Here is a 72,089-nt window from a genome sequence, read left to right on the forward strand (position 1 = left end):
CCGCAAGAGGTGGGAGGACATCCGCCGCGGAACAAGGAAGACCGCAGAAACACTGCTGGGGATGGCCTCCCAACCTAGGAGGGGTGCCAGTCGCACCATGACCCCCCTGATGTCCCGGAACACCCAAGAGCAGCTCATCCAGACACAAGCACCACAGATCCCACAAACACTCACCCAAGCAACACACAGATGCAGACATGCCAACAGCCACTGCCACCCCTGTGTCCCCCTCCTCCTCGTCTCCCTCCTCCCTCCCTGTGACGTCTACACTCACACCTGCATGCACCCCAACATCAGCCAGTGCTTCCATCACCACCTCACCCTCCAGTACAGTCCACACTCGTGCAGTCACCACCCCCACTGCCATTTACACGTCCCCTGTGTCCTCTCCCACTGTGTCTGTCACCCCCTCTTCCAAGACACACAAATGCAGGCAGCCACCCACCCAACAGCCATCCACCTCACGACAGCCTACAGCACCAGCACCTTCACCCAATGACAGCACACCTGACTCTCCTACAACCACCTCCTCTTCCTCCACTTCCATCTCCACTTCTCCTACCCTTTACCTTGGCCCTAAAAAACTTTTCCTGGCTAACCTTGACCTCTTTCCCTCCGATGAGCTCCCCCCTCCATCTTCAAAGAGTCCCAAGAGCACCGCAGCCACCACCAGCCCAGCTTCGGGTGTCACTGTTGTGCATGGGTTCTGGAGCCCACCCTTTGCCAGCAGTGACACATCGATCAGCGGCAAGGGCACGTCCAGCCCCCCCCCCGGCAAGAGGACCCGCAAAAACAAGGGCCGCCGTGCGAGGACCGACAGGGCTGCCCCCAAGGAGCAATGTGCGGCCACTTCACCACCCACACCATCTAGGGGAGGCAAGGGCCCGAGAGCCCCATCAAAGGAGCGGAAGGGCAGCAGGAGCGCGGAGAAGGTGGACCCCACATGTCACATCCCAGCTGGGAAGGAGGACACTAAGGAGGCCAGGAGTCCGTCCCCGAAGGGTCCAGAAACGTCACGGTCCGAGGGCGACTGAGCAGGGAGTCCAGGCCAGGTCTGGCTCCCTTGACCTGCTGGATGAGCACCGCTGAACAGGGCCCGCGGGGCAGAAGAGCACCGCTGAACAGGGCCCGCCGTGGAGAAGAGCACCGCTGAACAGGGCCCGCGGTGCAGAAGAGCACCGCTGAAGAGGGCCCGCCGTGGAGAAGAGCACCGCTGAACAGGGCCCGCAGTGCAGAAGAGCACCGCTGAAGAGGGCCCGCCGTGGAGAAGAGCACCACTGAACAGGGCCCGCGGTGGAGAAGTGCACCGCTGAACAGGGCCCGCGGTGCAGAAGAGCACCGCTGAACAGGGCCCGCCGTGGAGAAGTGCACCGCTGAACAGGGCCCGCGGTGCAGAAGAGCACCGCTTAAGAGGCCCGCCGTGCAGAAGAGCACCGCTGAAGAGGGCCCGCCGTGGAGAAGAGCACCGCTGAACAGGGCCCGCCGTGGAGAAGAGCACCGCTGAACAGGGCCCCGCCGTGCAGAAGAGCACCGCTGAAGAGGGCCCGCCGTGGAGAAGAGCACCGCTGAACAGGGCCCGCCATAGAGAAGAGCACCGCTGAACAGGGCCCGCCGTGGAGAAGTGCACCGCTGAACAGGGCCCGCGGTGCAGAAGAGCACCGCTGAAGAGGGCCCGCCGTGGAGAAGAGCACCGCTGAACAGGGCCCGCCGTGGAGAAGAGCACCTCTGAACAGGGCCCGCCGTGGAGAAGAGCACCGCTGAACAGGGCCCGCGGTGCAGAAGAGCACCGCTGAAGAGGGCCCGCCAAGGAGAAGAGCACCGCTGAACAGGGCCCGCGGTGCAGAAGAGCACCGCTGAAGAGGGCCCGCCGTGGAGAAGAGCACCGCTGAACAGGGCCCGCCGTGGAGAAGATCACCGCTGAACAGGGCCCGCCGTGGAGAAGTGCACCGCTGAACAGGGCCCGCGGTGCAGAAGAGCACCGCTGAAGAGGGCCCCGCCATGAAGATAGGCACCGCTGAAGAGGGCCCCGCCGTCTCAAGCACCGCTCCGCTGGGCCCTTCTTCTCAAGCACCGCTCCGCTGGGCCCTTCTTCTCAAGCACCGCTCCGCTGGGCCCCGCCGTCTCAAGCACCGCTCCGCTGGGCCCTTCATCTCAAGCACCGCTCAGCTGGGCCCTTCATCTCAAGCACCGCTCCGCTGGGCCCTTCTTCTCAAGCACCGCTCCGCTGGGCCCTTCTTCTCAAGCACCGCTCCGCTGGGCCCCGCCGTCTCAAGCACCGCTCAGCTGGGCCCTTCTTCTCAAGCACCGCTCCGCTGGGCCCTTCTTCTCAAGCACCGCTCCGCTGGGCCCCGCCGTCTCAAGCACCGCTCCGCTGGGCCCTTCATCTCAAGCACCGCTCCGCTGGGCCCTTAATCTGAAGCACCGCTCCGCTGGGCCCTTCATCTCAAGCACCACTCCGCTGGGCCCTTCTTCTCAAGCACCGCTCCGCTGGGCCCTTCTTCTCAAGCACCGCTCCGCTGGGCCCTTCTTCTCAAGCACCGCTCCGCTGGGCCCCGCCGTCTCAAGCACCGCTCCGCTGGGCCCTTCTTCTCAAGCACCGCTCCGCTGGGCCCTTCTTCTCAAGCACCGCTCCGCTGGGCCCCGCCGTCTCAAGCACCGCTCCACTGGGCCCTTCTTCTCAAGCACCGCTCCGCTGGGCCCTTCTTCTCAAGCACCGCTCCGCTGGGCCCCGCCGTCTCAAGCACCGCTCCGCTGGGCCCTTCTTCTCAAGCACCGCTCCGCTGGGCCCTTCATCTCAAGCACCGCTCCGCTGGGCCCTTCTTCTCAAGCACCGCTCCGCTGGGCCCCGCCGTCTCAAGCACCGCTCCGCTGGGCCCTTCATCTCAAGCACCGCTCCGCTGGGCCCTTCATCTCAAGCACCGCTCCGCTGGGCCCTTCTTCTCAAGCACCGCTCTGCTGGGCCCTTCTTCTCAAGCACCGCTCCGCTGGGCCCTTCTTCTCAAGCACCGCTCCGCTGGGCCCCGCCGTCTCAAGCACCGCTCCGCTGGGCCCTTCTTCTCAAGCACCGCTCCGCTGGGCCCCGCCGTCTCAAGCACTGCTCCGCTGGGCCCTTCATCTCAAGCACTGCTCCGCTGGGCCCTTCATCTCAAGCACCGCTCCCCTGGGCCCTTCTTCTCAAACACCGCTCCGCTGGGCCCTTCTTCTCAAGCACCGCTCCGCTGGGCCCTTCTTCTCAAGCACCGCTCCGCTGGGCCCTTCTTCTCAAGCACCGCTCCGCTGGGCCCTTCTTCTCAAGCACCGCCCCGCTGGGCACCGCCGTCTCAATCACTGTTTATGGTTCACTTTGCCCACCATGCCTCCTCCTTGACCAGTGGAGACTGTCATCCACCTGATGGACTGTGGATTTGCACTCCCCAGGATGGTACAGTGGGCAGCCCACCCACTGTAGAGACATTGAGAGACTGTGGCTTTGCACTCCCCAGGATGGTACAGTGGGCAGCCCACCCACTGTAGAGACATTGAGAGACTGTGGCTTTGCACTCCCCACGATGGTACAGTGGGCAGCCCACCCACTGTAGAGACATTGAGAGACTGTGGCTTTGCACTCCCCAGGATTGTACAGTGGGCATGGTGGCTCCTCGTGGATCTGGCGTCGTGGACTCATGTGGCTGTGGTGCCCCCCCTTCCCTTCCCCCTGAGGTGCCTGTAGTTTTTACATCTGATGCCCCTGCAGTGTTCTCTCCAAAGGACTCAGGTCTCCTGTGTGGGCTTTGCCCTTGTTTCTCAAAACTTTGGCCCACGGACATGATGAATTCGTAGGATGTGCAGGACTTGTTACTTCAGTTATACACTGATGTGTATGTCATTTGTTTTCTTGTGAATATCTTTCATGGTTGTACGATATTTTTCAGGAGCTTTTTGGTACATAAATATTTATTCCAAATTTGATTATGTCCTAGCATTTTTCAGGGGTGTTTGGGTGGTGTCACTGTGACTTGTTGCTCTGCATTGGTGTGTACATAGTTGGGGGGGGGGTCGCATATGTGTGTGCCCGTAACCTTTCGTCCTCCCCCTCCCGTGTGTCGTAGGTGCAGTACTCACCGTTGTCGTCTGCGCCGGACTTCGTACTCGTGGTAGATGAGAAGGTAGACGAGAGCAGGTAGGATGTTTAATTCGGGTTCCATGCTGTCCTCCTTCCTCCTGGAGTGCGTAGTGGTGAGCGTTTTCCCGTTCGTAGTCTGTTTCCGCCGTGTTTTTATCGGCGGTGCTCCCGCCCCGGAAAAGGTGGCGGATTGGTGAGTTGTGATAGGGTGGGCGGTACATTGTCTGCCGCCTGGCTGTTGGCGGTGACCGCCGCGCTGTTTGTTTGTACCGCCGTGGCGGGCGGAGTGTTAAAGTGGCTGTCTGTGTTGGCGGTTCCCGCCAGGGTCAGAATTCCATATTTTTTACCGCCAGCCTGTTGGCGGGTTGGCCGCCTTTTTAACACCGACCGCCAGGGTTAGAATCACCCCCATAGTAATGTGTTTTATATGTCCTGACAGTGAAATATTCCTAAATTAGTTTTTCACTGTTGTAAGGCCTGTCCCTCTCATAGGTTAACATGGGGGCTACCTTTAAATCTGATTAAAGTGTAGATTCCTTTGGGGAGTGGATGGACATGTGGAGTTCGTAGTTTCTGAGCTCACAATTTAAAAATACATCTTTTAGTAAAGTTGATTTTAAGATTGTGTGTTTGAAAATGCCACTTTTAGAAATTGAGCATTTTCTTGCTTATACCATTCCTGTGACTCTGCCTGTTTGTTGATTCCCTGTGTGGGTCAGTTTGACAGTTGGGCTGGTTGCACCTCACATTAGACAGTGACACAAAGGGAGCTGGGGTGTAGCCTGCATATCCTGATGAGCCATCTGTGCTAGGAGGGAGGGGACCTACACCTGAAAGGCCTGTGCCTGTCCTCACACAATGCAGTCTCCAACTCCCTGGTGTGTGTCTGGGGCCTGGCCTGGGCAAGGCAGGATTTCACATTCAAAAGAGACTTTACTTTGAAGTAGGCCTACTTCAAAGGAGAAATTGGGTATAAGAAGGGCACCCAAAATCACAGACTTTAGAACCCTTCTGGAAAGCAAGAGGAACCTCTGCTGGAGAAGAGATGAAGAGCTGCTGTGCCTGTGACTGTGCTTTGTGGATCTATCCCAAAGTTGCTGCTTCTGCCAGTGTAAGAGGGCAAAGACTGGACTTTGTGTGCCTTTCATATTGTGAAGAAATCTCCAAGGGCTTGATTTAGAGCTTGCCTCCTGTTGTTTGAGGTCTCAGGGACAGCAAAGACTTCTCTCTGCCAGGACCTGGAGTCCCTGAAGAGCCTCCTACTCTGCCCTGGGGTGCCCATCCAGTTCCTGGGACCCTGAAAGGAGAAGCTGTCAGCCTAAGAGGAGGAAACCCACTCACAGGACACCGTGAGGGGAAAAGATCGACGCGACTCCGATCTGCTGCTGAAGAAATGATGTGCTGCTGGCTTCGCGGCTGAAAATCGACGCTCGCTGGAAATGCGACCAAAGAATCGAAGCATGGAGCTTGAGAAAGGACGCGCAGTATTGCTGACGGAGGCTGGGAGATCGCAACCTGCGCTGCATGGTTTTTGGATCATTGTGCGGCTGGATTTACGATGCAAGCACCGCTGGGCATGTAAAAACAACACAAGGCCTGCCTGGACCCGAGAGTGCTGACTGGATTGACACATCGCTATCCTGTTGAGAGAAGAAACTACGCGCCCGACCCGACGAAAGGAGAAACAATGCAAAGTCTTGCTTGTGAGTGAAATTGACGCATCGCAAGCCCTTTTTGATGCACCCTTGACCGTGCAGGTTATTTTTGACGCCCAGAAGGTACGTTTTCACCCTAACAGTGTTAGTGTGTGTTTAAAAATAATTATAGACTTTTTTTGCTTTTTAATTGATAACTTGACTTGTGTATTGTGGATTTTTGTCATTTTGGCCTTGTTCTGTTTAGATAAATATTTCCTATTTTTCTAAACCTGTGCTGTGTCATTTTGTAGTGTTTTTATTAAGTTACTGTGTGTGTTGGTACAAATACTTTACACCTAGCACTCTGAAGTTAAGACTACCGCTCTGCCAAGCTACCAAGGGGGTAAGCAGGGGTTAGCAGAGGGTGATTCTCTTTTACCCTGATTAGACTGAGGGTCCTTGCTTGAACAGGGGGTAAACTGACTGTCAAACAAAGGCCCCATTTCTAACAGCATCTATGTCATCAGTGTCTTTGTTGTTAAATGTTTAATTTAAGCATACAGAACACACATTCTGAATGTTTGGTACACAGACAATGTATTGACCTATAAGTACTATGCATCTTCTCTAAAAATTATTTGGAAATTAAGTGGACTGTTGTAATTGTTCCGTTTTGTCAACTCTCCACTGTTTTGTGATTATTGTTTCCTATGACCTGTTCATGGCTGAGATATGGCATGACAGGTGAAGGCTGAATCAATAGCAATAGATGAAAGAGATGCAGAGTGAGTTATCAGGAACCATGACTCCAATGATGACCCTAATGGTGAGTGCATTACTTCTGCATTAGTCAAATACAAAGGTATGCAAAGCACTATTTGGTGGCAGTGCTGTTACTCAGCATCAGCAAAGCACCATACCAATTGTGAGGTGTAGCAAAGTGCCCTTATCGTCTGATCAAACCCACACCTTTTCCTCTAGGTGCTGTTGGTTATGACTCAATTGCCTTTGCTCACTCCCTAAATCTGATGTATGTGAATTGGTCTCCTAAATTGATAAGGACTTTGACCCCCTTATAAGTCCCTGGTAAATGGTACCTGTAGTACCCCGGGTATGGGATTTAAAGGGGTCATCAGGGCCTGAAGCAGTGATTGTTCCTCCTAAGTGACTCAAGTAAACAGATGACAGCAGACCCGTCATTGCAGACTGCAGGAACAGTGCAAACTGCTCCAACTCAACTTTGCCCTCACCATGTGTGGCAAGGTCGAAGCACTTCTTCTAAAAAGTGCAAGTCACCCCTAAGGTAGATCTCATAAACCTAGGAAGCATGGAGCATTATGTTAAAGGTGTGAACATATAGGTGCAAGCTATATGTCCCTATAGCAGTCTCTCTCCATTAACAACAACTGCAAGTGGTCAGGGGGACATAGGCTAACATGGGCTGGCACGTGGGCATCCTGAGGTCACCAATTCCAGTATGGCCCTGGAGAAATATGTCATGTTTGGTATCAAACAACTTGTCTCATTAAACCTGGCCTTATTCCAAAATAAGATTTATTGTAACATGCACTCAGGTGGCTATCTTAGAGGATGCTTACCCAGTTGCCCGAGCCTTTCTTGTGCCCTGGCTGGCAGCCTGCATCTGATATTGCTAAAACAGGAATCTTACCCCCTTGACAGAAGGTGTGAACACTCTCAGGAGTCAGAACCAAAGGCCTGCCTGGATGGCGTTTGTCACTTCTCTCCCTGACAGGATGGCTTGTGAAGGGGCACATCAAGGCACTGAGCTTCAACGCCCATAAAGCCTCTGAAGTGCAGTCAGGCAGACTCCCAAAGGATGGTAAACCACCCCCATGCCATAGGCACATTTGCATCCAGGCAGGTGGGAAAATTAGATAGTCAGGAGACATACACCCCCAGAAAGCTAGCCATGCCCCTCGGGTTGTCCACCTGGTCTGCACATCCAAGGATGTGTTCTGACATTTTAAAAAGTGGTAAAATAGAGAGTTCTGTGTAGAGAAGGTGATAGTCACCCCTGGATATGGTTACCTCGGGGCAGATTACCTACTGGAGCTAGTAGCCAATTGACTACTTGCACCCACACCCCTAATATCCTTAAATCTGGGATTAAGTTGCACCCCTGGCACTAGAACCTCAGATCTGATTCCACTTGCAACCTAGGACAAAGAAGAGACCCTGCACCTGTGGCAACCATTCTGCAACTGCATGACTGTGACCCGTCCTGGACCAGTAATCAATTCCAAAATTAAGAGGAACTTCTCTGAGCATCAAAGGAAACTCCAGAACTCCCTTGGAGTTGAGGTACTGCAGTCTGAAGGTAAATCACACTCATGGTACCAAGGAATCACTGGCCATTGGCCCACCACATGATCTTCCAAAAGTAAATGGTCTAATGTATTATGGACATCGTAGACCTGACTTCCAGCTAGTTTCAGGTGGCTAATGTTTTCCTCGAGCTCCAGGATGTCGATGTAACCACATGTTGTGTTTGCTGCTGCCAAGGCTTGTTGGTGACCAGCCAAGCTACCAGTACTTTTGTTCGATGATGCCCCTCGAGGGATTTTCACAGCATCTTTACCCACCCACCTCAGTCAGTCCTTTGTCACGTTTTGCATCTGTTTCCTCACCAGCAGTGTCTGAATAATAAAAGCATCACTTTGTGGCTCCCACTTTAGCACCAAGGGTAGCCATGACAACTCTGCATCCACAACGTACGAGCCAGGTAAAATTCAACTGACTGTTGTGGCTTGGCCCCCAGACCTGCATTTCCTCAATCAGCAATCATTTCTACTGAACTAGGACGGCAAATTACCTATTGTCACTAGCTGTTATTTTCATTGACTCAAACATTGCAGTTTGACAATAGTAAACTGCACTGATTAATTTTCCCTTCTAAAATCCATAACTCTGGATGTACTCATCTGGTTGTGTTCATTTTGGTATCTAAATGTATATAAACATCTGCTCTATTTTCATAACTTGATGCCAAATTTCATTAGTCATTTCTTTTCCTTATCATCCATGTTGGTACTCTGACATGCTTAACACATGTTCCTCTAGAAAAGCCTGACTGCTCTGGACCACACAACCAGGACTGAACTATGGATTTACTAGTGGGAATCTAAAGGATCCAGCTTGGGTTATTGTGAGAGTATTACATAGTAACGTCCAACCAGCCTCACTGCATGATACTCCACTTTCCTACATGAGGCAACATATTTTTGTGAGACATGACACCCTGTATTTTTGCCTTTAAAAAGCCAGATTTCACAGTGCGCGTCCAGCAGTATTCCAGTGTTTGTTTTTAAACAATATCTCCCTTACCTGGAAAGTACACTCTGCTACCTTGGAAGTGTGGATTCAGCCTGTCTGTATCCAAGGAGATTCTGAATAGAGCAGCAGCTGCCTCCTCCCTGCCCACAGGGACTGGACTTGCCTGATTGGCTCTCTGAGTCCCTGTTGCACCTGAGCCCTCCCCCCCCATCTGCTCTGGCCCCTTAAGTTTGTGGAGGGAACCCCAAGACAGCCACCTCCATGTTGTGAGCCTCAGCATCTTCCCTGTGTCCTAAAACAGCCCAGTGTTCAAGGATTGCAAAAAGACCTAGGTAAGGAGCCCCAGAATTTTCTGGATAAATAGTATTATTTGTTCAAAAGAGTTTATTTCAGCTACCTCTGTCTGTTTTACTGTGGACTCCCTGTGTTTCAGGCAGCCTGGCCTCTTTTAAAGTGGTGAATTTTTAAAATTCATTTTTGGCGTGACTGTGTGAATTGCCTTACTAGTTTGTGGCACATAAACACCCCACCCCCCATTTTTTCTTTTAAGTAAAAAGGCTACATACATCTTCCAGAGTGGGTTTTTAGGAGACTGTTTTAATCTGTTTCTGTGATTTATATTGTGTTTAGAAACTGTCTGCCCCCCTGTTTTTTGCCTTTAAAAAAGCCAGATTTCAGAGTGTGCGTCCAGCTGTATTCCAGTGTTTGTTTTTAAACAATCTCTCCCTTACCTGGAAAGTAGACTCTGCTAGCTTGGAAGTGTGGATTCAGCCTGTCTGTATCCAAGGGGATTCTGAATAGAGCAGCAGCTGCCTCCTCCCTGCCCACACGGACTGGACTTCAGTTAACTTGCTCATTATATAAGTTCCCATATGTTGTTGTGATAGGTTGTTGGGAGGGCTGGGGTTAAGATTGGTGGATAGGGCTGATAATCTGATTGGCTGTTGGTTGTAGGGCTGAGATTCTGATTGATTGGCTGATGGTTCTAGGGCTGTGATTGGTTGATAGGGCTGAGATTCTGATTGGCTGATGGTTCTAGGGCTGTGATTGGTAGATAGGGCTGAGATTCTGATTGGCTGATGGTTCTAGGGCAGTGATTGGTGGATAGGGCTGAGATTTTGATTGGCTGTTGGTTCTAGGGCTGTGATTGGTGGATAGGGCTGAGCTTCTGATTGGCTGATGGTTCTAGGGCTGTGATTGGTGGATAAGGCTGAGATTCTGATTGGTTGCTGGTTTTAGGGCTGGGGCTGTGATTGGTTGTCAGGAATAGGGCTATGATTGGTGATTAGGGCTGGGTCTCCCATTAGTTGTTTAAGTCAGGGCTAGAAATTGGATTGGCTAGGGTTAGGACCAGCTTCTTATTGGCCAGTAGGGCTATTTAGGCCTAGGACTCAGGGCGTCTCAGCCCGGGCATCAAGGGTAAGGGCGGAGAGGACAAGGGCAGTTGCCTGTTTGGGCCTGTTCGGTACTGGTAGGGAATAGGGACTAGGGCCAGAAATGCTGCAGAATTCTCACTTGACCAGGAATGGTTTCAGCCCCTACACATCCCTCAACATGCTAACACATATTCTGCAAAGACATCCAACTCATGCATCACAAACTGACCACAGACAAATTGCAATGTCCCATCACCCAACACAATACCCTTTATACTACATATATATACATATCCTCCACAACTGCAACAGTCAAACACCTTAATTCTCACAGCAAACACTACTCTGTCCACTCCCACTAACACAACCTGCCATCACCCACACAACACAAAACTACAGTATACATTTCTCTCAGTCTCAGCCTTACAGATACACACTCTCTGCTCATACTAACCAACAACACTATCCGCTGTTTGCTCCACACAGACCACCTGTCATCATAAGAATGCCCAAACCCAGCCTTCAAACACACCATCTACAAACACTCTTCTCCTCTCTTCACCAACTACACACAACCATACAATCCCCACATTTCACTCCACCACACATCTTACCTCTTCCAGTCATCACAACTAACACTACCTCCCCTGACACACATCCATCACCTCTTACACACCTCGTACATTCAACTCCAAAAAACATCAACACCCCATCTAACACTCAAATTCCACTCACCAGCACTAACTCACATTCAAATCCCTCACCAAAAACAACCACACCAATATCCCCTTTCACTATTCCACAAAAACAATACAGACCACACACATCAGCACATCAAATCAACACAAACTGCCATTACTCTTATCATCATACCCACTCTCACCCTCAGGACTACATAAAGAATACAAATTCCATCCTATCTTCACCCCTACTTTTTCACTCTTACCAAACACCTACAAGCATCCCAACCCAGCAACTTTCATTCACTCGCCTTTCCTCCTTTGCACAATTTAGAAGCCTTACATCATGATCCACATGCTCCTCCACCACCACTAACCCATACTCCATCCACACTAAACAAACATAAACAAAATAAAAAACATGCCACTCTTAGCAACCTCACATCCCCTTGTCTATTACATAATAAGACTACCCTACAAAAAACAGGACACTCTTCATGGCTCTCTCAGCCACCAAGTCCACCACCCACACACACAGACCCAACAAAATGCCTCCTTATCCTGCTGGAAGAGGAACACTATATTGAAAAGCAAGACTATTTTGAGCCTCAAACAGTTATCACAACTAGCAACACTCCTGCTTCAAGCTCATATTATACTACTTACCCTTCTCCTAAACAAAACACTACCACTAACACACCTTTTCTAAACTGCCAGCTCATAAATGCTCGATCACTCTCAAAAAACAAGCACCACATTTACGACCAGCTCACAGACACACAACCTGACTTACTATTCTTAACTGAATCCTGGTTGGGAAATGACATGGCCCCAGTGTTGCACGAAGCCGTTCCTCCAGGCTATCAAACCATCACACAAAACCATATAGGCAAGAGAGGAGGTGGACTAGCTATTGTATTCAAACAAGCAATGAACCTCAGTAAAACAGACAACATCGCCATACAAGGTTGTGAAGCCCACCTTACCAGATGCCACCCTACTCCAACTTCCTCCTGTAACTTTCTCCTCCTTTACAGACCTCCACCTAACAATTCCGCATTCCCAGATGCTTTTCTAGACACAGTCTCAAACCTTATTACACTATACTCCAACGTATGCATTCTTGGGGATCTAAACATTTGGTTTGACAAACCCAATATGCCCCATCCAAAAGCTATCATCACTGGCCTAGTCACATTGAACCTACATCAGATTGTACACAATCCCACACACTTCACTGGACACATCCTAGATGTCATTTTTGCTAAGCCTGAACTAGTTACTGTTCATAGCAACACACCAATCACTTGGTCAGACCACCATTTGATAACCTTCTGACATACAACTCAACAAATCAACACACCCCACAACTACTTACATACATGCACCTATCGACCATGGAGCAAACTCAATTTGGATGACTTAGAAACACAACTAACAGCCAACACAGATCTAGATACAATTAATTATGTGCCAAAACTTTATGAGTGGCTACAGGAAGCTTTTGATATCCTAATACCACTCAGAAAAACTAAACACCACAAAAGAAAACCAACACCTTGGAGAAACACAGAACTTAAAAAGATAAAGCAACAAATCAGAAAGTTGCAGCGGACCTGGCTCAAAAGAAACAACAATCAAGACAAACTGCAGCTACACAAACTTAACAGAATATACAAATCATCAATCAAAAAAGCTAAAAAAAAAAAGGTGCTACTCAAACAAAATTCAAAATGCTCAATCTACAACCAAGGAATTTTATAAAATTCTCAATGAATTTCGCAAACCTACATGCATGGAAGGAAGTCATCCCACTACTCAAAATTTCACAAACAAATTGGCAACTCACTACACAACCAAGGCAGACACATTGGACTCCTATTTAAAACAGAAGAAAACCATCAGCACCAACCCCTTTCCTAAAATACCCTCTAAGAATAAACCAACCCAACCTCTACAATCCTTCCAACAAATATCCCAAGGTAAATTTATGGATTTGGTCAAAGCAAGCAGACCTTCCGGTTGCCCTTCTGACCCTTGCCCACCACAAATCTTCAAGAGCATTCTTCTATCTACTTCTGCTGCCACACCTGTAAGAAGAATCTTCAACAACTCCTTAACTACATGAACTTTTCCTGTAGACCTGAAAAAGGCATACATACGACCTTTATTAAAGAAAACAAACCTAGACCCGCAAGACCTCAACAACTACAGACCAATCACAAATGGACCTTTCCTGGGCAAATTGATAGAAAGAGCAGCAGTCGCCCAGATGTCACAATTCATTGAAGACAATTCTATACTTTCAGAATTTCAAACTGGATTCCGCCCAGGAAAAAGCACTGAATCAGCACTCATAGCAATCTGGGATGATCTTAAAAACACAGTCGACCGCAATGGAGTTGCTGCACTACTTCTCTTGGACCTCACGGCTGCCTTTGATATGGTTGACCATGACACCCTAATTCAAAGACTCCACGAAGCCGGTATACAAGGGATTGCTCTCAACTGGATTAGTTCCTATCTTCAAAAAAAGATCTAATATCATCCACTCTCCCCCCCTTCTCAGCCGAACCCTACCTCACAAAAGCATGGGTCCCCCAAGGATCAATCATCTCACCTTTGCTTTTCACCATCTACATGATATCTTTACCAGAACTGATCAATGATTTCCATCTCACATGCTACAACTATGCAGATGACACACAAATCCTACTTAAATTAGATTGCCCCAAAAACATTGAAAACTCACAAATCTTCAGTTGCCTCAGAGCCGTTGATCAGTGGATGACCTGGATCCATCTCAAACTAAATACCTTCAAAACAGAAATACTCATCTGTGGTGACTGGAAAAGTTATGACCCTCAGTGTGTCTGGCCTGACTATCTCGGACCACCTCCTCAATTATCCAAGGAAGTTAAAAACCTTGGAATCACAATGGATTCCAAGTTAACTATGAATGGCCAAGTGGACAAATTAGTACAAACAAGCTTCATCACCTTGAAGACTTTACGACGCATCTTCCCTCACCTCGGATTTCCACACAAGGTGCAAGCTACTATCTCAATTGTACTATCCAAACTGGATTATGCCAATGGCCTCTACCATGGATCATCACTATCTATTATGAAAAAACTACAACGTATCCAGATCTTCGCAGCCAGGCTACTATTACATGTAAAGCCGCAAGCCCACATCTCCCCTGCCTTTAGAGCACTACACTGGTTACCCGTTGCCAGAAGATGCACTTTCAAGCTGCTTTGTATCACCCACAAAGCTATACATGGAACAGGACCGCTTTTTATCAGAAACAATATAAGCAAATCCATCCAACAAAGAAACCTCCGCTCAAGATTGGCACCCGCCTTAAAACACCATCATACAAGAAAAAGACTATAGGTGGTACATCCTTCTCCGTTCAAGCAGCCAAACTATGGAATTCATTACCCCCAACTATAAGAGCCACAGATAACTTTCTTGTCTTCAGAAAACTACTCAAGAGTTGCCTCTTTCCTTCATAACCCCCATATTCAAACAACTATGGACTGCACATGCCTATGTTGATAAATATTTTTTCTGATTATGTGTCTATTTCTAGTAATGTATAGTTTTTTAGAAAATATGTATTGCTACTACGCCATAACAATAAAATACACACACACTCTTTAAACCTGTTTGACTAAGTATATTCATCCATGGTTCTAATTATGTATTGTATGTACATATATTTGTCAATATGTGTGTGTATTCATGTGTGTTTGTATGTGTGTGTGTATGTATATATATATATATATATATATATATGTGTATGTATGTGTATAGGTTGTTTCTGTGCTTGGCATGTTCGTGGGTCATTGCATGGCTCCTGGGTGGGTTGTTATACTAGATATCTATGAATCCCTGCTCTCATCTTATCACACTTATCTACCCATCATCATATGTCATGTCTCTATCAAACTGTCCTCCATTCCCACTCAGACTCATCCCAAATCCTTTCGTCTACTTTCATCTCCTAAATAACTCTGCCTAAGCTCTTCCCTCTGCTTACACATCTAACTCACCAAATCTCACTCTACCACCATGACCCCCCACACAACCCTACTAAATTCTCCCTCATTTATCTCACCCTGCTACTATGATCTCCCTAACCTTTCCACAGACTTTCCCCTCCTCCATCCCCCTTTACCCATCCCAAGCCTTTGGGTTGAGTAAATGAGGGATATACTCCCAATTAACACTTCTGGATCTCTTTCCTCCTCCACCCCTCCATTACTCCAGTCAATCTAACTAACAAACTCTCATATCCGCGGATTAAATTAACTCATATTAATACTAAAACTGTACTCATATTTCCCAATACTAATCCATCACTAATTCTTGTTGGGTTCCAGAGTATCGTGCTACTCGCCGAAAAGCAAGTCGACGCCTCGTCAGGGGTAGTAAGTGCTATATAAATACTATTACAATACAATACAATGATACTATCTTTGGGACACTGTGTTTGTTGATTCTTCAGTTTAAAGACTCAGGGACTTATTTGGAGTTTGCTGGATAGGATACGCTGTCATAAATGTAATAGATGTCTTGTCTGCTGTATGACAAGTGTATTATAGTCAGGATATTTGTGAATTGGTGGAAAGGAAATCTCTCACAGGGTATCCCATCAGCAAACTTCAAATAAATCTCCAGAATAGCTTATATTGTCTTTGGGCATATGTCAGAAATCTGCATGTCATTAATCCAGAGAGGGTCATTAAGGGGCAGGTGTTATGGCAGGGGGTAGCACTGCTGTAGCTTTTTAAAAGACATTACATTTTTTTGTTAGTCATTTGATACATGGTCCTATGACACTTGCACTTAACATGCTCAGCCACTGTTTCATCTTCATGTGACCAAGTGAGATTTGCTCAATCTTCGCAATGTCTGTTAATGCTAATTGCTCCTCTGTCCATCCACTTTCCACAACTTCACCTTCTGATTATGGTTTATTTCTATGTAGTAGGAAAAAGTACTATGTACAACATTTTGATACTCTGTGGCAATCTGTGATACGTAGCAATCAAATGTGGCACACAGTTCCTAAAAAGAGAAAAGAAAAGATGCATGGGCACTTCTAAATTTAGATGCTAGAACCCTCACACATCCGTTGGATGTCATGCTTCATCATTGGGCCTGCTCCTCGTCGGGCCCGCGCTGCAATGCCCGACGGGCCCCTGCAAAGAGGCTCTGTGCCAGAGATCTTTTATAATGGGCGTTCCACAAAAGTAAGCAGGAGAGAAGCCAGACCTACTATGCAGAGCAGAGAGAACAAAAAATAAAATTGACTCGAGAACCACTCAAAGTCAGATTTATTGGGGGTGGTGGTCCTCGGGCAGGATTAAAAACACAGGGAGTAGCAGGAAAATAATGCTCCTAAACTCTGACCATTAATGTATGGGATATAGAGGGCATTGGCTCTCACCCTAACTAAAAGGTCAACATGTTTCACGCCTCAGCTGTCCTCAAGGATCAAATGACGTTTCATCAGGACCACAAAAAAACCTAAGTTCTTCTCCAAAAACAAAACAATTATATAATTTGTGTGTCGCTGCTATCTATTGCCCAGTCAAAAGAAAACCAAAAGGTAGCAGAAAGTTAAAAAACAGAACTATAGGGTGGCATCACTATAAATGAGTGAAGATCACATTGTCGCTATTACGTCAAGGCACCCCTCCGACGAAAACGAACTAAGAAGCGATAGAATAATCTAATTTGTGTTCTTAGAGGTGGCCAATATATACGCAATAAAAAACAACATGAGAATCAAAAAAAGGGGGCATACAGGTGAAGATGGTCACAGCCCCGCATAAACCCATGCCCAACATTGACTCCCTGGAGATGGTAGGGAAAATATATTCAACATGTAGTGATCTGTATTGCACTGCAGTGAGGCGGTGACTGCCTATGTACCCTGAATATTCAAGCTCTAAATCTAGGGCATGGCTGCGTCATAAAAATTAATAATAAAAATAAAATTAAAACAGTATTTACAATAAATGGACAGGTCCTGCGTTGGAGCACATACCAGTGGCCGCACACCCAGAAGTGGAGGAAATCTCCGACTGCCGGGTTAAATATAAGCAAACCCCGCCCACGGCCCAAACGAATGAATCATCAAGTGGTTGTGTTGTGGGGTATAGAAATCGAAAAAGGTCATGTTGACTAAGCAGCATGAAAAGTAAACCAAACAGGGTAAAAAAGGATTTAAAACAGGGGGGAAAAAGAGAGCACATATTGGTGCAATAAGAAACACGCTAATCTTATTAGATCTCCCGGACAAATACTGGTAAATTTTGCATGAAAAAAAGGGGGGGGGAGAATGGCCAGCCATTACTCGTTATGAGGGAGATTCAACCTCAGCGATATGTTAAGGAAGAGGTATGTCCACTACAAAAAAGTCCTAGTGCAGGACAAGGTAGAAAAACAATATCTTAACGGGCCATAAAAAGACATGGACAGTTTGCCACCCGAAAACAGTCTTTTCTGTTTAGGGGCTAAGACTGGTAGTCTTGAAATTGTTCTTTTGCCTCCTAGGGCAACAGTAGGTCCATGGGCCATCATTGTTTCTAGCCCTTAATGCCTGAAAATCCAAAGTAACCATGGGAGCGACATTGTGTACAAAAAAATATAATGTCTCCTTCAGAAACGGCAACTACAAAAATGTTAACATGCGGAAAAAAGTGAAAGACAATATCAACACAGGGTACTAAATATTACTGGTCACCCAACAAAATTTCTTCTTTTTTGGGGGTTACAAATAAGTCGTAACAGGATTATGATTTTACCTCCTAAGGCAACAGTTGATAAATGGAACATCATCATTTAAACCCTTAATATGGGTTTGGAGCTTAAAAAAACAATGTTGTTCCTTTTCTAATAGAATCAGTGGGTTTATCCTATGGCCAACAAATGCCTCAATGACGATCCACCAGAGATCATTGGAAGAATGTTCAATTTTGATGAAATGTATACTTAATTTCGTGGCAGAACGCCCACACCTAATGTTACTGCAATGTTCACTGATGCGAACCTTGACTGGTCTTGTTGTCATACCGATGTAGTGCAGGTCACAAGGGCATAAGATCATGTAAATACAATTTTGAGTGTTGTAATTAGTGTGTTTGGTGAGATGCCACATGCCGATAGGTTCCAAATCCTATGAGTCTACACGTTTAGTCAGTGGACATAATGAGCAGTTGCCACATGGATAGTGACCTTGGACTGGTGGAAGTTGCCACAGGGTCCTATGTCTAGGTTCCAAAATAACTGCCTTAGGCCGAGTATGAACCACAATGTCTTTAATGTTTCTGGTGCATTTGAAGGCAAATAGAGGTTCTGATATCTTGTAGCCCCCAGTTTCCTAAATAGACCACCGTTTATTAATGATTTTCTTAATGGTGTGGGAAAGAGGGGTATAGGTAGATACACAGGTCAATTTGGGGTCCTTAGGTTTGGAGGTCAATAAGGCATCTCTAAGATTGTTGCAAGCCTGTTTGCGGGATGTGTTGATGACTTCACGTGGGTAATGCCTGTATTTTAGTTTCTGAGCCAATTCTTCTGCTTGTCTTTCAAATTTAAACATACTGCTACAATTCCAACGTAGTCGTAACAATTGGCCGAAAGGTAAGTTGTCCCTTAACGATTTAGGGTGGTGACTCTCAAAAAGGAGCAAACTATTACGGTCACTCTTCAAAGAGAAAGTACTGGTCTCCAGTTTACCATGGTTGATGGAGATCTGTAGATCCAAAAAGGAAATCTGAGTGGTGGACATTGTTGCAGAAAATTTCAAAAAGGGGTCAAGACTATTTTTTTATTTTTTTGCTTCTCACTTTGTTTTTTATTACGCATATATCGGCCACCTCTTAGAACACAAATTAGATTGTTCTCTCGCTTCTTATTTTGTTTTTGTCGGACAGGTGCCCTGACGTAATAACGACATTGTGATCTTCACTCATTTATAGTGATGCAGCACTATAGTTCTGGTTTTTAACTTTCTGCTACCTTTCGGTTTTCTTTTGACTGGGCAATAGATAGCAGCGACACACAAAGGATATAATTGCTCTTCAAATGGGATTCTTTCATGTGATAATGAGCATTATTTTCACATTTTTCCCTCAATAATTATTATTTTTACCAAAGGGGTTGGTAGTCCTTTTGCTAGCACTTGATCCATGATGCCCATTCCTTAAATTGAGGAGGGTAAGTACTACATCATACATTTAATAGATGTAGTTGTGTGGGGGGTCACTTTTTCTAGATGGCATAATGAAACAATATTTACTATTCCACCTCCAGCATGATAGCATGATATTCTGCTCACATTGCCTGTTGGTGTCTGTTCCTTGTTACAGGTTTACACCGATTGAGCCTTTCTTGTTCTTGTTTGTGTAGGCGTTCATGTAAGTTTTTTCTTTTTCTTGCTTAATGTGCATTTTTGTTTTGTTTTGGAGAAGAACTTAGGTTTTTTTGTGTTCCTGATGAAACACCATTTGATCCTTTGGGACAGCTGAGGAGTGAAACATGTTGAACTTTTAGTTAGGGTGGGAGCCAATGTCCTCTATATCCCATGCGTGAATGGTCAGAGTTTAGGAACATTATTTTCCTGACACTATCTGTGTTTTTACTCTTTCCCGAGGACCACCCCCCCAATAAATCTGACTTTGGTTGGTTCTCGAGTCAATTTTATTTTTTGTTCACTCTTCTCTACATAGTAGGTCTGACTTCTCTCCTTCTTACTTTTGTGGCATGCTCATAATAAAAGATCTTCGGCACAGAGCCCCTTTGCAGGGGCCCGTTGGGCATTGCAGTGCCGGCCCGACGAGGGGCAGACCCAATGATGAAGCATGACATCCAACAGATGTGTGAGGGTTCTAGCTTCTAAATTTAGAAGTGCCCATGCGTCTTTTCTTTTCTCTTTTTAGGAACTGTGTGTCCCATTTGATTGCTACTTATTGTCTAGGGAGACTGCACACTGGACCTGTTCTAAATTCTCGCGGTCCATCCTTTTTTGATAGGCAATCTGTGATACAACATTTGAGTAAAAAGAACTGTCCTTCAAAGTGAGTGAAATAAGCAGCTCTTCTATTGAACCCATTTTTATTAACTCCTCATGACACACCATTCTTTTACCTCTCCTTGGCATATGCTGACTGACAAATATCTTGTTAAGGGACCTTTGCACCTGATCCATTTTTAAAATGTTATGCAAAATACACCGCAGGTTTAGGCGCGGGCAAAATTTAAATTATGCCATCTTAATTCACATAAACTCAGGAATTCCAAAAATTGTAGTATTATGCCTCTTCAAGTAATTATGTGCCTTTGCAATACATTTACCACAGATGTGCTATTTGTGTTCAAGTTTACAGTGAATGCACAGGAGCAACATAACCTGAGCTTCTGTTGTCCATAGTGCGTTTTCTTTCAGAACTATTTGATATGCACGAAAAGCACCCTCACTTCATGGTGCAAGGATGCCTTTCACATTAAATTATACCCCAAAATAGTATATTTGCTTTTGATGTCATTGTGCATAATGTCACGTATTTTGTCAAAAATTCAAGAAATTACACAAAAGCAAATTACACAAATTTCACACACCCCTAGCTAGGTTTTAAGGTTTTGTAGATCCTCTGGAAAAGTGCAGGCGCAATGCCAACGTACCAACTTGAGAAAGGAAACATAGTGGATAGTAACCCATTAACAACTGCACATTGTATGTAGATAGTGCATTCTGGGATCAAGCAGTACTCTAAAATGTAAATTATTATTTCTTGTTGGTGAACTCTTCAACTTCCTAGGAATGAAGAGAAACAAGTTTCCACATTATGTATATATCTCAAGGCTTTATTAAATCATCATCCTAACCTACTGCAGATAATATGCATTGGGATAACTATGAAAATGAGCATTATAGACACACTGAAAACCTTTCATAGGCCAACAATTAAAAGGAGCTGCATCATTATTTCAATGTTTAGGTAGCTCACTGCTATGAAGGATGGATCCTGTCTTTGTTAGCCAACCTCTCCCTTCTAGTGCTAGCTAAGATGTTTTAGCATCAAAAGTGGTTGCCTGAGTTTTTTTTAGGAAGAATTTAACCCCGATACCTTAGATTAACAGAAGGATTGTTTTCATTACTTTAAGATAATCACTCTCTGTTTCTGTGTTTCAGTTGTGGCTTTCCCAGCAAGCTGATAAGGCCAAGCTGGCTCCAAGAAGCCTACCTGTGGCATTTAAAAGAATGTTTGCCCAGTCTTCCAGGAAGTAGAAGGTTTCTCTCTGTCTAACATCTATGTGCCAAGCTTAAATACATTTTTCTAATTATATTGTGAAGGTCAAGACTTACAATGAGCGATGTCAAACACAATAATTAATATACTGTTTTTTGCAACTTTACTTAATCCTACAACGTAGTATAAATCATATGAATAAACATATATAAATAATAGATGCATTATCAAACTATTATAAAGCACGTTATATGGCATACATGTGCAAATTATTTCAAAAGTGGCATGAGTTTATATATGAAAAATGTGCTCTCAAAAAATGTATGTAGGACATGCAATTAGGGTACATAAGCAGAAAATGAAAAGAGTACATCACATCAATGTTTTGTAACTTTTTTATGTTTTTGAATAAAGATTCTTTTTGAAAAATGTATGGTACTGTTAAAAAGGTTGTCATAAAAAATGTCACTGTGAAAAAGATTAGTTTCCAATATGTTTTGCTTGCATTCAACTTTTCTTTCATGTCATTATGCAAAACATACATTTAGCAAACACAAAATTATTTTTCACATAAAAACAGCAACCAATCAATACATTTTTGTAACCCATGATGGTCTCAAGGTGCTGTGGAAGGATCTGGGCCTCATCTGAAGAACCAAGTCTTGAGGTTCTTCCTGAAGATAGTAAATGATTGGATTTGTCTGAGGTTCATAGGCAGGTTGTTCCAGTTATTAGCTGCGAGGTAAGTGAAAGATCTTCCTCCGGCGGTGGTTTTCCGTAGTCGTGAGATGGTGGCTAGTGTCTGCTGGGCTGAGCAGAGGGGTCTGGAGGGATTATGGAAGGAGATACAATGGTTCAGGTAGGCTGGTACGATGTTATGAATGGCCTAGTAGGCGTGGGTGAGTAGTTTGAAGATGATTTGCTTCTCCACTGGAAGCCTATGGAGGGTCCTCAGGTGTTGGGAGATGTATTTCTCGTGGGGGAAGTTCAGGACAAGTCTGGCAGAGACATTTTAGATGAGTTGCAGTTTTCTGATGTTTTTTGTCGTAGTGCCGGCATAGAGTGCGTTGCTGTAGTCAAGCTTGCTTGTGACTAAGGCATGGGTGACTGTCTTGCAGAAGTCGACCAGGATACATTTCAAGATTTTGCGGAGAACCAGCAGGAAGAGGTGACTGTGTTTACCTGTTGGGTCATTGATAAAGAAGAGTCGAGGATGATTCCTAGGTTGTGGGTGTGGTCAGTTGGAGCAGGCGGGAGGCTGAGAGATGTGGGCCACCAGGAGTCATCACAGGCTGAAGTGGACTTTCCGAAGATGATGAGCTTGGTCTTGTCTGAGTTAATCTTGATGCAGCTCTCTCTTATACTGGTGGTGATGGTTTCATTTCCTGTGTGGAAGTTCCTCTTAGCTTTGGCCGCATCTTCAGTGAGGCGGGAGTGAATCCATGGCAAGGATCACTGTGTCTATAAGGTGGTAGTTCAATTTACCTAGGTAGAGTCTAATTAAGGGCATACTTAAGAGCCTCTAGCTCCACCAGATCGTCACTTTTCATGACGCTCCGATGGGGCAATGCCCTGTGCTGTATTTACAAAGTGGCGTTAAGCCTCTTTTCATAGGCTAAAGCCTCCTTGTGAATATGGCTCCTTCACTCGCAGCCCTTTGCGTGGAAGAGACATGCAATGCGTGTTCCTGTTAGCATGGCACAGCAACACCCATTGCATTTTGACACTGCCTCAGATTTATGAGTTTTCGCAAACCTGAGGCAGCGCCAAAATCTAACGTCACTCCAGGGGTGGCAATAACAAGGTGCAATAAGGAGGAATACTTTTATTCCTTCTTGTTTTTTGCATTTGCTATGTCTGCTGCATTCTGCAGCAAGCATAGAAAGAGCAAAATGCCAGACATGATTGTTTATATGGCGGAAGGTGTCCCTTACTGCACATAAACAATCATTTCAAAATAACGCTTTGGTACTTCTGCGTGTGCTGCATTCTGCAGCACACACAGCAGTGCCAAATCACCATTAGTGAATTTTTATGAGCAGGAAGGGACACCTTTGCACACATCAACAAGCCCCTCTATGCAGACATCCTTGCACGATGGTTCAAGGATGCCTGTGTTGGCGCTAGGCAGCTCAATTTAGCGCCAGTGCAGGTGACAACACAGGGGTGCACTGTATTCAATGAAATATGGTGAATCCCTGCATTGTGAAAAGAGTGGCACTGCCAATTTTGGCACAGCATCACGCTCGTCATTTTCAGTTAAATATGAGCCTACATTTTCTATCCTTAATACAATGGGAGAATGTGACAAATCAGAAGTTGTTACACTTCCAGCAGTCCAGCAACTGTTTCCTCCTCTGTGGAAATGTGAGGGTCAGATTAGTTTAGCCAGCTTACTAAATGTATATCAACTGTTAACCGCAGGTAATGAAAGCATAAATATTGTTGTGGTGTCTCTAGGTCCCTAAACACTAAGCAAGTTTCACTTGAGGAAAGAAAGATGAATCTCTTTATTAAATTGAGCATACTTGTTGTTAACCTGACCCGTCAGGAGACTTTTCATCGGGCCAGTGTGGCTTGGGTGGGGCTCCAACCCTCAGCCTCCTCAGCACCCGGACATGTCCAGATATACTTCTTAGGCGCAGTCATGCTCTTGCAGTGTGGGAAACTTGTTGTTAACCTGACCCGGCAGGAGACTTTGCATCGGGCCAGTGCAGCTGGTGTGAGACTTCATTCCCCAGCCTCCTCAGCACCAGGGCGGGCCCATATGTGCTTCTTAGGTGTAATCGCACTCCTACAGCATGGGGCGCACACAGAACCCACCCAGGCTTTCACCCAGGCAAAGTCTGGACCTGTCTTAGCCCTTCATAACCTGGAAGACAATGGGCCCGACCTCTCCTAAATTATTTTTGGTTTCATTCTTGAATTGCTGAGCGCCCCATACAAGGATCATGTTAAAAGGAAGACCCTGTCGGGAGGAGGAACAGTTTTGCAGCGTAAGCACTCAGGACAGCAATTTATATTTTTTTAGTGAGTGCCGTTAACCTCGTAGCAAATTAAATTAAACTGGGGGAGAGGCGACTCTCTCTAAATGTGGAAAACCTTTTGGCCCTGCCTCCATTACCCCTTACACCAGTTACAATGGCTATCTTGGGGTCAAACAAACCCCTACCAAATGCATCATTTACGGTTATTATTCCAGTCCTGGATTTGTCAAGCGGAAGCCAAAGTTTAGAACGGCCTAACAGTAGAGGGCTGGGGGCAGCTAAAAATATTCAGATGGAGTGTGTGACATCTAACAATACCCCTCCACTGCTGCTCCCACAAGCCTCTATTATGTCTGAACAAGAGTGAGCAGAGGTCAGACCAGCTAAGATGCAAAAAAGAGCATCTAAGCATGAGCCTAGTTAAGGAAATATAGGCATGTAGGAGCATGAATTGAGCCCTGTGCCAGTTATAGCTCATCTGCCAGTTTTTTATATGCAGAATGATACATTGGACCTTTGTGTGGAAGACTGTCATGTATTGAAGCAATTCTGGGAAAATTGGGCAAACTCATAAAATCATATGTTAATACATCAACCTAAAAGGAGGGGGCCCTCACAGCACACCTTGCTCCCCTATCCTTAGTAGCAGGAATTTTACAATCTTCTGGAACAGAAATTATTCAACAACAAGCTGAACAGAATAGGAGCTTACTCGAAACAAGCAACAGGGGCTCCAGGGAGGGAGTTGGAAATTCAGCACAATGTATGAAGCTATTAAACAATACTCACCCTCTTCGGTATTCATTGCACAGGTTGAGTCATGTAGCTCAAAGGAGTCCCAGACCACCCTGGAGAGGTAACATCTTGACTGAAATTATTGATTTGCTTGTGATAAATCTCCTCTCTGTATCATGTCCCTATGTGATTATCCTGCCAAATGTTTCCATCCTGCCGCCAGGAACCCAGGAACCAGCAGAATCTCTCAAGAATACAGTATTGTTTTGGCTGAAGCATATGGTGAGTGTTGGAAAATGGGTTATTAATAAGGGCAGGTAGGTACCTACACCTAGCAACAAGCCACTAACCTCCACCTAGGTACAGTTAGGTCTCAGTAAATTAATCCCAGCTCAACCCTTGGTAGCTTGGCAACGAGCGTCAAGGCTTAACTTAGGAGACAGTGTGTAAAGCATTCAAATATCACAAAACAGTAATTAAATAAAACACAGGAAACAGTTTAAAAATCCAAAACCAATTAATAAAAATAGTTTATATTTTTATCTTTAAAATGACACAAAAACGATTAAAATCGGTTCAGGGGAACCGGAGATATGAATTTTTAAGGTATTATTATTTTTCTAGCGCTTAGAAACAAAAAGCGCCAATCGGGTCATCTGGTTGCACCAGGACCGGGACAAAGTCAAAGTTTCAGGCCGACCACGATGGAGCCCTGCTCGGCTACAAGTCGCGGGAGGCCTCGGTTGAAAAGTTACCTTCTGACTTAGTCTTTATTTTGAAGTTTTTTCTTCACCGGGACGAACCTGCCAGTTGAATCCGACCTCCTGGAGCCCTTGTCCGGATACGCAATGTGGGTTTCCTCGGTGGTGATTTCTACCTTCGGACTTAGTCGTTTTTTCGAGATGAAAATCCTTCGACCGGGGTAAACCTGGATCTTGATCCGACGTCCGTGGAGCCCTTCTCGGATACGATGGCTGGGAGGTCCCGGTCAACTTTTTACGTTCAGACTTAGGGTCTGATTCTAACTTTGGAGGACGGTTTTAAACCGTCCCAAATGTGGCGGATATACCACCTACCGTATTACGAGTCCATTATATCCTATGGAACTCGTAATACGGTAGGTGGTATATCCGCCACTTTTGGGACGGTTTAACACCGTCCTCCAAAGTTAGAATCAGGCCCTTAGTCTCTTTTTCGGATGTTTTTCTTTACCGGGACGAACCACGAAGTCAGGCCGGGTCGCGGTTGAGGCAAGCCGGCTAGAATTTCCACGGCGGGTCGGTCCCTCTCTGGAGCTTTTTTACAAAATTTGTCAAATCTTCTCCAAACTTCTGGGGCTTCACCCAGATGTTCTTTTAAGGTTCTTTTGGGGTCCACAGCTCACCCCAAGGGTCCAGAAGTTCTGTGATGGTCCTTGGGGGGTGCGGACTTCAACTCCCAGAATGCACCTGGCGCAAACTCCTTTTGGGCCACTGGGCAGTGGTCAACTGGTCTCTTTTTTTAGGGGTTGGTGCAGGGGACTCTGGATAGCAATTTTTCACCTGTAGCAAACAGGGAGTCCCTCCTTGAACCAGTTGAAGCCAGGCAAAGTCCTTCTTGTGGTGAAGCCCAAGTGTGCAGCTGGTGCAGTCCTTCTGAGTGCAGGGTCCAGGTGCAGGCCAGGGGTCCAGCAGGGCAGTCCTTCTTCTCCTTAAGTTCCTTCTTCTTGAAAGTTGGCGGGGATCTGAGGTGTGGGGGCAGGTCTGCCAGTTTTATTCTTGCTCCTGGGTGAAAAGCAGGGGGGCCGTGGTTCTCCAATCAGGTACAGGGTCGTCCCCCTGTGATGACCACTTCCTGGGAAGTGTGGCAAAAATCCATCCCAAAAGGCAACAGTCTCTAAAAATCCAACATGGCTGAATCTGATTTTTGGAGGTTACATCTGAGCCCACCCACTGGTGTGGCTAAAAATCATAAACACACCCCTCTCCTGCCCTCTCCTAATCTAATCAAGGGGGCACCTAGCTGTCTGGGGTTGCAGGATGTGGGAGTGTTGCTGGGTGCTCCAGATGTCCTTCTCTGCCTTTGAAGACCAGTTTGGCAGCCCTCCCCCTTCCTGCCTCACCATCTGCTGAGGGGAGATTCTCTGCCCCAAGCACATTCCTTTGTGTGAAGCCAGGCCACTTCACACCTCATCAAAGTAGCCTGGCAGAAGCTGCTGCAGGCTGGCCAATCAGAGCACAGCAGCAAAAACAATGCAGAGCTGAAATTGGCAACTTTTTAGGTAAAGTCTAAACTTTTTACCTGAACAAGTTATATTAAATCCAACAACTGGAAGTTGTGGGATTTATTACAACAATTAATTTGATACCAAATTCTTGGTATGTAACATTTAAGGAGACTTTAAAATTTAAAATAAAGTCTGCCCATTCTAGCCTATGAAGGCCATTTACTTCAATGAGGGAAAAACAAATTTGGCTGTTTTTACCTCACCAGGGCTTATAAATCTATTTTTATAAAGCCCCTGCTTATAGTTACATGGCACCCAGCCCTAGGGGCACATAGGGCACACCTTAGGGGTGACTTATATGTAAAAATAAGGTAGTTTAAGACTTTGGAAGTACCTTTAATTCCAAAGTCGAATTTGCATATAACTTTAATTTAAAAGCAGCCAGCAAGGCAGGCTTGCTTTTAAAATGACACTGGGCACCTCAGCAGTGCACCTAGGTGTGGTCCCTAAACCTACATGCCCTACCATATACTAGGGACTTATAGGTAGGTTAACTTAGCCAATTATAATTAGCCTAATTTGCATATCCATTTTACACAGAGCACAGGCCCTGGGACTGGTTAGCAGTACCCAGGGCACAGCCAAGAGTCAGTAACCACCAGTACCTATCCAAAAAGGGTGGGGGTGATCAGGCAAAAAAAGGAGGACTTTCCTACACTGCCCCCCCAGATGAAAGGTGATGGGTACTAACCTACACCCTGGTAGTCCTCATCAGCTAAGTGGAAAAACCTGGAAAGGCCATCTGCATTGGCATGGGCAGTCCCAGGTCTGTGCTCCACTGTGAAGTCCATCCCCTGTAGGGAAATGGACCACCTTAACAGTTTGGGGTTTTCCCCCCTCATCTGCATCAACCATCTGAGAGGTCTGTGGTCAGTTTGTACACGGAAGTGAGTGCCAAACAAGTAAGGCCTCAACTTCTTCAGGGACCAGACCACAGCAAAGGCCTCCCTCTCAATGGCACTCCATTTTTTCTCTCTGGGGAGTAGTCGCCTGCTGATGAAGGCAACTGGGTGATCATGGCCCTCTTCATTAACTTGTGCTAACACTGCCCCAATCCCTTCCTCTGAAGCATCTGTTTGTACTACAAACTGCTTGCTATAGTCAGGGGCCAGTAACACTGGTGCTGAACACATAGCCTGCTTTAGGGTGTCAAAAGCTTTCTGACACTCTGGGGTCCAAATGACCTTCTTGGGCTGTTTCTTGGAGGTAAGCTCAGTCAGAGGGGCCACTATGGTCCCAAAATTCTGAACAAACCTCCTGTAGTACCCAGTCAGGCCAAGAAAGGCCCTGACCTGAGTCTGGGTTTTTGGAGCCTCCCAATCCAGGATAGTCTGGATTTTGGGCTGGAGAGGTTGTACATGGCCTCCACCAACAAGGTGGCCCAGGTACACAACAGAGCTTTGCCCTATCTGGCACTTGCTTGCCTTGATAGTCAGGCCTGCTTGAAGCAGGGCCTGAAGCACTTCCTTCAGGTGGACCAGGTGGTCCTTCCAGGTGGAACTAAATACAGCTATATCATCCAGATAAGCTGCACTGAAAGATTCCAACCCAGATAGGACTCTGTTCACCAACCGTTGGAAGGTGGCAGGAGCATTTTTCATGCCAAAGGGCATCACCTTGAACTGAAAGTGGCCCTCTGGTGTGGAAAATGCTGACCTCTCCTTAGCTCTTGGACTTAAGGCAATCTGCCAATATCCTGAGGTCAGATCAAATGCGCTCAGGAATTTGGCAGCCCCCAGCCTGTCAATGAGCTCATCAGCTCTAGGTATGGGGTGAGCATCAGTCCTAGTGACTGCGTGTAGTCCACACAGAATCTCAATTCTTTCTTCCCACCTTGGGGATTAGCTTTGGGCACCAGTACCACTGGACTGGACCAAGGACTATCAGAGGGCTCAATTACCTTGAGGTCCAACATCTTAGCCACTTCAGCTTTGATGTTGGCCTTGACCTGGTCAGACAGCCTGTACAGCTTGTTCTTGACAGGCAAGCTGTCACCAGTGTCAACATCATGGACACACCAATTGGTGAGTCCTGGGGTCAGGGAGAACAGACTAGCAAACTGTCCCAAAACTTGCTTACAGTCTTTTTGTTGCTGGTCTGTCAATTTGGGAGAGAGTACCACTCCCTCCACTGACCCATCTTTTGCCTTTGAGGACAGGAGGTCTGGAAGAGGTTCACCCTCCTCCTCCTTCCCTTCATCAGTGACCATTAGCATGGTCATGTCTGCCCTGTCCTGGTGGGGTTTCATCCTGTTAACATGCAGGATCCTGTGAGGATTCCTGGGGGTGCCAAGGTCCACCAAGTATGTGACCTCACTTTTTTTCTCCAGAATTGGATAGGGCCCAGTCCACTTGGCCTGTAGTGCCCTAGGAGCCATGGGCTCCAAAACCCACACCAGCTGTCCTGGGTGATACTCAGGCAGGGTAGCCTTTTGATCATGCCAGAGCTTCATGAGCTCCTGGCTGGCCTCCAGGTTTCTGCTTGCCTTCTTCATATACTCAGCCATGCGTGACCGCAGGCCCAGTACATAATCTAGCACATTCTCCTTGGATTCTTTGAGAGGCTTTTCCCAAGAGTCTCTCACCAAGCACAATGGGCCTCTTACAGGGTGCCCAAACAGTAACTCAAAGGGGCTGAATCCAACCCCCTTCTGTGGCACCTCTCTGTAGGCAAACAGCAGGCATGGGAGGAGGACATCCCATCTCCTCCTGAGTTTGTCTGACAAACCCATGATCATGCCCTTCAGGGTCTTGTTAAATCTTTCCACGAGACCATTGGTCTGTGGGTGGTAGGGGGTAGTGAACTTATAAGTAACACCACACTCATCCCACATGGCTTTCAGATAGGCTGACATAAAGTTTGTGCCCCTATCTGAGACCACCTCCTTTGGGAATCCCACTCTGGTGAACACACCAAGTAGGGCCCTAGCCACTGTGGGAGCAGTGACTGTCCGGAGGGGTATTGCCTCAGGGTACCTGGTGGCATGGTCCACTACCACCACAATGTACCTGTTACCTGAAGCAGTTGGTGGGTCTAGGGGACCAACAATGTTAATCCCCACCCGCTCAAAGGGAGTCCCAACCACTGGCAGTGGTATCAGGGGAGCCTTTGGTTTGCCTCCTGTCTTGCCACTGGCTTGACAGGTGACACAGGAGCTGCAAAACTCCCTGACTTTTTCTGACATTTGGGGCCAATAAAATGGTTGACCAGCCTGTTCCAGGTCTTGGTCTGTCCCAAATGACCAGCTAAGGGGATATCATGGCTTAAGGTAAGGAGGAATTCTCTATACTTCTGGGGGACCACTACTCTCCTAGTAGCCCCTGGTTTGAGGGCCCTTGCCTCAGTGTAGAGAACTCCATCCTCCCAGTAAACCTTGTGGGACCCACTGGTATCCCCTTGTTCTTGCCTGGCAGCAGTCTGCCTCAGGCCCTCAAGAGTGGGACACTCTCTTTGTCCCTGGCACAAATCTTCTCTGGTGGGCCCACCTGCCCCTTGCAGTTCTGCCAAGTCAGGCATAGTTTGCAGGGAAAGTGTCCCTCCCTCAGAGTTCAGATCCTCCCCCTCAGGGTTAGATTCTTCCTGACCCTCTGTACTTGTTGGGGCTGGCAATCCAGACCCAGTGCCCTTTCTCTTTTTCTTGGAGGCTTGGCCCATTGTTCCAGGGTCCAAGTGTCCAGCATTTCCCTGTTGTGCTGCCTGTGACCTGGTCACAGCACACACCCATTCAGGGAGGTCCAGCATCTGTGCATGGACCCTTCTCTCCACTTCTGACCATTCAGATGCTTCAAGATCATTTCCCAGCAGACACTCTACTGGGAGGGCAGGAGCTACAGCTACCTTTTTAGGGCCAGTCACACCTCCCCATTCCAGACTCACCATAGCCATGGGATGGAGTTTGGTTCTGGTATCTGCATAAGTCACCTGGTGGAAGACACCAGGTAAGACCTGCTCTGGAGAAACCAGCTTTTCTGTGACCATTGTCACACTGGCTCCTGTATCTCTCAGAGCTTCCACTTCAGTCCCATTGACTTTAGGCCCCTGCCTATACCTCTCCATGATGGGAGGTAAGGTGGCCATAGTTGCAATGTCCACCCCACCCACGGATACTAAGATGACTTCAGTGTACCCTGATTCTACCCCTGGGCCAACTTCCACCCCCAACCCTACACTAGAAATCCCCTGGGATTGCCCACCAGTGGGGGGCTTCTTGGAGCAGATAGCATCTCCTCTTTTATGTCCAGGTTGATGACAATCAAAACACTTGCCGGCCTTAGCAAGCTCCTGAAACCTTCCTGCTTTAGCAGGATCAAAATTCTTTCCCTGATACCCTTTCCCTTTAAAAGTGAATTGGCTCGGGGCTCCCCCTCCCTGAGAAGTTTTTGGGGACTCTTGTGAGGACTCTTTGGGCTTTTTATCATCTTTCCCCTGGTTCTTCCCCTCAGAAGAACCATGTCCTCCCTTTTTCTGATCACCCCCTGGGGGTTTCTGGTTAACCTTAGTTCTTAACCAGTCATCTGCTGCCTCCCCCAGCTCTCTGGGGTTGGTCAACCTAGAGTCTACTAGATACTGGCGGAGCCTCTCTTGGACACAATTAGTTAGAAGGTGCTCCCTCATAATCAAATTGTACAGCCCCTCAAAGGTACTTACCCTGTTGCCCTGTATCCAGCCCTCCAGTGCCTTTACTGAAATGTCCACAAAGTCCACCCAGGACTGGGTGCTTGTCTTTTGGGTGTCCCTAAACTTGAGCCTATACTGCTCTGGGGTCAGACCAAACTTTTTAGTCAAGCAACTCTTCATACTGGGGTATGAGTCTGCATCCTCCCCACTCATGGTTAGGAGCCTATCCCTCCCAGAGTTGGGAACTAACTCCCAAAGAAGTGAACCCCAGTACTGAGGCTTGACTTTCCTCATCTGGAGGGCCCTCTCAAAGGCCCCCAGCCACTTATCTATGTCATCCCCCTCTACATAGGCAGGAACCACCCCTTTGGGTAATCTGGGGGCAAAACCCCCACCCAGGGACACCTCAGCCTCTTTATCGCTGCCACCATCTCTTTTCTCTTTGCTTGCCCACTTTTTCTTTTCTAGGGTCAGCTTCTCTGCTTCCAAAGCTATGTATGCTAGCTGGGCCTCCAGCTCTCTTTCTCTGATGGATGGGTTCTCTCCTCCTGAAGGGACCCCCTTCCTACCACTAGCTTTGGGTCTGCCCCTAGTGACTGTATCTACTGAGGACCGTTCTTCCTCTTCCTCACTTAGGCTCGGATGCCTTCCCTCCCCTGAGTGGTTAGAGTTAGCATCTTCCCCTTTTTCTTCCTCCTCTGGAGCTTCCTCTGTCTCTACCTCTTGGGCCTCAGCCCATGCTGTCAGGGATTTAATCAGGATTTGCTTCCTGAGATCAGTGGTTGCAGGCAACCCTCTCTCAATACACAACCCCCTAAGCTGGACTACTGTCAGTGTGGGTAGGCTAGCCAGATCAAGCTCCATGGTTCCCTAGTTTTGTGTCAAAAAAAACTTTTTGCAAAAATTGGAAACAAGAATTTAGAAAAATTACAAAAATTCAATAATTGAAATTAATCCAAATTAATAATTAATAATAAAAAAATAATAAAAAAAACAATTAAAAATTAAAAAATAATAATTTTTGCACTAAGACAATTTAAAGGATTTTTAATTTGTTTTACTTAAACTGTAACGTGATACTGAACACAAGTACAGGATCCCACCGCTGCCACCAAAAATGTTGGAAAATGGGTTATTAATAAGGGCAGGTAGGTACCTACACCTAGCAACAAGCCACTAACCTCCACCTAGGTACAGTTAGGTCTCAGTAAATTAATCCCAGCTCAACCCTTGGTAGCTTGGCAACGAGCGTCAAGGCTTAATTTAGGAGACAGTGTGTAAAGCATTCAAATATCACAAAACAGTAATTAAATAAAACACAGGAAACAGTTTAAAAATCCAAAACCAATTTATAAAAATAGTTTATATTTTTATCTTTAAAATGACACAAAAACGATTAAAATCGGTTCAGGGGAACCGTAGATATGAATTTTTAAGGTATTATTATTTTTCTAGCGCTTAGAAACAAAAAGCGCCAATCGGGTCATCTGGTTGCATCAGGACCGGGACAAAGTCAAAGTTTCAGGCCGACCGCGATGGAGCCCTGCTCGGCTACAAGTCGCGGGAGGCCTCGGTTGAAAAGTTACCTTCTGACTTAGTCTTTATTTTGAAGTTTTTTCTTCACCGGGACGAACCTGCCAGTTGAATCCGACCTCCTGGAGCCCTTGTCCGGATACGCGATGTGGGTTTCCTCTGTGATGATTTCTACCTTCGGACTTAGTCATTTTTTCGAGATGAAAATCCTTCAACCGGGGTAAACCTGGATCTTGATCCGACGTCCGTGGAGCCCTTCTCGGATACGATGGCTGGGAGGTCCCGGTCAACTTTTTACGTTCGGACTTAGTCTCTTTTTCGGATGTTTTTCTTTACCGGGACGAACCACGAAGTCAGGCCGGGTCGCGGTTGAGGCAAGCCGGCTAGAATTTCCGCGGCGGGTCGGTCCCTCTCTGGAGCTTTTTTCCAAAATTTCTCCAATCTTCTCCAAACTTCTGGGGCTTCACCCAGATGTTCTTTTAAGGTTCTTTTGGGGTCCACAGCTCACCCCAAGGGTCCAGAAGTTCTGTGATGGTCCTTGGGGGGTGCGGACTTCAACTCCCAGAATGCACCTGGCGCAAACTCCTTTTGGGCCACTGGGCAGTGGTCAACTGGTCTCTTTTTTTAGGGGTTGGTGCAGGGGACTCTGGATAGCAATTTTTCACCTGTAGCAAACAGGGAGTCCCTCCTTGAACCAGTTGAAGCCAGGCAAAGTCCTTCTTGTGGTGAAGCCCAAGTGTGCAGCTGGTGCAGTCCTTCTGAGTGCAGGGTCCAGGTGCAGGCCAGGGGTCCAGCAGGGCAGTCCTTCTTCTCCTTAAGTTCCTTCTTCTTGAAAGTTGGCGGGGATCTGAGGTGTGGGGGCAGGTCTGCCAGTTTTATTCTTGCTCCTGGGTGAAAAACAGGGGGGCCCTGGTTCTCCAATCAGGTACAGGGTCGTCCCCCTGTGATGACCACTTCCTGGGAAGTGTGGCACAAATCCATCCCAAAAGGCAACAGTCTCTAAAAATCCAAAATGGATGAATCTGATTTTTGGAGGTTACATCTGGCTGAGCCCACCCACTGGTGTGGCTAAAAATCATAAACACACCCCTCTCCTGCCCTCTCCTAATCTAATCAAGGGGGCACCTAGCTGTCTGGGGTTGCAGGATGTGGGGGTGTTGTTGGGTGCTCCAGATGTCCTTCTCTGCCTTTGAAGACCAGTTTGGCAGCCCTCCCCCTTCCTGCCTCACCATCTGCTGAGGGGAGATTCTCTCCCCCAAGCACATTCCTTTGTGTGAAGTCAGGCCACTTCACACCTCATTAAAGTAGCCTGGCAGAAGCTGCTGCAGGCTGGCCAATCAGAGCACAGCAGCAAAAACAATGCAGAGCTGAAATTGGCAACTTTTTAGGTAAAGTCTAAACTTTTTACCTGGACTAGTTATATTAAATCCAACAACTGGAAGTTGTGGGATTTATTATAACAATCAATTTGATACCAAATTCTTGGTATGTAACATTTAAGGAGACTTTAAAATTTAAAATAAAGTCTGCCCATTCTAGCCTATGAAGGCCATTTACTTCAATGAGGGAAAAACGAATTTGGCTGTTTTTACCTCACCAGGGCTTATAAATCTATTTTTATAAAGTCCCTGCTTATAGTTACATGGCACCCAGCCCTAAGGGCACATAGGGCACACCTTAGGGGTGACTTATATGTAAAAATAAGGTAGTTTAAGACTTTCGAAGTACCTTTAATTCCAAAGTCGAATTTGCATATAACTTTAATTTAAAAGCAGCCAGCAAGGCAGGCTTGCTTTTAAAATGACACTGGGCACCTCAGCAATGCACCTAGGTGTGCACCACCTATGCTGTGGTCCCTAAACCTACATGCCCTACCATATACTAGGGACTTATAGGTAGGTTAACTTAGCCAATTATAATTAGCCTAATTTGCATATCCATTTTACACAGAGCACAGGCCCTGGGACTGGTTAGCAGTACCCAGGGCACCATCAGAGTCAGGAAAACACCAGAATAAAGTGGAAAATGGGAGCAAAAAGTTAGGGGGCCTCTGCAATCAGCCCCAGTTTCTCACACTGGTGGAGAAGATAGGGCGAGTGTATGTCCTGCAGAGTGGGTGGGGTTGGTGACCAGCTGTTTGAGCCCAAGTTTGGCCATACTTTATAGGAGGTTGGCAGTGTTGGTATCTTCAGTGCTCTCCAGGTGAAAGTAGAGGTCTCCTAGGAAGATGTAAAGATTTGAGTCAATGTCGAGGGGTGGCAATGAGGTCGGGGATGGCATTGCAGAATGTGAGAAGGGGTCCTGGGCTCAGTAGGCGAGGGTGCCTTTGATGGTAGTTTTGCTGTTGGTTCGGAGTTAGAATTTGAGGTGTTCCATGTAGGGGCTGGAGTTGTCAGTGGTGGTGGAGAATTTGAGGTTCTCCTTGTAGATCAGGGCGATAACACAGCTGTGTCTGTTGGATCAGTCCCAGTGTACGATCTTGTATCAGTCATGGGTGGCTGTGGTGATATCAGGAGTGGATACGGGTTCAGCCAGGTCTCAGTGATGATGATGGCATCCAGGACATGGGTTATGATAGTGTCTCATATTTCTGTTGTGTGTTTTCTGAGTGAGCATGTTGATCTATAGGCAGTGGATCATTCCGGATGTGATGGCAAGAGCCTTATTGGTGGTTGTGTGTGACGCGGACTGGCAGGTGTGCATGGCGTGGGTGGTTTGCTCAGTGATGCAGGTGAAGCCCCATTTTCAACAGAAAAAAGGGACTTCAAAGGTCCTCGGGGAGACATAGGTGCAGTTGTCCTGGAGTCTGGGATTCAGGGCCTTAAGTTTCATCCGAAATGTAGCAGTACATGGGGGTAGGGTTTCTGGTGCTGGACGTGGTGTGCCGTGCCCTTTGCATGCATCCACCATGTGGTTGTACAGTGATTCCGATGGCGGAGGGGAGGCAGGCGTGGCGGTAAAGATGGTGGACCCCTGTTGGGGGAGGGACCTTGCACGGCAGAGAGGAGCAGGAGGATGTAGAGCAGTATCTACTGGCTGGGCAGTGGCAGCAGGCGGACTGGCCCGGGAGTAGGACAGGCAGCCTGAGGGGGCAGAGTGTGGGTTAGGAAAGGCTGGGGAGCACTGTGGGCGGCAGGCCACAGGGAAGAAGCTCAGCCGGAGAGGCGGAGGGGAAAAAACTGATTTTCCTACATATTTTTAATGTAGATTACTCTCTGCTTTCCACATACCTCAATGAGAAATGAATAATGCATTTTAACCCCTTCCAGTTAGCCAATTCAAAAGCACTTGATGGGCCTTCTTATGAACATGCATATCTATATGCTCCTTCAGTTTAAAGGGTTCATCCGGTGAAAAGTAAAAAAGCAGCACTCTTTACTCAATACTGCATCACTAATATAAGGCATTCCAGAATGTTGCTTTGATTGCTCCTGTCTGCCTGTGTTTTAATATATTGCGACATCATTCACGGAATGGGACTTTTAATTAAGATACATTGCGTATAATGGTTACAAAAAGCTCTCATTGTCATAGCCGGTCTTCCACTGCTGCGATTCCTTGGAGAAAAGACAAGCTTTTCACAATCCATTACCTTCATATCTACAATACAGAACACAGCCATTACACAACCTCATTACGTTGCTGTCACTTTGATGTTCCTTACAGCATTTTCTCTCTCCTTTCCGCTCAATGTCATACATTGCCGTACGGACTGTGACAATCTGCTCATCTCAGTACTTAGCATCAATGCTCTCTCACGCTGCACTCTTTCAGCTGTTAACCTGAAATAACCTGCCCTCAGGGAAAGTTAGTCCCATCTACCACCACTCTGGCAACTATCTAATCGACATCCTCTTTGTATCTGTTGGGGAGAAAATCTGAGCAATCAACATTCCAGAGTCTGTAATTCTTGTCCACCGGAGAGGGCGAAACTGACTTCAATGGCTGCGTCATAACCTATGCGGGCCTGTGCAAAAATTGATTTACATTCTTCCATTTGCACAAGTGGAGCTGCGTTTCTTTTTTTGTTTTGTTTTGGTTTGATGACAAGCCTTCTTACGTGTTTGGAACAGATAACATTTTTGATCAGTGCACATTTTATGAACTGATTTCTAACAGAGAATATGTCAAAAAAGTCATCAACAGATGAAAAGTGGAAAACGAGCATGTGCACTAATCACAATAGAGGGCATGGGCACAAATGTACAATTAGGCATATAAACCAGAGAAACACGGCTACAATTGAGCAATTGAAAAGGTGCACAACAAGGACCTGATTTATGAAAAGTTAGCGCCGCCTTTACGTAATTTTTTTACGCAAAAGCGGTGCAAACCTTCAAAACACATTGGCCCATGTTTATACTTTATTTTGTGCCGCCTTTGCGTCAAAAAATCACATAAAGGCAGCGCTTACTTTTCATAAATCAGGGACTACGTTTTGCAACATGTACATATTGCTCATGATTGTAAGTCAGGACTCCATTGCAAGTTTATTGACAGTTGCTACTTCAGAAAAGCTGGTTACAGAAAGTATTAATTTCATAATCCTTTAATAACAGAGAATTCTTGCACACAGTATGCTGTCTCCTTTCGCCCCATCTTTTCAGTTTTTATATGACAAATAATATATTGTTAACTTGATTTGTGACTGCATATTGTTTTCCGGAATAAATCCCCCTGGGTCACTATTTCAAATCGATAACTAGGCGACAAGAATCACTAAAAACATGTTAGCACTCTCTCTTTGTCTATATTTTCTTTATCCTCTGACTTATATTCACCTCCATTTTAATCTTGCTTAACCGTCCCATACACAGGATATGAGGCAGGCAATAGGAGGCCATGTTTCTTTTCTATTTTCTTTTCATTTATAACCAGGAGAAAAGGTCAAGTTATTTATTGCTCCTTAATTAATACGTTTCCCCTGCATAGCAGTTGAACACAGGTGCAACCACTTCCCCTGCAAATTCCCGAGGGCACTAGCATTTTCTTGAGTTTATATTTTTATTGAAAAATAGCAATGGTGAATAATGATTTTAATGTGAGATCCAATGCGCAAACGCTGAATTCATATGATTGCACTTGAAACAACTATAATGCAACATATAGGACTGTGTATATTAATATGGTTTAGCTGTGCCACATTTTTACATGAAACTCCATCTTGTATAACATGGATGCTGTTCTGAAGCTGTTTTTCACTCTTGTATTCACCGACTCCCTTCTGAACATCTTCTCTCCCCACAGTTCAATAAAACAAAGACTAGTTGATGTAATTTTTCTGTTGTGCTCTGAAAGAACTTTCTAGTGTTCCTAATTGTAACTTTTCCTATGGTCCTTCAGCTAAAGTGCCTTGCTGAACCTAGTCTTTGTATCAGTGTAAAGGTTAATTGTATGAATGTTTCACATTAGTTTGAATATCTCTGGTTAGCGATAACATGGAGAATCCTGGAAGATTCCTTAAAATTCGTTTAGTGCTTATGAACTTAGATAGTGATGTAGGCTATTTATATTTGCCGAGAGAGATGTTTTCATCATCATTTTACTTTATTTCGGTAAGAGAAACATACCATAAAAGTGCAATACATAACAATGTATAAAGAAAAATTATAAAAAAAATGCACAATAAAAATGGATAAATGATTCTTAAGAAACAAGTTAAAACCATAAAAGATGGACAGAAGAAATTCATTACACCAGCAACACCTCTGAGCCCAATAAATATCAGCTAATATCATGCACTAAAATAAATGTGCATAAAAAAAATCTGAAACTAAGAAACAGCCACCTGAACCTATTCTTTAATATGCTAATCTAAAACACCACAGATGGTTCCTGATATCTTTTCCATAAGCAAATAAATCCAGTTTAGGGAATTCTCTCAGCAGATGAGCAACTCTCCAAGAACATTTGTATCCAATATTATAAAAGCTGCACCTCAGGTTACGTAAGATACCAATTGATGTCATACACCAGGAAACAATAATTATGCATGGAGAGATCTAAATCTAAAAGACAGCTACCTGGTCATGTTCATTAAAGTCGCTAATCTAAAATGCCAAATTGATTCCAAGAATTTTGCCACCGGATAAACGATATGAGCCGATGGATCAGATTTAAAAATTCTCTCTGCGTGTAAACAGCTCCTAAGGCCCAGTTGTATGCATAGAGGATTAATCCAAAAGGCCCTCTGTTTGTCATATGCATGGCATTGAAAAAGGACATGTAGGGCAGACTCTTCGTTTTTACATCCCATCGGGCATGACTTAGACTTGTTAATAGAATTAGGCCATTTGTAGGTTAGAGAACACAGGGGGAGAGACCCTATTCTGAATCTGATAAAAAGAGCATGCGCGGATGGGGAAAGTGCTGCATCTATGAAGGGCTCAAACTCATAGTGGCATTTGGACTGCAAATAGTTATCAGTCATAGACAATGGCGCAACCTCAGCCAGTTGAGCAGTTTGGACTGTAAGCCAAAAAGCATCCTTGAATGACTGCACAGCATTTTTAGGGATGGAAACAGGATCCTTCCAATAGGACCCCAAACCAAGGAGCATTAGAGACCATTCAACATACACACACCAATTGATTTTAATCTTGGAGTTGTGGCCCACCAGATTGAGGAGCCCATATCTAAATGGAATGAGGGCATCTGAAGACCATAGCCGAATCCAAAACAGGAGAGGCCTTAAGGCAGAAATGTGATTAATTGGAAAAATATTTAAATCCATTTGTATGGGCAAGGATGGAGTGCTAGAAGGAACTTTTAGCACCATCTTCAAAAAAAGGTTTTCCACCCTAGCCAGATTCACCAAATTGCAATGGCTCCAAAGCTCCGCACCATACAAAGCCCCCCCCTGGCTTGAGATTTATATATTTTGAGAGCAGGAGTCATGGCGAAACTAGGGGATCTGGTTGCAAATCGCACAGTACCACCCGCCCTTTGTTTCAGGCACATTAATGACTTCTGGCGGTGGGCATGCCAGAATTGAGAGTCTTCTAATTTTATGCCTAGGTAATCGAAAGTGCCTACTCTTTCCAGGGAAACGCCTTCTAGATAAACGGGTCTCTTCATTTTCTGCTTTTTGTCCCCAAACACCATGTATTTTGTTTTGGCTGAGTTGATTTCCAAGCCATGGTCTTTGCAAAACTCCAGGAACCTTGCGAGCAGACATGAGAGACCCATAGCTGTTCGAGAGAGTAGCAAGGTGTCATCAGCAAATAGGAGGCATGGGAACTTCTGCCCACCCATACTGGGGGCATCACCAGAGCAATCTAAGAGGTACGGAATGCAGGCGTTGATAAACAGGAGGAACAGGGTAGGCGCAAGAACACAACCCTGCCTTACATCACGAGCAGTGGGAAACGCTGGAGTTAGGTCACCAGCCGGGCCCCATCGTACTTTGGCACAATTGCCAGAGTATAGATCTATAATTATATTAATCATGCAGCCTGGGACTCCAGCAGTTCTCATAACCTCCCACAGCTTGGGGCGTGGGACAAGGTCAAAAGCGGATTTGAGATCAACAAAGGCCACAAATAAGTGGCCTTGGGCCACGTCTACGATCTTCCACTTTATGGTGGTAAAGCGGAAGACCTGGTCGATGGTACTGACCTTGTCCCTAAATCCTGCCTGCAGGTGGCTTAGTACCTGATTTTTCACTAACCAGTGTTTCAGTCTGCTTAACAGCTGGGCGCAGAATATTTTTTGCAAATTATCTAAAAGACTAATAGGTCTGTAATTTCCTGGAAGGCTTTTCTCTCCTTTCTTATAAATAGGAACAATTATTGCCACCTTCCAGGAACCCGGGTAAGACCTAGTAGCCAAGGCATTATTTGATATCCTATTAATATACCAGGTCCATTTGGGCAAGTCTGATTTGTACAAGTCCGAGGGGACGCCGCCTGGTCCCGGGGCCTTCCCTGATTTTTAGGCACTAATTGCCAGCTCTGTTACTTTTAAAGTAAAAGGAGGCACCACAGAGCAATGCGTTGGGGATTATGCAGGACTGATGGCAACAATTTCCGGCAAGGAGCCATACAGTTCCCTAAAATGAGTAAGCCAAGTATCAGAAGTAATATGACATTCTGGAGTGAGTGGCAAATCTGTATCTCTGCGTGAAACCAGGAGCCAAAAGAGTTTAACATCACGGGTCCTAGCTGCCTCAGCCAAGTCTCCCCATAGACTTTCCTCATACTTGAGTTTGCATAGTTTGCAAGTGGCAACATAAGTCTTCCTCGTATTTACAATGGCTTCCCGATTCTTTGACTTTAACGCTTTGGTCAAAAGATACTTGGCCTCACGACACCTCTTATCAAACCATTTACCGTTAGATGGGAGAAAATAATTCCTTCGTTCCGAAGCAGAAAAGAGCTTCTTGAAAGCCATAAAAAAATGCCCCATGGGAACACATGACTTCCAGTGGGGATAACAAAATATTGTCATCAAAGAGCTGGTGTCTAGGAAACTAAGGCGCGCAGTTTGTCATTTAACAAGTTGGACTTCTGGAACAAAGCCCATCTCACAGTGCGCCTGTTGCTAGACGACTTCAAACGATCATGAACATTAGGAGCAGAAGACAACGGAAGTCCTGCAAAAAAAGTTCCATAGAATACAATTTGTAAAGGAGCATGATCACTGGTAAACCGTGGCCCCACTTCCACATTAATTATGGAATGCCAAACCCGTAGGTCGAAAATGACATAATCCAAAATACTACTATAGAAACCCCTAGAAAAGGTTGGTCTAGCAGGATTGTCAACAGGGAATTGGCCATTTCCGAAGCGAAGGCCGTGAATTACTGTAAGATCTATTATTTGCGTCGCCCTGCAAGAAGCAGTAGACGAAGCTGGTTGTCTTGAAAAAAGGGGAATATTCCACACTTCGACTTCAGCCTGTATTGTCTCAGCATAGGCAGAGTCAAGTTCGATTTGCACATTAAGACCACCTGCAATGATAATACGATACTTGGAGCGAAAGTAAGATATGAGATTATGCAGGCAATCTATAGTGGCAGACGGGTGGTTAGAGGGGCCTGGTCTTTTGTAGATATTAATACATAACACAGGAGTACCCAAATCTGGCAGTATTGCTATTGCCGAAATGTCACAAGAATCAACAGCAATCTCCTTAACTTTGCCCACCTCTGTCATCTTTACCCAGATGCATAGACCCCCTATTGCCCTGCCCATAGAAGACTGAATTGCATTTTTAGTAAAGGAACAAAAACCTTGCCTATACACGCATTCCGTGGCCCATGTTTCCTGAAACATACAAATGTGAAAAGGTCTGATGTAAGCCCCCAACTCGGGATCAACTAATTTACTTTTGATACCTGCCACATTCCAAGACAGAGAAATGTCCCTGTGGCCTGCGAAGAACTGCAGGTGGCTTCACAAAGATCAACATCCAATGCTGGATTAGAATTCACAGTGACGGTGCTGGATCGATCCCATGAAATGATGGCACCAGAACTTGGCAAAAGAGTTTGAGGAGGCAAGGTCTGTGAATCATAACCTGCACTGGAGTCACAAAAACTAAGGTGACATAGTCAATCCACATCAGAAGTGCCCCGTTGAGGCGCAGAAGCGCATGCACTAACACATTTAAAAACAGGGGCCGTATCAGACTCAGCATCAGGAACGGATGGCAGACCAAAAGAGGGAGCAGGGTCGGTTGCAATAGATGGGATCAGCTTGTCCATACTTAAGCGGGAGGGCAAGCTCTTAGGTCCCAACACAGGCAAGCTGTCACTAAAAAATATGTCAAAGTCCTTCCTTGTCAAATTGTGTGCTTCCATCTGGAGGAGGCCCATGACTAAAGAAGGGCTTGCAAGATTGAGTATAATAGTGTCCCGCCCGCCAATGCGACCACGCACCTGAGTGGCCTATACAGTGTCTGAGTGGATGATTGAGCCACAGCCTCTAACATGGCAAATCCAATGCGAAGCCTTGTTAATATAAGAGGGTATGTCTTCCCTCAATTGAGCTGTGAGGGGGGGAACATTACGCATATAAATACAATTTCAATTCAACATGAGGGTTGGGTGGCCAGAGACTGGTCTAGGGTCCACACTCCGGTCGGTAGTACAGGGAGAGGGTGTGGATTTTGCCAAAGGAGGAGCAGGGTATTTGCGATGATGCAACCTATAACTAAAAGACTGGGCAACCTCAGAACTCATTGGAAGATCTGCTGGCAAAGGAGCAGGGACCATCGGATGGCTACATTGCAGTGGCGCTGAGTTTGGAACACACTGGGGAGTAAGTTCAGATTTCTTAAGAAGCTTGAGGACTTCGAGCAACCGGCACTTCAACTCCCCTACTTCATGCTTTAAACTGAAGACTAAAGCTGGAATGTCTTCTTCAAGAGAATCGCGGTTAGGAGGCGCAGGGGTCAAAGGAATCTGATTGTCGCTGGCCAAATCTAAATGATCCAAAACAGAAAAGCGATTTGAACAGGGAATCCCATGGAGAATAGGGTCTGTGGCTATAGCTTCCAAGTTAAACACAGAGTCCAGCACAGTTGAAGGGTCAGCCCTACAAAGCGGGCTTGAGGGAGCAAGGACTTGAGCAAGGACTTGGACTGCAATATAAAAGGGTATGGCCCAGCTCAGTCTCTTCCGGGCACTGACGGGTGCAGGACAGGCCTGCCTTTGGCCCGGGCTTCGCCTGGGCACGTCCCGCGCACGTCCCATGAAGCGGGTGCGCAATGCAAGTTTAAAGGGGCCTGGTCCCCGCCCCTCTCCGTCAGCTGATCTCTCCCGGTCTCTCCTGGCGCTCCAATGCACATCCCCACTTTCATTTACCTTCTTCTTTTATCTTTCTTTCCTTTTCCGGTCGACCTGACGTCACTACCACCGGGAGAATAATCACCAACCTCCGGGAGCCGTGATCAAGACTCCTTGGGGAGTTGAAACGCATTGGTGGTTATTACTTTAACTGGCCATGGCACTCCGAGACGACTGGTGACGCTCTCTTAATATACGGCAGAGGGTATTTTATTCCTTATAATAGATGGTCACACCTCAACTTCTCCACAAGCCACTTAAATCCATGTTATCAGATTCTTTCATTTGTATGGCTTTTGGAAGTCTTCTCTGAAAACTGGTGCAGTAAAGTTGAGACTTTTGGGCATTGGCAAAGGAATGCCTTCCGTTGCAAAACATCCGATCTTCTTTAACCAATCCGGCATCACCTATCAATCACAATATTGATTCTAAAGGGTCCTCTGGGTTGATGGTCTCTGGTAGCATGTTGAGGTCTACGAAAGAATTGCTAGATTATCCCTGGTTAAAATATTCGACAGAGCAACCACTAAGTTACTCACTGATGAACAGAGCTTTCTGTAATTGCGATGTTACATTCAATCATGCCACAATTAGTTTTGTGTTTCACTAATTTGTTATGCAAGAAATGTGTATAGAACCCCTGGACTTGGGTGTGAGCTAGAGACTTTTTATTTTCTTTTGAAAGATGCTGTTCCTTTCAGTTCTGATTTCTGATGCTCAATTGGGCCTGAAAATTATTTCTGCTTTTGACTACTCTGTATAACCCTTCATTTGAGCATTCATGGCATTTATTCTGCACCACTTGGTTTTGAGAATTTTGCTATAAAACCTTTAACTTTCCCTGATGTAGGACTCAGTTATTGAGTGGTTTCAATTATTTATTTTGCTACTCTGCTGAATACATTTTGTGGAGGGTGCCTTTTTGCACAAAATCAACCTGCAGCAGAACTGTCTGAGTTGAATTTTGGGGTGATCTGAGTTTTGGGGTGCCCTAACTATTGGGACATGGGTTTCTGGTACCACACCGGCAATACAGAACCTATATTATAGAAAGGTAAAAAGTGAAAAATTGGAAGTCACGCATGACATCATAGAAAACATGTCCTACCTTCTCTATTTTATGTCACTCAGAAACCCTCTATAATTCTACCTGTCCTCTACAAGAGTGCATCAAGGAGTCACAAGACCACACTGATCAAGTTCCACAAAGTTTTTTGCCTCTGGTTGGTTTTACAACCAGCTTATTGTACTAGAAACAGAAAGGTGTGAGAATGTCACATGCCTCTAAGAGAGATATTATGACAGTAGGGTGCCATCTACTTTAAAGAAGAAGAGGGAGCAAAAAAATGCTTTAGGGTGTTCTGGGTGAAGGTTTTCTGGAGCTACTTTTGTTTCTTTTGTCCCCATTCCCTATATATACCTAGTCTTTGCATTGAGCTCTATTTTAAATGATGTCATACAAAATGTGAGACATTAACAACACAAAAGAATGATGGACGGAGTGCTGACAATGCAAACACTCACCCCCAGTCACAGATGCCCATGCCATTCCAGTTTGGACCCAGCCATATGCAAATCAGTCTTGACCCTGTTCCCCATGGGAACAGTGCAGCCCGAACTGCCAGGCCAAGTCTTCCCTGGACTGGAAACAAGCATCCTGGGACCGGTTTCGGGGTTTCACCCCTCATCATCCAGGCTAGCTTTAATCCAGTGGCATGGGAAGCACGGGACCCACATCTGGGCATACTCTTCCCACTTAGGGCGACATTAACAACACAAAAGAATGATGGACGGAGTGCTGACAATGCAAACCCTGACCCCCAGTCACAGATATGGGTTTAATCCATCGTTTTTTTGCTGCCCATGCCATTCCAGTTTGGATCCAGCCATATGCAAATCAGTCTTGACCCTGTTCCCCATGGGAACAGTCCAGCCCGAACTGCCAGGCCAGGTCTATACAAAATGTGAGTACATGGTAGAAAACTAAATTATACAGGAAACAGTCACATTAGACATTTCCATTCATATATAACACACCTTTTTCATTTTGCATCCATTTTTCATGTAATTGGAATAATTCTGGACCTTAATGTAGCTTTCCACACTTTGCAACCATAATTTCACCAAGTGTTAAATAACTTTTGAGTTCAAATCACAAAGTCAGGATTCAAACGTGTGTCCACATGTCAGATATTCTGACACACAAAAGCCCTGGAAAAAGAATATATGCATGAGTATAAACAACATGTCTTATTCTGAGTGAAGGGAGCATAAGAGAAATACTTATTTTATAGAAGTTCTAGACACAAAACATAGAACATCCATAGTCAATGTGGTATTAGGGCCAGCCTATCAGTGAGAGTGTGGTCTGATAACCAGGGCTATGAACTTTAAGATGGGGCATAGAGTTCCATTTGTGTGCAGGACAGATCATTATCCCTATAGACAACCATGCATGTCAAGTATCTCAACACTCTTATAATCCTCATAAATAAAATATGTGTATATGAGAGTAGCAGACCTTACACTGTGCAAACGAATTCAAAGATAAACACTCTATTTATGGACATTTCAGGAAAAAAACCTGACCTTGCTTATTCATCTTGGTGTTGTTGGAGCAGATATGCTAATATGAGAAATGTCTAATGATTTGCATATGAATACTAATAAGAAATATTGATAAAAGAAACTAATATTTGAAAATAACATGTATGAGTGAAATGGGGAGGGGTCACCATGTGTATTAACAAAATGCTAAATAATGAAAATATATATGAAAATGTGTACTAATATGTCATATTTGAATGTATAACCTATGTTTTATGATAATTTGTGTTCTTAATTTAGACGAACTGGAGGCCTGGTCATCGCTGGGCCTTGCTTGCTTAACGTGGAGACGTGATGAGCTGCTGAGGACTGGAACTGGAGAAAAAGCCCTTGAACTGTACAGAGTTCAGATGGAGCTCTGCTAGAAAATTCTGCAAATGTACCAGTGGACAGGAGATGATGAGGACAAATTGATACAATTATGTGTAGTGTAGGCTAAACATACTTTCCCAAGACTTGAACAATGGAAGCACTGACTGAAAGACTGTGAGCAGCAGTTTTGTTATCTGAAGAGCTGGAAGATGTTCTCATCGACAGAAGGACCAATCAAACTAATGGAACTTGAAGCTTGAACCGACGCAAATCTGTGGTAAACAAAAACTATAGGTTAGAGTCATAACTTCTGATAAGGTTGACCAATTAGCAATTAGTGGGACGGACTGAGAGGCCCTATTAAAAAGTCATGACAATGGAAGGAAATTTAGAGCGGAGAGGCGAAAGTTGATGACGTCAGGAGACGCTGTCCGAAGTGCTGATATTTGGGCTTGCTTTCTGTGAGCCTGATACTTGCTGATGACTGATGACCTGGAGACGAAGACTGACTCGTTGCTGATCTATCTTGGATAGGTAGCTATAACAATGTGACTGGCTAACATGTGCTTTTTCTTCTAGGTACCAACTGCGCTGTTTAAAATTGTTTTACTCTCTTTAGATAGAATTTTCCAAATGAATGATTTTTGGAAAATTGCTTTCGCATGAAGACCCACATGCTGATGCAAATTTGAGTTAGATAGGCTGATAAGGGTGACTTAACAGTAACATCTGACTGACTGACTTGCATTGCTGAATTATTCATAATGTTAAAGAAATAGCTGACTTATGTTGATGCTCGTTTATGCTCGAAATGTCTTGGTGAATAACTTGTTTTGTGATGATTAATAAAGCTTGCTTAACAATAAAGTCGAATGAAGGTTTTGATTAGAATGGTAACTAATAGGGAATAAAAACGATTAACCTTTTTGAGAGTGATGGTATTTTCTTATTAGATAGGGGTTTTTCTGATGGTTATTATTGATTGTAGTGCTTATTGATGGTCCATTGGTTTACCACTTAACTAGCATACTCCATGCGATCCAAAAGGTTCATCGACCTATACGCGTCCCCTTGTAAGTTTACTTACTAAGGATCAGACGCGGTAGCAGTTTTTGGTAGCAGAGGATGGTTAGTTTCCTTGGGGAACTAGTTAAGTGGTGACTAGTGGTTATGGTATTAGTTTAAGTTAGGTACAGCTGTTTGTATTTTATGAGGTTTGAATTTTGTTTTTCTGAAATGGCAATAGTAGCAAAGATGATGTTCCCTTAAACCCAGAAATGACTTTCCCAGATCCGGGACCCTGTTGGTAAGATTGAGTATGTTCTTGTGTATTTTGAGATAGTCTGAGAGTAGTAGGTTGTGCTTGCACAGGCTTAAGCAAATTGCAGGGGAATTGTAATGTATGTGAGGTAAAAGTAGGGAGTCTGCGTACTCCAGTTAAGGGTTAGTAGGAGTGTGCGTACTCCAAAGTGTGAGTGTACGGAAGTCATCGAATTTCATATGTCTGTGGTGCTTTGTGCTCAGAAATTATCAACGTGGTTGTTGGGGATGTACGGACCCTGCATGGTCTAAGGCTCCGGAGTATATTGACAAGTGTAGGAGACACTTGGTTATATGTTGTAACCTGTCGTGTTTAGTAGATTGATCTGGCATGGTCAACAAGTCAGAGTGCATGTTAGTTGAGTAAGAGAAGCTTCGACTGAGATTTGGCGAGTCCTATGTGCACCAGGACATACCCATTGATTAGTTGAGAGTGGAATTCGCGAGTCGAATTTTGCTTGCGAATGTGGGGGACTGAGAAAGAGGAATAGCTAAAGAACCAGAAAGAGCCATTAGTGAAAATCCGTAAGGTCCCTGAAGCAATTGTGTCCCTTCCTGTAGCAAACCAGGGGGTTTGTTTTAGTTAATATTTTGGTAAAGGTGCTCGCAATAAAGTTGCTTTAGTTGAGTGAAATCGAGTTAAGGAACACAACCCGCAAGACTTTGTCAGCCGCGGTGTGTCAGTGTGACGTCACTGTGTGCTGCTCTGGGATAGGTAAGTTAGTGAGAAGAGCCGCGACCAGATTGTCAGCCATCTGTAAGAGGCAATTGGTCAAGTAAACGGGTGAAGGGAATCTTGGGAGTAAAAGTCATTTCATTTATTAAATTAATAGCACACAAAAACAGGTAAAATGAAGTTTTTCAAGGCATTAAAGAGTGTGATGAGTGGTGATTCTTACATTAAGGCATCAGTAGGGGAGCCAAGCCCCCCAGAGGATTCTCCGGCATATCTTGTGATGACAGAGAAAGGTATAGTTCTGTGTCTTTGGCTAAAGCAATGGAGTAAATTGACTAAGAATCAAGGGACATTAGCTTTTTCCGGAATATGGAACGTTTAATTTGAGAATTTTGGATCATTTGCGATTATCATTGTATGACATGAAGCCATTGCCGAGACCAGCCCAGTTCGAGGCATTAGCAGTCTGGGAGCTAGTGCCCAGACAGCAGCAAGAGTTGAAGTTCAATAGAAGGATGAAGAAGGAAGAAAAGTCACTAGCGGAAGCTAGATGGGATTGGGAGCAAAAGAGATGGAGAATGGCGACTATGAAAGAGATTAAAATCTTTCCAGCAATTACAGAGGGTGATGAATCAGAGAAAGGGGATAGTGCCAAGGAAGAGGAGAGTGAGGGAAAGAAGAAAAGGAAAAAGTCTTATGTGGATGATGATGACTCTGATGTTGAGGCTCTCATTACACAGTTGCTGAGAGATAGGCCTCCACCTACGATGACCTATGCAGGGCGTCCGGGAACTAAAGCTACAGCCCCTCCTGCACCCCTCGAACATCGCATGGAGCTTTGGGAGTTGTGCAAGCAGAAGGAGGACAGTTACCAGGGGGAGTACAAAGTACACCTTTTGCAGGAACTAGTACTGTGGCTCAGGTGAAGATACGTCCACCTTCAGTACAGAGGATTTATCCAGATGTACCAGTTCTTGAGACTGTTTCAAATATCATGGTGCCGAGGGAGAAGGTGCTTCTGAAGCCAATGTTGATTCAAAAAGACCCGACACCAATGTTGTAGCCCTCAGCACAGACGTAGAGTATGTCGAAGTTTACCCCCCTAACAGGAACTTCAGTTGATTTTACCCCAGTTATGAATCAGGCAATGGGAGTACTACTCGCACAAGGTGCAGGTGCTAGGGCAGCTCCAGATGCAATAGCGCTACCGATTATGTTGGTCCAGCAGTACCTTTATATGTACAGGAGAAAACAGAAACAGGGGAACAAACTGACATGTCACAGAGTCTGGTGAAAAGGGGAGCGGGAGATTCAACACAATCAACATCATCTGCAGGACAGGGTCTTGGTGAGCTTAGATCTCCTATGGGTCTTAGTCCTCTTGTGAAATTGCCAGATGAGGTAAATGTCTCTAATGCAACTCAGAGCTTGAGACTCCTGACACCGCGAGCTTCAGGAACAATGGCACAGCAGCTGCCAGTCCTGAATGTGAGTAATATTTAATTACAAGGGTTAACAGCTCAGCAGTTAAATAATTGGCTGGATAGTCTAAATACTTCACAAAGTGCATCAAAAGGGGAAGATCAGCTGCACTGAGTGAGGTTAAATATTGAGATTCCCAAGAAGGAGCAGAGGGAGTTGAGAAAGGGGAATCAGTCAAAATGCTTCTGATGAGAGAAATTTCAGGGGGTCAATTTGTTCATGTCCCATGGCACAGAAGCGATATATTGTCTTTTACAAATGAGTGTCCCAAGTTGAGAGAGAAGCCAGTTGAATGGTATCATCAGAGAGGTTTGTGAAGCTCTCTAAATGTTTGTGGGAAGACTTGAACACCTTATTGGAGATAGTTTTTCCAGACGACTTAGGGGTTGAGTGTAAGAGGGCAGTAGACTGGCAAACGAGTGAACCCGAGAGGGACAAGGTTACAGGTGCACCGTCACCTGAGGTAATGAAGAATTATTATAAGGTGATTGAGTTCCTGAAGACTAGGATTTCTCCTAAGAACATTGATTGGCAGAGGATTGACAGGACAGTCCAGGAGTCTAAGGAGTCAATACATACTTACTATGAAAGGTTATTGAAGGCTTTTAAGGAGTACAGTGGCAAAGAAGCGGTTGAACTAAAAGACATGTTGCATTTCGTGTTCAGACTTGTTGAAGGGTTGAGACCTGAAGTAGGGCAGATGATTAAGAATCATTTGATTTGCTGGCAGGCAAAGCCGATTGATGAGGTGCTGCAGTATGCTAAATATTGTAGAGATGAGATCGAATTGAAACAAAAGAAGTTGAAAGAAAAGGCAATGATGATGCAGATTAAGGCAGCCCAATCAGGAGTACAAGGAGCTTTAGTGCCGCCAATGACCCTGCAACAGAGAGCTGTCATGTTTCAACCTCAAGTGAGGGGTAGAGGACGAGGAATGGATATGATGCGTAGTCCGAAGCTAGGCAATGTGGTTGTTCTGAATGACATGCATAGCATGAAAAAGATGTTGCCATATAATTTGTGCGGAAACGTGTGACACTGGAAGCAGGAGTGCCCATTGATGGCGCAGGAAGGAATGGTTCAGCAAAGTGATGTTGATGCAGCTCAAACTGTAAGGGTCTCAAAAATGAGGGGCATAGTTTTGAATGCTCAAAATCGAGGTCAGAATTGCTTGCCAGTACAACAGCTGCAGGAGCCTTGAGCAAAATGTACTTCTCTATCACCAGTACAGCAGCAGGTTTCCATGGTGCCTAGACAGCAAATGCACATACCCCAAGCACCGATGGAACAGCAACAAGTTATACTTACTCAACAGGTCACAGGTCAGAGACAGGACAATAGTAACGATACAGTACATCAGTTCCCATTTCACAGTGATGATGAAATAAACGATGGATGGATGAATGATAGTTCAGATAAGGGAGCCTGTATTCTTGCTGCATCTCTAGAGATAGATCAGAGAGGACCTTTTGGGAAAGGAAAAGTAATGGGACATAAGGTCTCGTTCTTGGTTGACACCGGAGGCACACGCTTCACAGTGAGGAGTGTGGAAGTACCGAATTTACCCCTTTTCCGCAGGAAAGTTCAGGTTGTGGGAGTAGAGAAGAGACAGTTAATGAATCCTATCACAGAACAGACTTGCATCAGAGTGCAAGTCGAAATTGGAAATTATTTGGTACTGCATAGATTGTTGGTGTGTGACTCAAGTCCCATGTCCTTGCTAGGCAGAGATTTATTGTGCAAGACCAAATGCTCTATAAATTGTACAGATGCAGGGATAGAAGTCCAAACAAATGTTGATGATGAGGAGGAACAAGCATCAGCCATGGTATTCAATAATGCTTGTGAAGAATACCCATTGATTGAAATGTTCCCGATGCTCACTATAAAGGAGTTGCATGCAGACTTGCAGGGAACCGTAAAGGAGAAGGTTTGGGATTTGATAGGATTGATCAAAGGAGTAGAACCTATTAAGATTACTTTGGAGCTGAATGTTGAATGTTCAAGACTTCTACAGTATTACATGGCACAAGATGTGATGATGAAAGTGGTGAAGATAATTGGAGATTTTCTAAAACAAGGAGTCCTAAAGGAAGTGTTAGAAGTGTTAGGAAGCAGCCCATATAATTCACCGATAGTGGGACTGAAAAAGCCATGTGGAAAAGTACGAGTTGTGTAGGACTTGTGAAATGTGAATGACATGGTGGTTAAGTGCTGTCGGATTGTACCCAATCCAGCAGTGATACTGTTTCAGATTCCATGTGAGGCAGAGTGGTTCACGGTGGTTGACTTGTCACAAGTTTTCTTTTCAGCGCCACTTCATGAGGAAAGTCATTTTTTTTTCAGTTTCAAATTCCTAGATACAGTCTATGGCTGGTGTAGGCTTCCACAAGGGTACACAGAGTCACCATCCTTGTTCAATCAGATTCTAAAGGTAAGAATTTACCTTGCCAATCGACTCTTGTACAGTACATTGATGACCTATTGATTGCATCCAGAACCAGGGACGAGTGTAAGCATGACTGAATTGCCCTGTTGAATCATTTGGGAGACTTTGGACACAAGTCTTCATCTGTGAAATTGCAGTATTGTCAGAAATCTGTTAAATATTTGGGACATCTAATTGAGAAATGGCTGAGAACAATTTCCCGAGAGATGATAACAATGATTTTGCAGAGAAATCCCCCGACTTCCCAGAAGGATGTATGCATGTTTCTGGGAATGATAGGGTACTGTAGACAGTGGATCCCAAACTTTGCTGAAATAGCCAAACCCCTACAGCAGTTGACTCACAAAGGAGTTACAGATCCCATTATCCTAGATGAGAATCAGATGAGGGCATTCACTGAATTGAGAGAGAGTTTGTGCAGAGCTCCAACGTTGGGAATGCCTGATTACACAAGGCATTTCACATTGTTTTGTCATGAACGTGATGCTTGTTCTTTATCTGTTTTTACGCAGGTCCATGGATGTGCTTATCACCCAGTAGCTTATTTTTCAGCTACCTTGGACCCGATTGCAGCAGCTTTACCAGGTTGTCTGTGATCAGTAGCCGCAGTTGGTCAAAGTCTTTCCCAATGTGAAGGGGTGGTCATGGGATACCCAGTGACGGTAATGGTACCACATTCTGTTGAGATCTTACTGACAAGAACGTAAACACAACATTTGACGGGGCCAGACTGACAAGGTATGAGACAAGCATTTTGGGAGCTCCAAATGTAACTTTAAAAAGATGCACAGTGTTGAATCCAGCAACATTATGGCCAAGTGATACTGCCAAAACTGAAAAGGAAGAGGATATAGAGCATGATTGTCTTGAGGTGACCGAACTATGGACAAAGCCTAGGCCTGATATTAGAGATACTCGGTTAGAAGAAAATGATCAAATTGTCTTTCTTGATGGCTCATGTCTTAGAGATGGAACAGGCACCTTGAGAGCAGGATATGCTGTATGTAGCATTACAGGAACCCTAGAAGCATCATGGCTTCCTGGTGTATATTCAGCACAAATAGAAGAACTGGTGGCTCTTACTATAGCTTGTTATGTTTTTACCAGGCTGCGAGTGACAAATATGCACTGATAGTCAATACGGATTTGGATTTGTTCATGATTTTGGTCAATTGTGGTCACAAAGAAGTTTTATGACCTCCAGTGGAACACCAGTACGAAATGGTGACAGGATAAATTAATTACTGTATGCAATCCAGATTTCTGGTGACATTGCTGTGGTAAAATGCAGTGCACATAAAAAAAAACACAAGATTACAATTCCTTGGGAAATGGGTATGCAGATCAGGTCACAAGGTTTTGCAACCTGAACTGTATACTGTTCAAGGATACGTGGGAATTGATGCCAGAAGAGGAGACTAATTGTGTAAGTTTTGCATTGAAAATAATCAACATCCTAGAAGAACTGAAAACATTACAAGAAACTGCAGACAAGGAAGAGAAATAGCTGTGGGCGAAGCTGAAGTGTGTACAGAGACCAGATGATACAACAATGATATCGACAATTGTGGCTGTGTATGAGTGGTGCACATTTCCAAAGTTTCTACTATCTTGGATGTTGAAAGTTCATGATGAGAAGTCTTATTTGAAGAAGGGAGTGCTCAAGTGGTTCTACACCCAGCCACAGGGTGTGTAACCTGTTACCTAAGCAAGGTCACAGTCCATATATGAAAAAAAGAAAACCACGGCACATCGCAGGCTCAAGGTGAAATCCATTTATTCCTTGGTGATGTATCAGGATAAGAGTCCCCTGATCCCATGAAACACACTGGGTAAGTGGTTTGAAAGCACAATACAATTTTCATGTTTGTAAGAAAACAGCCGACACGTGTTTCGTCATCATTGACTTTTTGAAAGGCTGTGAACATATACAAATAGGATGTGTCAATCACAAGAATTGTAAATGCATTGATAACAGATACATTTTAGTGTTGAGCTGTGAATAAGGCCAAAATGTGTGAGTTGGAAAGAGAAGCCCAGTACCGTAGGTTAGTAGTATGCTATAGATCTATCATGAAAGGAGAAGGGGAATATCTCCTTCTACCCCCTGTGTGTGCTAAAACCACCCACAATACGGTGAACAATTTGTGTTGGCAAAAGGAAAGGGAGAATGCCAGTGCAGGTGCAAAACCAAGAAATTAACAAGATAGAGAACCATAAAAATACCAAACACCCAGAGAAAAAATATTGGGTTTGGTGTTAAAAGAATAGTAACCATCACCTACGTTTTATGTGGAGAACAAATAATATAAGCCTAAAAAAGGTGTGGAAGAGGAGAGAAAGACGGACATACCTTTTAGAATATAGAGGTTATGACTGTATTAAACGGATTCCAACTTTCAAGAATGTAAGAAAAAATAAAACAAATTGTGGCATGGATGAAATCAGAGTCCAGAGACCATGGTAAGTCTGAAAAGTAAAAAGGAAAAATGAGCCAGCAGGAAAAAAAGGGGGAAGGAGGAGAGAGGACCATGGTATAATGATAATGGCAACTAATTAAAAATAATTGAAAAGAAAAAGACTCAGAAAAAATCGCTCTACACTTATTGGTATAGACAAATAAGAAAAAATTGCACCGTCCGTCTCAGGTATCTAGCTGATGAACTTCTAGGGACATGTCAGCTGCAAATCTTTAGTGTGTTGGGGTTAATACAGGGAAAACTAACGAAAGAGTAGAGGCAAAAGTCAACCAGAATAAGAAACGGCTGCCTCTGTAGAGCGTAAGCCCTTATCAGAAAAGCTGAGTACCCATAGGCCGTTAGAGCGCTGTAAGTTACTTTTGTACCTTAATAAATGCAGAAAAAGGGGATATTAAATTGTGCCGATATATCATCTCCAAGTGCAAAGCGCAGGGAAATCACAAGGCACCCAGCCGCTAATCTGTCCGAGTAAAAAGCAATCAAAAATGACGGCGACCGCTGAGATTCAAAACGCGTGTCACCGCAAAGGGTTTGTTGAAGGGTATGGGTCCATGCCCTGTTACCTGCAACCGATCTGTGCTTCTAAGCTGTCTGTGTGTGGCGTCACATCTGAAGCGTGCGCCGACACACAGCTGGTATTTATTGTGGGAAGGAGACTGGAAATAAAAGCCGGACTAATACAACTGAGGATATGGGGTCCGCCATCTTGGAAAGGGGAAAAGAACCCGAGTCTAGGAGAACGTGCGAAGAGAGAGTGGTGCATGTGGGAAGGCACAAGTGTAAAAAGAGCACCCTGCAAGTGTTTAATAAAGTAAATTGGTGAAAAGAAAGAGAGAGCATGTGCCCACAAACAGGTAATGGGCATGTGTAAATTGCAAACTTGTTGTTAGAAATATTTTGCAAAACAAAGATGATCACGTTTAAATATTTAAACGAGGTTATAAAGAACATACACGTTAGACCAATTCATCTCATTAATGCTAGAATGACCCACAGGTATAATCACAAACCACCGGAGCAGGTGAAGATGAGACATTCATAGCAATGGAGTCCCACCGTCAAAAATAACGCGTAGGCACATTGTGTTAACAGAAGTCACAGATAATACATGTGGCCAATTACATTATAAAAGTAACATTTCCAAAACCAGTATATTAAAACAGGATGGTGATCTATAGGAAGACGTGGAGGTCTTTGTCAGAATTAAGCCCCTCCTCCACTGTGCGTAGTTTAACTATCCATCTGCTCTCAAGTTGTCTCAAAAAGAGAGTCTTGTTACCACCCCTTGGACACTTGCCCAAAGTGGCAATGCCATGTGTTTGTATGTCTAGTCTTTCTTGCAGAGGGTGTACTGAGTTATAACGCACTGCAAAAGGGTAGTCCTTGTTGTTATTATTAATCGCCCAGATATGTTCTTGCAGTCTTTCTTTAAACGGTCAGATTGTGCTACCGACATAGACTTTTTTTACATATACAGATGATGCAGTAAACAGTGAACTTGGTGTTACAATTCATGAATTGCTTGATGGTATGTGTTATTTTTGTGTTATAGCAAAAATTCTTCGTTTCATCTAACGCATATTCACACACATTACAGAGACCACATTTATAAAAGCCCCATGGTGGGGAGGGTAACCAGCTATCATTAATGACCATTGGTAGATAACTGTGGCACAATTAGTCCCTCAAGGTGCGGCCTCTGCGATGGATCATGTCTGGTCTATTCTTTAGACCTTTCTTAAGGGTCTCATAAGATAGTAAATTGTGCCAGTTATTCTTAAGAATCTTAAATACTTCTGCACTAGCACAGGTGTATGTGGTTATGAATGCTGGGGCCTTCTTTTTATCAGCCTGTTTATGTGTTTTTTTTTAAAAAAGAGATGCTCTATCGATCTTTAAAATCCTATCACGTGTGTTGCTTAGCAAATTTCTTGGAGTAACCTCTATTGAGAAAACGTTGCTCTAGTGATTCCAACTGTTTGGAAAATTCTAGGTCTTCCTGGCAATTGCGACTGATCCGCACAGCTTCCCGAAGGGGATAGCTTTGATTTGGTAATGTGGATGTGCGCTGCTAGCATGTAAGATACAATTTGAGGCTGTAGCTTTTCAGAATAACTTAGAGCAAATGTGATTGCCTTCAGTGTAGAGCGTCAAGTCTAAAAAGTCAACGCTCACAGAGCTGGCACTGCTGGTGAAGTGTATGTTGTATTGATTAACATTTAGGTACTGAATGAGCAACTCCAAAGAAATGTGGTCACCTGACCAGAAGAGGAGGACATCATCGATGTACTGACCCCACTAGAGGATGTGTTGCGTGAGCTCTGGTGGGCCCTTAGTCCACAAGTGATGATGTTCATAGTGTCCCATATACAGGTTGGCAAAAGAAGGTGAAAATGTGGCCCACATGGCGACCCCCTGTTTCTGTCTGTACCAAATCCCCTCATGCAAGAAGACATTGTTGTCCATAACTAAATTGATCAGATCCATCAACATGTTGGAATGTTCCAGAAATGTTGCTTCTCTTTTGTCAAGGAAATGCTGGATAGCGGCCATACCTTCCTTCTTGGGTATGCAGGTGTACAGAGAAGTGACATCCAATGTGGCTAGAAGGTGACCTTTCGTCCATTCGTAGTCTGCAATGAGGATGAGAAGATGTGTTGTGTCTTTAATGTATGACGGTAGAGTGCATACAGAAAGTTGTAAATAAAGATCAATATATTCAGAAAGTTTTTCCGTGGGTGAGTTGATGCCAGATATTATGGGTCTGCCAGGGGGAAAGGGTGTTGGCTTGTGGACTTTGGGGAGAATGTAGATGCATGGAAACATGGGCGTTGGATTAAAAATATACTTGTATTCTGAATCTGTTAGGAGACCTCTGTCCTTCCAGAAACTCAGTTTAGTCTCTATGGGGGTCATTCTGACCCTGGCGGCCGGTGGCCGCCAGGGCCACCGACCACGGGAGCACCGCCAACAGGCTGGCGGTGCTCCCACGAGCATTCTGACCGCAGCGGTTCAGCCGCGGTCAGAAGCGGAAAGTCGGCGGTCTCCCGCCGACTTCCCGCTGCTCGGGGGAATCCTCCATGGCGGCGGAGTGCGCTCCGCCGCCATGGGGATTCTGACACCCCCTACCGCCATCCTGTTCCTGGCGGGTCTCCCGCCAGGAACAGGATGGCGGTAGGGGGTGCCGCGGGGCCCCTGGGGGCCCCTGCAGTGCCCATGCCAATGGCATGGGCACTGCAGGGGCCCCCGTAAGAGGGCCCCACTGTGTATTTCAGTGTCTGCAATGCAGACACTGAAATACGCGACGGGTGCAAATTGCACCCGTCGCACCCCTGCAACTACGCCGGCTCAATTCTGAGCCGGCGTCCTCGTTGCAGGGGCATTTCCTCTGGGCCGGCGGGCGCTCTTTTGGAGAGCGCCCGCCGGCCCAGAGGAAATGTCTGAATGGCCGCCGCGGTCTTTTGACCGCGGTGCGGTCATTTGGCGGCTCCCTCCAGGCGGGCGGCTCCCGCCGCCCGCCGGGCTCAGAATGAGCCCCTATGTCTCTAGTAATTCTGCCTATGGGATTGTTATAGAGTTTGCAAAAGGCTTTTTGATCTTGGAGTTGTCTATCTATTTCTCCAACGTAGTCTTTGTGGTTCATTATGACAATGTTTCCGCCTTTGTCAGCTTCCTTGATTACTACATCTCTGATGTCATCCAAAGAGCGTAGAGCCTTGAGCTCCTGTGGGCTCAAATTGCGTGACCAAGTTTTGCGTCCAAGTGTGTATTGATTTTCCAATTTATAGAGATCATTGGTGACTAATTTGTAGAAGACATCTATTGCATTGTCTGATGAAAGGATAGGGGTGAATCTAGATCGAGGTCTGAGTCCACTGATACAGGTGGCAGAACTGATGATGCCCAAATCCATTAGAATGTCATCACAAGTGGGTGTGTCTCTGCTGTTATCCTCACCTTCTAAGGAGAGTAGGGTCTGTATATCTCTTATATCACCAACAGAAAAATCACATGTGTCTGTGTCTTCTGTGTGGTTTAAGTTAAATTGATGTTTGTGATCGAAATATTTCATTAATTTACATTTCCGTGTGAATTTAAAGAGATCAATGTGCATCTCCGTGAAGTCCGGAAATGCCATTGGTACAAAGCCCTATCCCTTCTTTAGGACACTCAATTGTTGATCATCTAGTACTATGTCCGATAAATTCATGACACATAGACCCTGTGGGTTGTGCGATTATCCAGTTCTTCATGTTGCGCGTGACTGATCTTGTGGTCACTCCGGTCTTGTTGTTTGCCGGTTCTGCCCCTTTTTCTCTTACCCCTTCGGGTTCTCTTTGGTGTGTGGCCTGTGTGATTCTGTTGTATTTCTGGCCTCTGCGGAATCTTTCCATTTATAACAAAAAAGTAGATTTATTGTGAGTAATACTTCTTTGTTCCTGCCGAGAGCTACTAGCCTCCTCACTTGTGATACTAGAGCAACTAGACAAATCAGTGTCACTGGTTGTGATGCTGGAAACAGTTTGGGTTACTGATAGTGACGCCCTATTATCCCTATTGTCAATGTTCATGTTGTCAAACTTGTGGGCAAAGGTGAAGACCCTGCCTGTAACGTAATCATTGGCATCACGTCTTAATTTGCGCATTTTCTTGTCTTTGATGTATGCCTGGTGTTGCTGGAGTACATTGTTTAGGATGTCATATTTTTCCTATTGCTTCCTTAAGATTAGTATCCTGAATCTCTTTCTCTAGTGTCTCAATGTCTACAAGTAATCGTTCCCTCTTTTCTTTGGCGTCTCTAATGAGTATATCAATGACACCAAAAGAGGAACTAATCAGTAACTGTTCCCATTCTTGCAATAGTGTAGGGTTAAGATCCCCAAAAGATGGGAAGAGTATAACTGGAAGTCCCCTTGGTACTTGTTTGATTTGTATAATCCCACCATCTTGAAAGCTCTTGTTTTTTTAACTGTTCCAATCTTACAAATTTCATTTTTAAACCCTCTTTTTTGTTGCTGACATTGGTATCAAAAGTAACTGTATTTTTGTCAGTAAAAAGTTCTTCTAACAGGGCCTCTCTATTATCATTGAAGGTAGCCATTGTTGTAATACCAAAAACCAGAAAACAAAAAGTCTTCAAACAGATGAAACATATGATAGAAATTAACAATTTCTAAAGTAAACCAATACAAGTTAGGAGTGCGTCTCTATACACAAAGTATGTATACAACAATGATATCAACGATTGTGGCTGTGTATGAGTGGTGCGCACTCCAAAGTTTCTTCTATACTTTTTGACACATCCTATTTGTATATGTTCACAGCCTTGAAAAAGTCAATGATGACGAAACACGTGTCAGCTGTTTTCTTACAAACATGAAAATTGTATTGTGCTTTCAAACCACTTACCCAGTGTGTTTCATGGGATCAGGGGACTCTTTTCCTGATACATCACCAAGGAATAAATGGATTTCACCTTGAGCCTGCGATGTGCTGTGGTTTTCTTTTTTTCATATAGAGACCAGATGATATCTGGGTATCTGAGGAGGGCCAGATGGTATTGCCAAATTGTCTGTTGACTCAGATGGCTCGGTATTACCATGGTCAGGCACACATTTGGAAGAGATGCCATTATTAGGTTGTTCAAGGTTGATTGGGTCAATCCAAAATTCAGGCAAGCAACTGAAGCAGTGTGTCACAGGTGTGTGATTTGTCAGCAGCTAAACGTGGGAAAAGGGACAGTGGTGAATCTGAGCCACATTGGAAGAGCAGGTGGACCATTCAGCAGAATGCAATTGGATTTCATTGTGATGCCTGCATGTGGTGGATTGAAGTACGTGTTAGTGATTGTGTGTGTGTTTAGTCATTGGATTGAAGCACACCCCACACGTAGAAATGATAGCCTTACAGTTGCAAAGTTGTTACTCAGTGAATTGACACCACGGTTCATATTTCCAATCTCTTTAAAATCAGATAGGGGAACACACTTCAATAACAAAGTGATGAAGCTCTTATGTGCAGCATAGAACATTGAACAGAAGCGCCACTGCAGCTATCGTCCAGCGGCATCAGGACTTGTAGAGCAGATGAATGGTACTCTGAAATCGAGGATTGCCAAAATGTGTCCTACCACAAATTTGAAATGGCCAGATGCAGTGCCTCTAGTGTTGACGTGAATGAGAAATATACCTGACAGGAAGACAGGGCTGTCCCCACATGAGATTCTTATGGGAAAAACAATGAGGTTACTAGCAATACCAGCCAATGCTCTTGTCAATATTACAGATAATATGGTGTTGGATTACTGCAAGGGTCTAGCTGATGTGGTTCGATCTTTTTCTCAGCAGGTACAAGCCGTTACCCTGCCGCCTATCCATGACCCAGGTCACAACCTAAGAGCAGGAGATTGGGCCGTAATCAAAAAGCATGTGCAAAGGACTTGCCTGGAGCCACGTTGGAGAGGTCCATATCAAGTGGTGTTGACAACTACAACAGATGTGAAATGTGCAGGGTTGCCTAACTGGATACATGCGAGCCATAACAAGAAAGTGGTGAGTCCTCAGGATCATGAAGAAGTGTTGTTGAGGACACCAACAGCAGCAAAGAAAATAGTTCTACCTGAACCAGAACCAGAGCAGGTCGAGCCTGAAGTAGATCCAGAACTGGCAGAAGACGGATCAATCACCCTAATGAGAAACGTTCAAAAGTTCAGGAGACAGAATGAGAAATCAACCTGACAGAAGTGACTGGAGAACCAAGCACAGGGCAGGTTCTCTCAGAAGCAAATGGTGTTGAACCACAAGGAGACCAAGGTCCAGAGCCTGAGGGGGAAATAGTTGAGAAAGGTCAAAGCCAAAGTGATCTGACTCCTCCTGAACCCATTGCAGGTCAATCAAGAGAAGGCACTACTGATAAGGTGAAGGAGAAAAGTCTGATCTTAAAGAGATTGTTGACAGAAGGGGCAAAAAAGGAGACCACTGGCCTGAATCTTAAATAGGCAAGAAAAAGGACTTGGTAATAAATGAGACAATAGAGGAAGAAACAGATACCACAAGGAAAGACGAATTGAGTGTTGGAGAACTAGCGGGAGAATGAAAGTTGAAAAGGAAGAGAGTAGCAATTCGAAGATACGCAGGACCAGAGTGGGCATATGCCGCAACAGGTGATTGGCAAAACAAGTTTATGTCTTTTTGCTTTGTCAGAGAAGTTCCAAATCAGTATTTTGATGCAACCTGAAGAAAGAAATCAATAGAGTGAGTTGTGAGTTAAAGAAAGAGAAACTGAAAATTATTGACTTTACCGGAAGAGACACTGATAACCTGATATGACACTTAGAATCCCGGAGATGACCAGCTGCTAACCAATTTCGACGAAGGAAGAAAAGGGGTATTTTTGTATGAATCTGAAGTGTGAAAAAGAAGTATATTTTTGATTATTGTTTTTTTTGCACATTAATTAAGAGTTAATTCTACTTTCTGATTCATTACAGATCATGGCTGGATTAGATAATAACAACAATAGGTACTGTAGGTATTTGAGTGTAGGAATGGCAATTGTGTGTGGTATATTGGTTGTAATAATGATTGTGGAAATGTCAATTCATGAGATGAGAGAGGCTGATGTTACATCTTTATTTGAGACTACTACACTAACAGCTTTAGAGAGGTTTAAATTAGATGAGCAATATTTGCATGATTATATTAACGCAAAGGAAGAGCTGTCCTCTAACGTCTTTTATCAGTTGTTGAGTGAATATGTGGAAACAATGGATGCAAAGGATTGTCTTCCTCTGTGGAAGCAGGGGTCACTTATCATAGTCTGCCTCTTACTTACGGTATAACTTGTAGTTTGCTACTAACTCGATTCTATAATCAGGAGTACATACAATACTTTTATTCGAATTATGACGTTGTATTTTACTTTGTTCCTATAAATAGATATTTGAGTGAGGTGGCTAAGGATCATGATATAGAATTAGTTAGAGGATTCTTTGAGCCTATGCTGAGCTTTGGCACGGCTTATGCGCATCGTGACAATTTAACTTGCTTATTAACACCTATGGAAAAGAACTTTATTGGGCATACTGACAACAGGAGAAAAGCACTAAAAGAAAAAGTACAGAAAGGGTTATAAAAAAGAACTTACAAGAATGATCATGCTTACACTGCTATTAAAACACAAGGGAAATTAGCTTTAGATGCATTGCATGTAGGGAAGCGTTGTATATATAGGCCAAAATCACGCACAGACACTTTATTTGTGGGAACGAGTGAACGTAGGCATGTGTTTTTTGTTTCAGAGTAAATGGACATTTATGCTGAATGGTGCAGACCGTGTGATTCCTGGAATTTATTATATTTGTGGACTTAATGCTTATTATCATCTTCCTAGAGGATGGAATGGGAAATGTTACTTGGGAATAGGTTTTCCTAAAATTTATCAAATAGATGATCTGAAAAAGATACCGAAAATGGCTGAGTTGCACCAGTTGAGACAAGGGAGAGGCACAGCCTCTGCAATCATAGGGGATATTTTTGGAGCAATAATCCCTTCTGTAGGAGTTATATTGAATGTAAGTAAGATACGAAAACTATCTACTATTGCGGATAACATACTAACCAATTTTACAGGAGCCATACTTTTACTGAACAGTGAATTAGCTGCGGATAGAGCTATGACGCTTCAAAATAGGCTTGCTTTAGACATAATATTAGCGAAGGACGGAGGAGTCTGTAAAATGATTAATGCAAGGCATTGTTGTTCTTATATTCCTGAGAACGAGAAAGAGATAAAGGATCTACTTATTAATTTAACTAACGCAAGTAAGGATTTGAAAGAATTGAAGGAACCTGGAGTTTGGGAAAACGTTGGGAATCAATTTGTTACCGTGGGAAATTGGTTCAGTCAAATTTGAAGTGGGATACTGTTGAAAATTGTCCAAGGAATATTATTTGTGATCATTGTTGTATTAGGTTTATGGGTGACATGTAAATGATGGCAGAAAATTAAACTAAATAGGGCCAAAAATGATCAGAGGAGGGAAGAACAACCCAGAAGAAGAATCTATAGGGAAAATGTAAGGAGAAGAAATCAAAATGTAGCTGAAAGTAACTTGTAAAATGATTGACAAGGGAAAGGTGTGATGACATATTTAGTCATCAGAGGAGGGACTGTTGGAGCAGATAAGCTAATATGAGAAATGTCTAATGATTTCCGTATGAATACTAATGAGAAATATTGATAAAAGAAACAAATATTTGAAAATAACATGTATGAGTAAAATGTGCCCCCAGGGAGTGGTCACCATGTGTATTAACAAAATGCTAAATAATGAAAATATATATTAAAAATTGTACTAATATGTCATATTTGAATGTATAACCTACGTTTTATGATAATTCATGTTCTTAGCCTAGCCGAACTGGAGGCCTGTTCCTCGCTGGGCCTTGTTTGCTTAAACGTGGAGATATGATTAGCTGCCGAGGACTGGAAGTGGAGAAAAGGACCTTTAACTGTACAGAGTTCAGACGGAGCTCTGCTAGAAAATTCTGCAAATATACCACTGGACAGGAGATGATGAGGACAAATTGATACAATTATGTGTAGTGTAGGCTAAACGTACTTTCCCAGGACTTGAACAATGGAAGCACTGACTGAAAGACTGTGAGCAATAATTTCGTTTCCTGAAAAGCGCGATGATGTTCTCATCAACAGAAGGATCAATCAAACTAATGGAACTTGGAGCTTGAACCGACGCGAATATGTGGTAAACAAAATAGGTTAGAGCAGTGGTTCCCAATCTGTGTGCCTTGGCACCCAGGTGCGCCAGCTAAAATAGCCAGGGGCGCCATGCACCAAGCACACGGTTTGGGAACGAAACGAGGAATAGCTATAAATATCTGTTGTCACTACTTGCCCTGGCCTCCTGCTAACCGCAGTGTTAATGGATGACACTGAAACATAAAACCATCTCTCAACTCAGAGTTATTTACCAGGTCCTGACCCTGATCTAAACAGTTCAGAAGTGTTGCTCGAGTGAATTTAAGAAATCCCTTCATGCAATTTAACAAAACCTTCTGTACAGTATAATTAAAATATACATGCTAATTCTTATAACCTTGACCAAGGTAAGGAGACAAGGAAGACTACTTATAAAGGTCATTAAGGGTGAATGTGAATAACATTAATTTAATACACAAGCTCCAAAAATAAAATAAACGGTAAAGAAATATGCAGTAAAGCACTGTAAAGGGCATTTCTTCTGCTCAGCAAATAATGCATACTCAGGCCTTCATGGAAGACCTGCTGTCACAGACAACTAACTGTCCCTTCAAGGATAGGTCACAGACACTTTACTCAGAATAAGCCACCCTAAGACAAACACTTTTGAAAAATGTGTGCAGTACAGATGCATTGTCTGTATGTAGGTACCTTTATTGTCTTGTGCACTTTGTTTTTCTTGTCAGCAGGGCCCTACAGATAGGCAGTTTATTACACAGCTAACATTTGTCTATAAGACGAAGATCATAGGATACTCAGCCTAGCGACTGCAGTCAGACCTTGGCTGGATGCCTGCTAATGCACCACAGCCCACCTTCCACTGCACTCTTCTTCCATACAAGGTATGTTACAGAGACAGGTATAGCTGTAAACTATTGTACAGATAGACATTATACCTTAGTGAGCTAGTGAAACAGAAATAACGTGCTTATAAATGCCAGGTAGTGCATATCAGCAGTGTCTGATCACCTTAAAACGTGTTTAATATTACCTATTTCAGCTGCGTGCATGTGATATTTAACCAACTGAAGCAAGCTGCAATAGTTCTTGATTAAAGTCCCTTACTTCAATGTGATCTGTGCATGAAACGGAAAGCACATCCAGCTTTACTAGCACAGATTCTTTGTTAGAAGTAAATGAAAGGATTTGTTCTCTTATCATCTTTATCTCCTTCTGTCATTCTTACTTTCATCACTTTACTAGCAACAAAGCTTCTGCTTACTTCAAATAATATTCCTTCTTACTTTTGCAGCTATTTGCTGTCTGTTACTCTGCTAAATATTCCTACTCTTAACTCTACTTCCTCCTTCTTACTCTGAATACTCCTATTCTTACTCCTATTAAGTCCCTCCCACCTGCAGCAGCAGTTCCTGCTCTAACCTGCATTTCAGTAAAGAGAGAGATGGGTGCCTCCACTGCTACAGTTTTGCATGTGTGAGAAATGCAATGATGAGCGCAGGGTTTGGATAGCCATCTTAAAGGGTGCTCAGAGGTTCGCGCTGCCCTTCTTTTCCTTTAAGGAAAACAGTGACCTGCCTGCTGCTGGAGGAAGGTTGGCTTCCTCGGCATCAGGTTCATGTCTGAGGGGATATCACCTTCTTAGTGTACTGGCACTGAGACAGTTTGAATAGGAAGTTACTCCCATTGCATTTCAGTTATAGCTCAGCTGTATAAGGCATTCGGATGCCATCTGCAACAGACTTTTCTATTGAAGGTCCTTCTGCAAATGTAGCCAACACTGCCCTTTTCAGATTGCTGATGTTAATGCCAGAATTCCCAAGAAAATTAATGTTTAAATTGGCTGCTTAGTGGTTGTGTCATATTTGTTGCTAAGGATTGTCAGAGATATGTATTCTATTTAGTTCTGTGACATGCAGAATATGATGCAAGCTGCTGCCACTGAAGAAGATGCTTTCATGGCAGGAACATGTGGTTTAAGTCTTCAAGGCCTGGAGTAAAAAGGAGAGGTGGTAAAGTGAGTATTTGTTGCTGATAAAGTGCTTTATTACAGCATCAGTTCAGTGACAAAGTGGATCACAACTACGATTATAATACCTTCACAGCAATTAATTTCAGGGAGGAAAATGGAAGTACCCCCGATGCCGGGCTTACATCCTCCCACCTGCCAAAAAAAGTAACGTAACGGCGAGCCACGGCCAACTGCCAATAGGTCAAGGGAGCCGCGGGTCGAAAAAGTTTGGGAACCACTGGGTTAGAGGCATAACTTCTGATAAGGTTGACCAATTAGCAATTAGTGGGATGGACTGAGAGACCCTAATAAAAAGTCATGACATAGGAAGGAAATGTAGAGTGGAGAGGTGAAAGTTGATGACGTCAGGAGACGCTGTCCGATGTGCTGATATTTGGGCTTGCTTTCTCTGAGGCTGATACTTGCTGATGACTGATGACCTGGAGAGAAAGACTGACTCATTGCTGATCTATCTTGGAGAGGTAGCTATAATAATGTGACTGACTAAAGTGTGCCTTTTTTTCTAGGTACCAGCTGCTCTGTTTAAAATTGTTTTACTCTCTTTAGATAGATTTTTCCAAATTAATGATTTTTGTCTAAATTGTTTTTGCATGAAGACCCACATGCTGATGCTAATTTGAGTTAGGTAGGCTGATAAGGGTGACTTAACGGTAACATCTGACTGATTAACTTGCATTGCTGAACTATTCATAATGTTAAAGGATTTGCTGACTTATGTTGATGCTCGTTTATGCTCGAAATTTTTTGGTGAACAACTTGTTTTGTGATGATTAATAAAGCTTGATTAACAATAAAATCGAATAAAGGTTTTGATTAGAATTGTAACTAATAGGGAATAAAAACGATTAACCTTTTTGAGAGTGATGATATTTTCTCATTAGATGGGGTTTTTCTGATGGTTATTATTGATTGTAGTGCTCATTGATGGTCCATTGGTTTACCACTTGACTAGAATGCTCCATGTGATCCAAAAGGTTCATCGACCTTTACGCGTCCCCTTGTAAGTTTACTCACTAAAGATCAGGCTCGCTAGCAGTGTGATTGTCAACCGATCAAGGTGAGGGAGTTTTGCACTCAGAGACAGAAACCTTACAATGTATAGCTGTTCAAAATATATAACTGTGGTATGTTTCTGTATATGGCAGGGATGATAGCTGTGACCAAAGGAAAAGTAGCCTAAATCACAAGGTCACCAACAGAAACTTTCCAGAAAGCGAAATTGCCCCAGTTTATAACCAGTGGCTCCTCAAACGTATTGAACACCCATACAAGTTTGCTATCATTATGCTCAGGAGACCCAGGGAAATAAAGTTGGTGGACATACTTTGGTAGGGATATGTTCCTGTATACAGCAGACTGGAAGGATTTACCATGTTGGGCAAAAAAAAATACTAATAATCTGACATTTGTTATGTACAGTGCAATCTCAGTTGAGTCAAACAGGGTTATGAAAATCTGTTTTCCAGTGATAGAAACCTTAGGTTGTGTAAATGTTAAACATGTATTGTTGTGGCACTGGTCTTTACCTGTTATGCTGCAAACAAGTTCGGAACTCACTCCCTGATGTGCTCCACCAGCAAAGCAAATGTCTGGAGCTAAGGAAATTGAAAATTTTGATGAAAATATCAGTTATCAAACTATGAAAATGTAATACTAGAAAAAAATGAAAAGGTATCAAGCGTTTCTTTGTTAGAAAAACAAGAACCTTACATAGAAGGTCACTTTAACCAGAATGGACTTTGAAATCTACTGAGCCATGTTTCATTTTAAACCCACAGATGAAGGCTATTGGTCCTGTCCTGTTTTGAATGTGGCCACATACATTTTTTTGCCTCTACTAATGCCTTAGAAAGAAAAGGCTGGTCAGTGTGTGCATGAGTCTACCACTAACACTATTCATTTATATCTCTATATTCTATATCTTTCTGTATGACCTCTACTCTAGGTATCCATACTGTAGGGAGCCCATCTTGGCCAAGAACTTTTTTTTACTGCTCCAGAAACCTCGCCACCATTTTTTACTGAGTGATAATTTGAATGCTAGGTTTTTAGCCAGATTGATTCTGATGTTTGACCCAGTTATTGCTGCTACTTTGTAGATCTGCACCTACACTCCTGCACTGCAGATTTCACAGCTAGATCAGTGGCAGATTTGCCTTTGAAGGGAACTCCCCCACTCTGCTGTGCCACTGTGCAGTGTAATTTCACCAATGGAACCTGTCATCAGAGGACCTGGGCCGAAAGCTGTTTAGCTTTTATCATCTTTATTTTTAATTAGAGTTCATAGTTTTATGGTATTTATTTTTTAACATGTCCATCTGTATTTCCCCACATTTATTTTTGGACCATCTTATTGGTGTTTATCCATATTTATTTTGCATTTTGAGAATAAATTGAGTCATAAAATTGTATTTTTCCACGTTTATTTAACTGATTACAGTGCACTCAAACTTTGATGCCTGTCATGTTTTAGCTCACTAGGCAGCCAAATATAAGAAAACACTACACCCACAATTAAATATTAGCATTATATAGCATTATATACAAATATATGTTATATACAATATACCTGTATTTAAGGAAATCTCATTCTTTCTTTTAACCCCCCCCCGTCTATCTGCTCTGCTGTTGGCCTGGCAGTCATATAGGACAGCGTAGAGAGTCATACTTTTCTGTATTTGTCAGCTCTTAAAAATAAATACAGAGAGTAAACAGATTGTTCTCTGTCTGTATTTATCTTTAAAAAAAAGCAAAAATGGAAAGTTGGAAGCCTTTTTTGTAATTATTGATCTCTCAATGCTTGTCATTGTATCCCTGCATACAAAATGAAGAATTTAAAATGATTGAGTTGTCAGCTAGTCACAAGGCTTAGAGTGTTCTCTTTAATGTGTGCAATGTGTCTGATTGTGTCTCCTGGGTTTTACAGGTATGTGTTTCAGTTTAAATTGTGAACAAACATACGTCCTTTGCACTGCCACACAAACCAGGGAATAAAACTTTCATGCCTGTTCAAACTAGAAACATTCATTATGCATACAAATCAATCATCTTATGTCCAGATGACTGACATACAGTAATTTGTAAATGACAACATGTACGGAAATGCAGCATAGAACACTGTATTTATGTGGGACACTATATATTGAGATATATCATGAAAAATAAATGTAGCTTTCATGTAAATAAAAGTATGCACTTTTTGGACCTTAACCCTTTTGCAGGGATTCTGGCAAGATTTTTGACTTACGTTGTTGAATCTATTTTTGTTGGCATTAGGGCTCTGCTCACTTTACCACTGCTAGCAAGTGCTGATGTGCTTGTACTCTATCCTCCAAGCATGGTAAAACTGTCTTAACATCTACTTTGTACATTTAATTTACTTGTACCTCCCTAGTAAATGTCACTACATGTATCCATGGCCTGTAAATTAAATGCTACTAGTGGGCCTCCGGCACTCATTGTACCACCCATTAAGGTAGCCGTTTTATACGCCTCAGGCCTACCACTACAGCTTGTAGTGCAGTTTTAAACTGCCATTTCGACCTTCCAAAATAAACCTTTTGCCAGAAATAAGCCTTCCTTTTTATACATATAAGTTACTCCAAGGTAGACCATAAAGGCTCATAGATCATGGTGCATTGTATTAGAAAGGAAAGACCTATGGGTTTACATGTCCCAGTAGGGAAAAACTCCTAAAGTCATTTTCACTTCTGTAAGGCCTTTCTCAATCGTTAACTATTGAGAATATATATTATATTTAATAAGTGCTAACTTTTGATTGTGAGCAGGTGGAAATATGGTTAAAAAAATGTAGTTCTAAATCCTCTTTAATGATAAAGTTGAATTTTAATTCACTAGTCTGAAAATGCTACTTTTAGAAAGTTTGCATTTTCTTGTCCTAACCATTGGTGTATTCTGCCAGTGTCCTGGGTCAAATGACTGTGAATTGCTCTGCTATTGGGATTTGTATATTCCTGTTAAACAGTGATAAAAAAGGGATTATGGGTGGACAGAATGGGCCATCCTGGGGGAGGAGCTTTACCCAGCCTCACTTACATTTCAACATACTTTGCCTCCTGCACATACAAAGGAACTGACTAATCTTTTGTAACTCCAGACATCTTGGAGCCTTGACAGGGGAAAGAAAGCACTTTGCAGAACCAGATTATTGAACCTCCAGAGCCACTCTTCAGTATAATCCTGTACCAACGAACATTACACGAGGAAGGACTGCCGTGTTCCCTCAGAGGACTGCACCACTCCTTGATGTCTGCCTTGTCCCTCAGATGACTGCCCTGCTGGTTGAGGCGTGCTCTGAACTCTAGAAAGACATACAGGACCTGCTCCCCTCATCCAGTCTAAGTGAGCGACTCACAGGTTCAGTTGATTGAGCTCCTGTTCTGAGCTATAAGGACACAGCACGCTCCAGAGGCCTTCCTACAACTGCCCAGCTGACCTGCTCTCTGGGCTTGCTGGCCTCTGCTAGACTGAGGGCCTCATTCTGAGGCCGGCGGCCAGCGGGCGGCGGTCGCCGCCCGCCTGGCGGGAACCGCCATATGGCCGCTCCGTGGTCGAAAGACCGCGGAGGCCATTCTGGCTTTCCCGCTGGGCTGGCGGGCGACCGCCAGAAGGCTGCCCGCCAGCCCAGCGGGAAACCCCTTCCCACGAGGAAGCCGGCTCCGAATGGAGCCGGCAGAGTGGGAATA

The sequence above is a fragment of the Pleurodeles waltl genome, chromosome 12 (genome assembly GCF_031143425.1).
Source record: "Pleurodeles waltl isolate 20211129_DDA chromosome 12, aPleWal1.hap1.20221129, whole genome shotgun sequence".
Classification (NCBI taxonomy): Eukaryota; Metazoa; Chordata; class Amphibia; order Caudata; family Salamandridae; genus Pleurodeles; species Pleurodeles waltl.